Source organism: Humulus lupulus, chromosome 2, assembly GCF_963169125.1.
Source record: "Humulus lupulus chromosome 2, drHumLupu1.1, whole genome shotgun sequence".
Lineage (NCBI taxonomy): Eukaryota > Viridiplantae > Streptophyta > Magnoliopsida > Rosales > Cannabaceae > Humulus > Humulus lupulus.
The window spans coordinates 5,845,589-5,917,677 of record NC_084794.1 but is presented as its reverse complement, the minus strand read 5'-3'; the positions used below and the strand labels follow the sequence as shown (position 1 = coordinate 5,917,677).

The 72,089-nt window shown below is 32.8% G+C and overlaps 7 protein-coding genes across 7 annotated transcripts; 2 read left to right on the top strand and 5 right to left on the bottom strand.

The window, feature by feature from the left end:
* Positions 1-35,053: 35,053 nt before the first annotated feature.
* On the bottom strand, positions 35,054-36,624 carry LOC133815795 (uncharacterized). Its single transcript, XM_062248592.1, has 5 exons — positions 36,305-36,624; positions 35,785-35,871; positions 35,599-35,703; positions 35,347-35,512; positions 35,054-35,257 (listed from the first exon to the last, which is right to left on the bottom strand). Exons 1-5 carry the CDS (start codon positions 36,343-36,345, stop codon positions 35,162-35,164), a joined length of 495 nt encoding a protein of 164 aa, XP_062104576.1. The 5' UTR covers positions 36,346-36,624; the 3' UTR covers positions 35,054-35,161.
* A 3,999-nt stretch (positions 36,625-40,623) lies between these two features.
* On the top strand, positions 40,624-45,859 carry LOC133817053 (uncharacterized). Its single transcript, XM_062249439.1, has 2 exons — positions 40,624-40,967; positions 45,459-45,859. The coding sequence occupies exons 1-2, from the start codon at positions 40,771-40,773 to the stop codon at positions 45,688-45,690; spliced, it is 429 nt and encodes a 142-aa protein (XP_062105423.1). The 5' UTR covers positions 40,624-40,770; the 3' UTR covers positions 45,691-45,859.
* LOC133817051 (uncharacterized) lies at positions 42,974-43,596 on the bottom strand. The gene has a single exon (XM_062249437.1). The coding sequence runs from the start codon at positions 43,532-43,534 to the stop codon at positions 43,100-43,102; it is 435 nt and encodes a 144-aa protein (XP_062105421.1). The 5' UTR covers positions 43,535-43,596; the 3' UTR covers positions 42,974-43,099.
* A 1,137-nt stretch (positions 45,860-46,996) lies between the features above and the next one.
* On the bottom strand, positions 46,997-47,721 carry LOC133817052 (uncharacterized). Its single transcript, XM_062249438.1, has one exon. The coding sequence runs from the start codon at positions 47,511-47,513 to the stop codon at positions 47,301-47,303; it is 213 nt and encodes a 70-aa protein (XP_062105422.1). The 5' UTR covers positions 47,514-47,721; the 3' UTR covers positions 46,997-47,300.
* Positions 47,722-50,576: 2,855 nt separating this feature from the next.
* On the top strand, positions 50,577-51,335 carry LOC133817050 (uncharacterized). Its single transcript, XM_062249435.1, has one exon. It carries the CDS (start codon positions 50,982-50,984, stop codon positions 51,189-51,191), a length of 210 nt encoding a protein of 69 aa, XP_062105419.1. The 5' UTR covers positions 50,577-50,981; the 3' UTR covers positions 51,192-51,335.
* Positions 51,336-52,157: 822 nt separating this feature from the next.
* LOC133817049 (uncharacterized) lies at positions 52,158-53,076 on the bottom strand. The gene is made up of 2 exons (XM_062249434.1): positions 52,558-53,076; positions 52,158-52,473 (listed from the first exon to the last, which is right to left on the bottom strand). The coding sequence occupies exons 1-2, from the start codon at positions 52,949-52,951 to the stop codon at positions 52,457-52,459; spliced, it is 411 nt and encodes a 136-aa protein (XP_062105418.1). The 5' UTR covers positions 52,952-53,076; the 3' UTR covers positions 52,158-52,456.
* A 6,783-nt stretch (positions 53,077-59,859) lies between these two features.
* On the bottom strand, positions 59,860-60,669 carry LOC133815794 (uncharacterized). The gene has a single exon (XM_062248591.1). It carries the CDS (start codon positions 60,583-60,585, stop codon positions 60,151-60,153), a length of 435 nt encoding a protein of 144 aa, XP_062104575.1. The 5' UTR covers positions 60,586-60,669; the 3' UTR covers positions 59,860-60,150.
* Positions 60,670-72,089: the final 11,420 nt, after the last annotated feature.

Here is a 72,089-nt window from a genome sequence, read left to right as displayed (position 1 = left end):
CATACATCATACTCTGCAGGCTTGACTTACAATCCTAGATCACTCTAATCCTCACGAGACCATCTGTTGCGAACTCAACTTTCGAGGTCATATTTACTATGGCTCGAAATCTGGGTATAACAATCTTTTAAAAATAAAAAATGATTTTAAAATTTCTAATATAAAAATATTATTCAATATTAGCTAAATTAAATTTTAGAAAATAATACAACTTAAATTGAATCAAAACTTAGTTTATTTAAAATTATATAATTTTTCATGTTATAACTTTTGATTTTTTTTATTTGTAAAATAAATTTCAAATAATTTTTCAATGTTAGAATTATATATTTTTATGTTTTTATTAATTAATTAAAATTGCGATAAAATTAGTATAAAATATGACTTTTGCAACTAAAATACTACTTAGTGACTTAAATGTAATATTTCAAATTACTTACTAACTTTTGCCACCAAAAAATCTATTTAATAGTTTAAGTGCAACCTTTCAACCTACTTATTGACTATTGCCGACAAAAAAACTACTTAGTGACTTAAGTGTAATTTTTCAGACTACTTAATGACTTTATCGTAAATTTTCCTAAAATTCTATTGTTATGTTTGACAAAATAGTTAGTAATTATATAGAAAAAGAATATTATGTTTGGCTATGAGAATTTGAGAGTGTAATTGGGACCCCTCTATACGCCCTGATATTCAGCCCGGGTCTTTTAGGCAGCTCGAGTACAGCTGGCTAGCTAAGAACAGTACTAAAGGTTCTACAAGTTGACATCTCCTCTGCAAAGACAGTGCGGCTCCCCAGGCAATAACACGAGCTGAGGAATATGAAGCATTAAGACACGAGCTAGAGATGCATGTGAAGCATAGCGTTCTTGACGCGAGCTAAAGTTATGTTCAAGTCGGGGTACGCTGCCATTTTCAGGAACCTTTATAAAGCCACATATGTTATATATAAACGTGCGCGATCATACATCATATATCTGTTTATCCCTGAATTCCCGGACACGTAATATAAATGTGCATGATCAGACATCACGTGTCTAATTATGCCAGACAAACCATGATCATTTTTACCTAATGATTAGACCATACCTTAATGTAAATTATAATATTCCTCATTTGTATAAGACAAGTGACAAGAATGATTTGTATTCAAGTGATGACCCCGACCCCTATCCTGGGATGGTTCTTCTATAAATACCAAGACCTTGGATAGGGAAGGGGTTGGGTTCTTTCTCTGTAATGCAATACTCTGCAAAAATATAGAGAGATATACAGTAATAATATCGACTCGTGGATTAGGGGGATTTTAGACTCCGAACCACGTAAAAAGAAACAAGTGTTCTTGATATTTCATTTCTAACATCCTTAAGTGTTATTTTCCTGTTTACAATTTTTCCTTAAGCACTAATTTATTCCAGCTAATTTCATAGTACACTGTTGGCGAAAAACTGCATTAACACCCTCAATTACCTCAAATGACATAGTTACCGTGTAATTACATGGTCAGATAAACACACTAATTTAAGTAATTATTTTAAATTACACTCAATTCCAATTATATAGTAGTTTTCCAAACACACCTTAAAGTAACTATGAATCGTGAAGGTTGTTCAAACAAGATGACCAACTTTATTCTTCTTGAAAAATTATTAATGTTTTTTTTCTGAAAAATATATATAGGACAATTCTCTTATAGGGACTTCACTTTAAGCCCTCCCGGTGGGGCTGTCAGTATTCTCGATCCGTGAAAAGTTTTCAGCACGATTTTTTTATGACCATGTATATTGTAGCTATTTAGAGCATCCTGCAAATTTTTAGAAAATTATGAATAGTTTACAGTACCGAAAACTAAGTTCAAACATGTTGTTGCACTCGTGACTAATTTTTTTATGCACGTGGAAAGCAACATGTTTGAACCTAGTTTTCGGTATCAGATTCTATGCATGTATCGAGTTATGAGAACTTGGAGCTGGACCAGGATTTGTCTTATGAGGAGAAGCTGGTTCAGATTTTCGACCAGACGGATAAAGTCTTGCAGAGCAAGACCTTCACCTTGGTGAAAGTGCTGTGGAGGAACAACAAGGTTGAGGAGGTAACGTGAGAACTTGAGTCAGATATGCAGGAGCAGTATCCCGAGTTATTAAGGTAATTTCGATGACGAAATTTCTGTAAGGAAGGGATAGTTGTAGCGTCCAAATTTGCTAATAAGGCTTAGGGCCTTGATTAGCATGCCTGGAGGGCAATAATTGTTTTATTGTATTAATTTATGAATTTGATGAGTATGTGATTAGAAATGCATGTTTAGGTGAATTAAATATGCATGTGGGCCCCATTTGGTTGTTAGAGGCATGTTTGTAATTTTAGCCCATTGAGGGCCATAAATGAAATATTTGTGTATATTGTGATCTTTACCACGTGTGAATGGTGATATATTTGTGATGCATGATCCAAGACAGTCCTAGGGAGTGGTTTAGCTAGAAAGTCACAACGGGGTCAAATGCCCGGCTCGGGAGGAGCCTGGGGGTATTTTGGGTATATAATATGTGTTTGGAATTTATGGAGTAACGGGTAGTAATTTAGTAATCATTTGGACATTTCGGGGTTAAACGGAGATTTATAGGAACTCTCGAGGGATTAGTGGGACACGCCAAATGATGAAATTTCCCTTGGGGTCACTTAAGAATGGTTGGTAAGTTTAAGGGGCAGTTTGGTCATTTGGCAGGGGTAATACTTAGCTTAGAGAAGCCATGGGAAAAGACTGGAACAAAATAGAAGACTCCTTCTCCATCTATCGATTTCTTCCTCTCTCTTTGGAAGTTTGAAGGCTGAAGAAAATTCTAAGGGATTTAAGCTAGGAACTCAGGAATCTAAGGCTTGGAACTTAAGAAGGTAGCTCAAGAGTGTAGATATTGCAGAGGTAAGATTTTAACTGGGTTATTAAGCTTAAATTTTGCTGGTTTTACTAAGAACTTAACCTTGCATGGAGTTTGATCTTGTTAGCTATATTTGAACTGAATTTGGGTGTTATATGAGAGTATGAATTGTTCAGAGGTTTAGTTGTGATGATTAGACTGTGGGAATATGAATTCTAGACGTTTTTATGGGTTTAAATGATGCTTGAATTATGAAAACAGAGGTTTAGGCTCGAAGGAAACTTGAGAAAAATGGAGGTTTTCTGGGTTTGGGGTGCGAGTCGCGACCCGTGTGTGCGTGAAGGCCTAGGGAGGCCTCTGTTCTTGAGGCGCGCCGCGGCCCTAGGAAGGGCATGCCGCGGCCCGTGTCTCCTAGCAGGGAGGCATTATGCCTCTGTTTTGGGGCGCGTCGCGGCCCTAATTCAGTGCTTTGGTTGTTTTGTAGGTTTTTTACTTAGGAACCCAATTGTTAGGACTCAGGATGGATTTTATCACCTCGATTGATATAATCCAAGGTCCCGGAGACTAGAATACATTTCAAAGTTATTTAATGGATTAAAGCTTGATGGATAGCTTTTTTCAATGTGTTTTGACTAGGTTTTCAGCGAGGCTCGGACCAGAGGACTGTGCTCGAGATTTTGGTACTTTGAAAGCTTGGGACACAGGTAAGAAAACTATTGTACCCATAGAGCAGGGCGTGACCCTATAGTTTGTATTGCAGGGCACGAACCTATGTGATTGAATTACAAGGCGTAGCCCTATTGTTTATATTATGTATTTGTTTAAGTATTTGTTGATTATATGATATGTATTGCATATTTGTGAATGAACGGCGAAGGCCGAGAACGACAGGAAGCCAAATACAGCTAGGGGCCAGGAATGGTGTTAAGCACGTGGAGTGTAAGGCTGAGTATGGCAAAGGGCCGGGAGCGGCGTTGAGCACGCGGAGTGCAAGCCATTAGACCGCAAACCCAGGGCCTGGTAAAGCGCCTGGGACGGCCTGGCCGCTATGTGTTTAGCCTGTTGGCTGCTTTGTTATATGATGATTGATAGATATGCATACGTTAATTGTTTTTGTTGAGTTTTCTTGCTAGGCTTCGGCTTACGGGTGCTCTATGGTGCAGGTAAGGGTAAGGGAAAAGTCGACCAACCATGAGTACGGAGAGCGTGAAGCAACGTGTACATGTTCGGCCTACCTAGCTGCCACGACCAGGGGTATTTTTGGGAAATGATATGTATTAACATGAATTTTTTCATTTAGTCAACCTTAAATGTATTTTGAGTTGTAAATATTTCCTAAACAGTATTTAGGGATCCCAACTATAAGACTTTCTGACATTTTCAATGAATATCCAAATATTTTGTATTTAATGATTGAAAACAAGTTTTATCTCAACTTAGCTACACTTTTAACATAAAATCTCAATTAGCGAGTGATTAGCACGTTTTAAACTCACTTAGTAACGGTTCTAAAGAAGTAGGGCGTTACAACTTAGCTTTAAAAATAATATGATTGTAACTTAATATGTTTGGTTGGGTTGGAGGTTTTAAACTTTGATGTTATGTGTCATGTTTAGGCTCACTAAGGATACTTGAAGAGATGCATTAGGGTCTGTGGATCACTGCTACTTTTGAATAAGAATAGTGGGCACTTGCACACAGGGTTTACGCTTGACGTACTTTATGGTAGACTTTGTATTTTATATGATATGTTTATGTTAATGTATGAATATGCTAGTGAATGATTATGTTTAATAAGCTTACATGTAATTGTGGTTATGTATTTTGTATGTGTATGTGATAACTGCTTGACATGCTTACATTTTAGAAGGCATGTCTACGTTATGAAACTGCATACTTATGATATGTTGAAATTGCATGCTTAGGTTTTGCGAAACTTGTCCAATTCAACTTGGGCTACGATATTTCATGATGTATGTTATATTCATCTTTATTGTTATTAATTTGAACTTCTAGTTAAGGATATGGGGTTGTGTCCTACACTGCTTTTCTTGTTGGGATTTGGCTCATGGGTACTCTGTGCTGTAGGTAAAGGCAAAGATGTGGTTACTGCGCAATAAGTTAGAGAGCTTTGGTGGGGGGCGTACATGTCAAGGATTTTTCCGACCATAAAGGATCGGGCCTACACTGGGAATTTATTAAGTATTTTTAGAATAATGTATTAGTTTTATTGACTCGATTTAAAGTTTGTTTACTTTACTTTATTTATGATAACTACGAAACTCCGGATTTTCATTCTTTTAAACATTTGGTTTGTATTTACGATGGATTTTCTATAAATAAAAGAGTATTTTTATTTCAAAACTCAATTAGGATAATAGTCAGTTAACGTTTCAAGAAATCGGGACGTTACATTTGGTATCAGATCAAATGTTTTGTTTCCTGTAGACTATCTTGACATGTACTCTAGTCGCTGAAGACAAGCTCCACTTATTGCACTGTAAGCTTTATTTGATTTTTTTTTTGTTATGTGACTATTTTCCTTACCTGTCACCAAATAGAGTGTTGCCCAAAGTGAGGACGAAACTATAGATCCTCCATTTGGGGATTTTTAGGAGAAAGTTTGTAACGACCCAAAATCACTAATAAGGCTTAAGGGCCTTGATTAGTGTGTCGTGATGGCACGATTGGTTTATGTGTGAATCAGGTAGTTTACTGTGTGATTCCGTGATAAGTATACTTGCATGGTTATATAAATATATGAAATGCATGCCTACAAGTATTAGTATGCATGTAGGCCCTATTTAGCTTAAATGGGGTATATTTGTAATTTTGGCCCGTTGAGGGCATAAATGTGATTATATGTTATAATTGTGAGGACCACATTATTATGTGGGTATATCCGCAGCATGCGACTTAAGGCGATCCTAGGGAGCTAGTTAGCGGGAAAGCCATAGTGGGACCCAATACTTGGCTCGAGGCGAGTCAATGGGTGTAATGCCCCGGATTCCCTGATATGGTTTAATGTTGGATTAGTAGGCCGGGAGGGCCATAACTGTTTAATTGTGCCATTAAATGTGTTTATGCATGTTTATGAGAATTATATTATTATATGATGGTAAATGCATGCATGTGGGTCCACATTTGTTTACAGGGGTGTTTTGGTAATTTGGCCCGTTGAGGGTATAATTGTATACTTGTTTGCATGTCAATGATATATTGTGAGACCACATTATAATGTGGATTGGTTTGAGTATTTCGGCATGAGACGATCTTTAAACATGAATTATCGGTTTGGTCATAACAGGCTTAAACTCGGGACTCGGGGTAAGCCTCGAGGTGTTTTAAATGATTAGAGTGTTACCGGGAATAATAGGGTAACGGGATAGGAATTATTGGAGTTTGAGAGTATTGAGATTAGCGGGAATTGGGAAGCGTTAATTATGATTAACGGGATAAGTGGAAAGTACCAATTTTACCTTTGAAATGGCTTTAGAGGCTTTAAGTGACTTAAGGGTATTTTGGTCATTTGGGGTTTGGATATATATGACTTAGGAATGCTGTAGAAAAACAGAACAAAACAGGGGCAATCTTCTTCCTTCCCGTGCACTATTCTCTCCATTTCTTCTTTGGTGATTCTTGAGCTCAAGGTGGGGTATTAAGTTAGGAAACTTCAAGGCTGAGGTTGTGGACTTATTTCAGCTGTTGAGGAAGGTTCAAAGCTATTTTTAAGGTGAGTCTTAGTCATTGGACTCAGGTTATGCTCTGTTTTTCCTCTTTAGTTTTTCAGTTTTGATTTCTTGATAGAAGTGTGGATTTGAGGAGGTTTTTGTGTATGTTTGATTGGGTTTTGATGAGGGTGAGTTATGGGTGATGTTTAGGGGTTTAATTGTGTGTTTGGAAGAGGTTTGGAGTTGGTTTGAAGGGCTGGGTTGAGAGGAAAAACGCAGCGGAAAAATTGAGTTCGTGTGCTGTCGTTTGCTGGTCTGGGCTGGGCGCCGCGCCGCGGCTGTGGTGCGCCGCGGCCCTTGGCGTCTGGCAGGGAAGGCCCTCTCTGTTTGAGGGGCGTGCCGCGGCGCAGCAGGGAAGGGCCGCGGCCCTTAAGACCATTTTGGGCATAATGGTGTTTTTAGCTTGGGGATTCAAGCCTTAGGCCTCAGGGTTGAATCTAGTACCCGGTTGAGTAGTGTTTGATGTCTCGGAGGCTAGGTTTTGATTTGGGAACCCTCTGTTATCATTTTTATTGATAAATCCTATATTTTGGTTATGACCAGGTGACCGTCAAGGAATTTAAAGATTGATCGTTCTCAGGGGTCGTTCATATAATAACTTATACTTGAACCAGAGGTAAGAAAACAGTGTATGGATACAGTTGCACCCTGTATATGTATATGACATGCATGGTTTGTTATTGAAGTATGTTGGTTGATATATGTGGACATGGATTGCATACTAAATGCTAGTGAATGTGGATTACTTGTCTATTGTACTGACTAGTCAGGGATCGACCCTAAGGTCGATGATCATGCATTGAATGGCTCTATGGTATTAATGCTGGACCGACCCTAAGGTCGAAGAATTTATAAGCGCTTGCCTGGTCTAAGACCAGATGTTTATAGCTAGGGCATATGGCTCCGGTGACTGTCTATCACATGGCTAGGGGACGCTGTCCATAGTTACGACTCTAGAGTTGGGAGGAAGATTATGTTGGTGATCAATCACCATGCACCTATCCTAATCAAACTTATGAAAGAATCACCTGTCCGTTAAGCCTGGTGACCCTAACGTCACATGGCTAGATGGAGCTGTACCCACTTTTGTGACTTTTGCTACTGTCACCTATCTGTTATGGACTGATAGTCCTGAATGGTTATTATGATCATTGTTGATATTATATCATGCTTTATTATGTTTTCTTGCTGGGACTTGGCTCATGGGTGCTATGTGGTGCAGGTAAAGGGAAAGAGAGGCTTCCCCAACCCTGAGTGGAGAGCTTGGGCGATGTTGTGTACACATTGGGCCGCCTGATCACCACGGTCAGGGAGTTCTCAGAGGGACTAGGGGTTTATCCTATTTTTGCCGCTTAGGTCGGCGGGGATTGTAAATTTAAAACAGTAGCGACCTTTTTGTATTAAGAACAACTTGTAAACGTTTTTTAAAGGCTCATGAGCAGTTTATTTATTTAATGAAATATATCCTTTCTTTTTACTGGTTTTTCACCTTAACCTGATAATAACACTTAGATCACGTTTTTAACCAAAGGACTAGGGTAGCGGGTCAAATTTTCGGTTCACTGTTCACCGTAACTGTTCTGGGGTAGCCAGGGCGTTACAATGGTATTTTGGGTATTGGATGATTGTCTGGGTTATCGGGATATGGAAATAAATAATTGGAGATATATTTCTGGTTAGGAAGCCTAGGTGGGAATACTGGGGAATTTTACCATTTTTGCCCTCGGGGATGTTTTTGGTACCCCGAGCCTCATGATTGATTTTGTCAACTAAGAATAGACTAAGTAAAATTAAGAAAACAGTAGAATAAGGCCCAAACCGACCCTTTTTCTTTCTCTCAGCTTATTCTCATCATTTCTATTATTCTCTCAAAGAAGCCAGTGGAACCAAAGGAAAAACTTGGCTGGAACTCAGGATATTTGAGCTGGGACTTTGGAGATTAGTTCAGGGTTAGCAGGAGGATCTAATCAAGGATTAAGGTAAGTTATGAGTTACATCTTTGGCTATTTAATTCTGTAGTTGTGGCTGGATTATAAGAGCTCTTGGGTTTTGAATTTAAGGTTGAATTAAGGCAGAAGACTTGGGGAATTAGCTCAGAAATTTCTTGGAGGATTGGTTCTTCAGCAAAGGTAAGCTTGAAATGATAGTTTAGTGTTTGAATTCTTTGTTTTTTGGGCTAATTTTGGTGTTCTTGAGCTTATGGGTTTCAGAAATTAAAGGTCAATTTTAGTGAGCTTTTAAGTTAGGTTTCTGCTGGGTTTTGCTGCTGGAATCATGTTTGAAAGCTTGTGATAATTGAATTGTGTTATTGGGATGGTTTAGGGTGGATTTGAGTGAGGTTTTAGTGTTACAAATGGTGGTTTTTCTGGGTTCGAAGGGCTGGGCGGCGACCCTATTCTTGGTGTGTCGCGGCCCTATGGAGCAAAGAGGAGCCAAGAGGGCTTGGAGGCAGAGGCGGGTCGCGGCACCTCAGGGGAGTGCCGCGGCGCACGTGTGGTTTTCCAGGGAGGCCGAGCCTCTGATTTTGAGGCGGGCCACGGCATGGGTTCACAAGGTCGCGACCCTTAAGGGGATTTTTGGCCTTTTGGAGTTTTTAAGTGTGGGAACCTAACCTAGAGTGCTCGAGATCGATTCCACTACTATGTTTGGTGGAATTCGATGTCCCGAAGGTTAAAACCTTATCCAGAAACCTTAATACAATTATTAATGGAATCCCTTATCTTGATTGTGACTAGGTGTAAGCTAAGGCTCGGGAAACGGATTGTGCTCAAGGGGCATCTCTTGTAGTCAGAGTACTTGGAAATTAAAGGTAAGGAAACTACACCCGGTTGTGTAATTACAATGGGACTAAGGGTTCCCTGTTTTGTATGCATTACGAAGGGTGGTATTATGCCATATGAATAATAAACAAATGGCCTAAGAGTGCCAGAGTTTACATTGGCGCACAGGGCGCGGCTCAGCCACTAGTAGCTGAGGACAACTTAATAATCACTAAGCTCGGTTTAAGCGGACCAGAGTCAGTGGGATAAATAGAGGGTGCGACCTAAGGGTGTCGACCCTGATTATCGTGTGATTTGGTTATCATTGTTGATTGATGAATTTGTCATGCTGAATAGCTGAATATTGGTTTGTAGATTCTCTGGTTATGCCTATGGACTATGTGATCAATATGGGATGTTAGTGTATGAACATGCTTAATGAGTTATTGAATTATTTTCATTATTGTGCTATAATGTTATATTTTCTTTCTGGGCCTTGGCTCACGGGTGCTACGTGGTGCAGGTAAAGGCAAGGGTAAGCTTGATCAACCCTGACTTGGATAACTCTAGAGGTGTAATGTACATGACTAGCTGCTCGGCCACCACGGTTGAGGGTTGGACAGGAACATGAGGACCATAAATATTGGTTTTGCCCTTAGAGTGGCTAGTGGTTGTTTGTACTCTGGGAATTTTGTAAACTGACTTTCAAATGTTATTTCTTTTGTGATCCCATGTACTCAACGTTTAATTATGTGAAATGTATCTTTTATGACCAAAACATTTTTAACCCTAGTTCATTAATGGTTTTAGTGACACATTTTCAACTAGATGACTTGATTAGCGAGTCCTGCACTGTTATAAATACATAGTGTAACTGTCTTGGCTATCCAGGGCGTTACAAAGTTGGACCTATGGAGGATCTCGAGGAGATTCAATTAAAAGTAGAACAACCAACTAGAGTTGTGAAAGTCGGTAAAAACTTAGAAACAACAATAAAAAAAGAATTGGTGGAATTTTTAAGAGAGAATCAAGAAGTATTTGCTTGGTCTCATAGTGATATGGTGGCAATAGATCCGAAAGTTATTAGTCATGTCTTAAACATCGACAAAAACCACCCACCAGTCCAGCAAAAAAGAAGATTACTCGACAAAGACAGATCCAAAGCGCTAAGAAAGGAAGTCGAGAAGTTTAAGGAAAATGGATTCATTAGGGTAGCGTTTTATCCATCATGGGTCTCCAATCCCATATTAGTCCCTAAGCCAAATGGCAAGTAGAAGACTTGCGTGGATTTTACAGATCTCAATAAAGCTTGCTCGAAGGATTGTTTTCCACTGCCAAGGATTGACCAACTGGTCGATGCCACATCAACCATGAAATGTCATCATTTATGGATGCATATTCTGGCTACAATCAAATAAGTATGCACCCATCTGATGAAGAACACGCCAGCTTTCGAACAGATTTCAGGCTATAAGAAGTCCTTAGGGCGCGGGATTAGTCCCGGGATTGGGTTTTGGATTTTAAAACTCATCGAAGTACCATTTATGGATTGTGACTAGGTGTTCGCTAGGGCTCAGAACGGGATCGTGCTCGAGGATCATTCTTGTGTATGCTTACTTGGACCTGAGGTAAGAAAACTGCATCCAATACGTGTTATATATTATTAGGGCTTAGCCTGACTGTTATATGTTATTATGAATAGGGCTTGGGCCCCAGGATGTTTTTGCTAGGCTATTGTTTCACATGTTTGCTGATAAATGCTTAAGCGTTTTATGATCGTTGCATGAACTCAATGGTTATGGCATGTGGCCCCGTTAAATGGATATGTTTAGTTTTGTGGAAAATGGTTATTTAGTGGTATTAGACGATTAACGTGCATGTGTGCTTAGATGTTGGGATGTGCCTATCCACTTCTGTTTTCTGTATTAAGGTATGTAATCTTGGATCAGGGCTTGACTTATGAGTCAAGGATAGCAATAGTGCGCTGCGTGCTTGTAATGCCCCGAAATCTCTAATACGGTTTAATGGGCTGGATTAGTAGGTCGGGAGGACCATAATTGTTTAATTATGCCATTAAATGATTATATGCATGTTTATGTGAATTATATTATAATATGATGTTAAATGCATGCATGTGGGTCCACATTTAATTATTAGGGCATTTGGGTAATTTGGCCTGTTGAGGGCATATTTGTGTATTTTGGTGCATATTATGATTTATGGATGAGATCCCATTATTATGGGGATATATTCGAGCTATTCAGTATGAGACGGTCTTATATTGCAAATTAGCGGTTTTGTCATAATGGGGTCAATTATTGGGATATTGGATGATGAGAATGGTTATTTGATGATAAGTTGGGAGTTATTGAGATCAGGAGGAAATTCTGGAAGTTTTGACTATTTTACCCACGGGGATGTTTTTGGGACCCCGAGCATTAGGTTTTATTTGAGGTTACTTAAGCCTGAAGTAGTCTGTCAGAAAGAACCGTACGTTAAAACACTTTCTCTCTCTCCTGTTAACCTTTGTGACGTTTGTGGCAATTTTGAAGAAATCTTGAGTTAGAGGAGTCCAAATCAAGCGAGGATCGAGGCATAGCGATCCTAGGAAAGATTAGAAGAAATCTTGACCGAAGGATTTAACGAGAAACAACCTAATCAAAGGTAATTCAAGCTTTAAGTTTTGAGTTTTAAAGTTTCTAAGCTTTGATTTGGATTTTGTGTATCGTTGAGTTTTTTATTCGTTTGAGCCTCGAGATTTGATGATTTTGGATCATTGGGAAGGTTGGAAACTTTGATTTTTGGATTTGGAGATGTTTAGGTATGTATTTGGAAGGTTTTAAATGTGGAAAAATGAAGTTATGGCAGGTACTCGGGTGGGGGCTGCAGCCCTGTTCTTGGGGGCGCCGCGGCCCAAGCTTGAAAATGAAGACGGTGGGGTTTTGTGTGTGCTGAGGGCCGCGGCACTGAGTAGAAGGCACTGCGGTGCTTGCTCTTGGTGTGGCTGGGGGCAGCGGCTCAAGGTTCTGGGGCCGAGACTCATGAAGGGTTTTGAGGCCAATTGGGTGTTTTGATTATGGGAACTCAGTTTTAGGCCTCGGGATCGTTCCTACTACCTGGATTAGTGGGATTCGATGTCCCGAAGGCTAGATCTTGGTTCGGGAACCTTTGTTATTCATTTTATTGATGGTGTCCCATATTTGGTTATGACTAGGTGACCACTAATGGACTTAAAGGTTGATCATTCTCATGGGTTGTTCTTTTATTCATTCTCGCTCGAATCAGAGGTAAGAAAATTGCACCCCATATGTGACATGCATGGTTGTTCATGAGGCATGTTGAATGTTTAATTGTGGACATAGATTGAATATTGAATGCCTAGCAAATCTTGCTCACTTGTGTATGGCACTGACTGAATAGTCAGAATTGGCAAAGGTGTCAGTATCAACTGTGAAGCTGTGACTCATTAGTCAAGTTCGGCAGTGGTACTGGGCACTGGTCACACAGTGCTGACTCACAAGTCAGGAACGACCTTAGCGTGTTCAACGCAAGCCGATAAAAGATTAGATCTAATCGACATCTACATTAAATGACTCAGAAGAGCGTTAATGTTGGACCGACCTCAAGTTCGATGAATACTATAAGCGCTTGTCTAGCCAAAGGCTAGTTACTTAGAGCCACAGTGACTATTTAGTCACATGGCTGTGGGTGCCGAGCCCCGTGTGACTTTTCCATCAGTCACTCATCTGTTTAAGCTAGTGACTTACCCAGCAGTCACTCATCTATTTAAGCTGGTGGCTTACCCAGCAGTCACTCATCTGTTTAAGCTAGTGACTTACCCAGTAGTCACTCATTTGTTTAAGGTAGTGACTTGCTCGTCAGTCACTCATTATGGCTTACCAGAACCTCAAGTGTTAAACCACTCATTTGATTAAGAGCTATAAGCTCCTTCATGGTTAATGTAACCACAAAATGATATTCACTCATCTGTTAAGAGCTATAAGCTCTGTATGATTATCATGATCATCATTTAATATTATATGCTTGCATTATTGTGTTTTCTTGCTGGGCTTTGGTTCATGGGTGCTATGTGGTGCAGGGTAAGGGAAAGAAAAGCTCACCCAGCCTTGAGTAGAGAGCTTAGGTGGTGATGTGCACATATGCGGTCGCTTGACCACCACGGCCAAGGAGTTCTCAGGGGAACTAAGGGGTTTACCCTATTTTTGCTGTTTAGGTCGGCAGGTTGTAAATTTTATAATGTAGTGACCGTTTTGAGTTGTAAATAACTTGTAAATGTTTTGATGGGCCCATGAACAGTTTTATGTTTTAGATAAAATATATCATTTCCTTTTGATTGCTTTTCCACCTTAGCCTGTTAATAATACCTAGAAGCACGTTTTTAACCAAAGAACTCGGGTAGCGAGTTAAATTCACGGTTCAACGTTCACCGTAACGGTCTTGGGGTAACCAGGGCGTTACAGTGCTGGTCGAAAGGCTTAGGCCTAAACAAGTAACGTACTATTAGGCAGAGCTAAGGGCGAAGGCCCCAGGTGACTCTATGGTCACGTAGCTAGGGCATAGGCCTCGGGATTGGCTCTAAGGCCATCTATTTAGGGCAGCGGCCCCGTAATTGGTCCAATAACCACTTGTTTGTATTGAATAATAGTATTTATGGATTAATGTTGCTGAATTTGGAAATGAGATGTCTGGTTGTTTATAATCTTTGTTTACGCATATGTTGAGTTTTCTTGCTGAACCTCGGCTCACGGGTGCTTTGTGGTGCAGGTAAGGGCAAGGGAAAGCTTGACCAGCCATGAGTTGGAGAGCTTCGATGGCGGTGTGTACATATGCGGCTGCTCGACCACCACGACCGAAGTTATCTCAGAGGAACAAGGATTATAGCCCTGTTTTGCCCCTTAGGCCGGCTGATGTAACTTTTGATGTGTATAATTACCTTTTTAAAAGTTTTGTTGTAATATTTTGGGATCCCATGTTTATATAAAACTTTTGACAGAAAAGTCAACGGTTCTTTGACCAAAATTTTTAACTTTAACCTTTGTCACTAACCTTACACATTTTAAACCAAATGACCTGATTAGCAGGTTTGACACAATTTTAAGTACATAGTGTAACGGTCCTGGATTAGGAGGGCGTTACAGGGCATGTCAAGGACTTACGAGAATGCTTCAACACCTTGAAAAAATATCAGATGAAGCTTAACCCTCTCAAGTGTTCTTTTGGAGCTGGATCAAGGAAGTTTTTGGGGTTCGTAGTGAGCTCACGAGGAATAGAAGCTAACCCCAAGAAGATTCAAGTGTTGACTGACATGAAATCTCCCACCAAGATTAAAGATGTACAAAGTCTAATAGGAAGAATTGCTGCCCTAAGCAGATTTATTTCAAAATCTACCGACAAGTGTGTCCCATTTTTTAATCTGCTTAGGGGAAACAAGAAGTTTGAATGGACAGAAGAGTGCGAACATGACTTTTAGGCACTCAAGAAAAATATGGATCAACCTCCTGTTCTATCCAAACCAGTTGAGGGGGAAACTTTGTGCATCTATATAGGGATACCAGAATATGCTACTAGTGTTGTTTTGATTAGAGAAGTAGTATCCAAAAAGCAATATATTATATAAGTAAAAGGCTAGTAGGAGCATAATCACAATATCCATATATTGAGAAGTTAGCTTATTGCTTGGTACTGGCATCACGAAAGCTGCGACCATATTTTCAAGCTCACCCCATAATACTATTCACCGACCAGCCATTACGGCAAGTCTTGCAAAAATCAAAAGCTGCTGATCAAGTTAGGACAATTTTAAGTTGCTTACTTACCACGAACAACAATGAAGGGCCAAACATCAGCAGGTTTTGTAGTTGAATTCACTAATGTCCCATTATGCGAGCAGACACTAGGAACACAAGTACAAGCAGAAATTCCAACTTGGAAGCTGCTTGTTGATGGGTCTTCCAAAAAGCACAATTCCAAGGCAGGATTCATCCTTATAACACCAGAGAGGCATTAATTTCACTGTGCACTTAGAATTGGATTTGTTGCTGTTATCCCCATTTCCTGCATGGGCTCGGGGCCTTCGTCTTGGCCCGCTGTCAGAAGGCCAGCTCAGCACGTGGGCCCGGCCCAAGGTCTCTTGGTATGGAGAGTGCCCAAGGGGACGGGTATGGACCGGGGACTCAAGACTGGGCCCATTGGAGGGGTCCGGGATGTCCCTCCGGGTCCGTCCTCAGTGAGGATAGTCCGGGCGATGCCCAGAGCGCTCGGACCATCGCGGCCTACGCGTCCTGGTCCCGGACCCTGATACAGTCCAGGCCTGTGGTAAATGGAGCGGGACAACGGTAAACGGACCTGGATCACCTCACCCCCAGTCGAAGGGGCCAAGCGTCCAGGACCCTGAAGCCGCCTCATTCCGCGTGGGCGTTGTCCCCACTTTTCGCCTTCAGAAAAGGTCACCTCGGGATTGCACGCTGATGTGTCAGGACTGCGCAGCCAAGTACTCTGACTGGTCTTGTCTCCTGAATCTGCCTCGTGACTCGAAGTGATCAGACCCAAAGCGCCGTTTTGTCGGGCGAGACGTAGTTCTAAGGTCAACCTATTGGGCCTTAGCTGGTTTGATTTTCGTGTATTTTGTATTGGGCCTCCACTAGAAAGGCCGCTTGTATCCGTTTCCCCGATGGGCCTGGGTCTGATCCGGCCCAGACCCGGTATTCCCATCAGCTTATAAATATAAGCTACAGAGCACTGTAAACAGTTTCTCCGATTCACGAAAAAGACAGAAACTCTGTCAAGATATTGAGAGAAAACTCCATTGTAAAAGCTTCTTCAAACTCTAATAATATAGGCTCGTGGACTAAGGCTAGTTAACGCCCCAACCATGTAAAAACCCCGTGTCAATCTTCTATTTTCATTATTATTATCAGTAAATATTACTCATTAATAGAGTTGCCGAAAATCTCGGTTAACAGTTGCGTCCAACAATGAAATTGAATATGAAGCACTACTCTCAAGATTAAGACTAGCCAAAGAACTAAGCGTAAAATCACTAGAGGTATACAATGATTCACAGTTAGTCGCTAATCAAATTCTAGGAGAATATCAGGCCAGAAGATTGAAAATGGTCGCATATCTAAACAAATCAATAGACTTGTTAGCGCAATTTGAAAAATAAACATTGCAACAAATTCCCCGCGACCATAATTTCAATCTCGACGCATTGGCCAAGTTAGCAAGTTCCAAAGATGCATATATGCTAAACATAGTACCGGTTGAACATCTATCAACCCCCTACATACAGGTAGATGATTCCACCCTGGGTATACATACAATTGATACCTGGATGACTCTTATTATCCAATACCTCGACCAGGAAATATTGCCAACAAAAAGGAATGAATCGAAGAAACTACAAGATAGTCCACCCGATTTATTCTAATGAATGGAATTTTGTATCGACGAGGATATTCTATGCCCCTAGTACATGAATGGTTTTGTGGAGACCACGCTAGGGGTAGAGTTTATCCAAAATGATTCTAAGTCAGAGGTACTTTTGGCCTACAATTAATGAGGATGCAACATAATTTGTGAAAAAATGCGACAAGTGCCAATGATTTTTCAAAATACCTCGAGCAGCCCCAAATGAGCTGAAGCAGATGCAAAGTCCTTTGCCATTTGCAATTTGGAGAATAGACATGATCGGATCTTTGCCAACGGGAAAAAGGGATGTAAAATGTAACACCCTGGCTACCCCAGAACAGTTACGGTGAATGGTGGACCAGAAATTTGACTCGTTACCTGAGTCCTTTGGTAAAAAACGTGCTCTAAGTGTAGTTAACAGGTTAAGGTATAAAACCAATAAAAAGGAAATGGAGATTTTATTAAAAACTGCTCTGCAGAGCTAAACAAAACATTTACAAGTGGTTCTCAGTCCAAAATGGTCATTACAGTTTTAAATTTACAATCCCGCCGACCTAAGCGACAAAAAAAATAGGGTAAACCCCCTAGTTCCTCTGAGAACACCATGACCGTGGCGGTCAAGAGGCCGCATATGTACACACCACCACATCAGCTCTCCACTCAAGGCTAGGTGAGCTTTTCTTTCCCCTTACCTGCACCACACAGCACCCATGAGCCAAAGCCCAGCAAGAAAACATAACACTTCTCATAAACATTATCAAATGATTATCATTATAATCATACTGAACATAAAGCTTCCAACAAGCAAATGAACATCACATGATTTTAGCGGGAGAGTGGCTGTTAGGTAAGCCACTAGCCTCCAAGCTTTCTTTTCTAGCAGGAGAGTGGCTGCTAGGTAAGCCACTAGCCTCCAAGCTCTGTTTATTCATCGACTCTCAGGGTCAGTCAGGCATTAACGCTCCTTGAGTCATTCAATGCTAATAATCGATTAGATCTAATCTCTATTGGCCAGCGTGAACCACGCTAAGTCCATCCTTGACTAATAAGTCAGTGCTAAGTGACCAGTGTCCAGTACCACCGCCGAACCTGACTAATAAGTCACAGCTTCACAGCTGATACTAACACCTTTGCCAATTCTGACTAACAAGTCAGTGCATCGTGACCAGTGCCTAGTACCACTGCCGAACCTGACTAATCAGTCACAGCTTCACAGTTGATACTAGCACCTTTGCCAAACCTGACTAATTATTCAGTGCTATGCACAAACGAACAACATATGCTAAGCATTCCATGTTCAATCCATGTCCATATTACACAATCAACATGCCTTACAAATATCCATGCATGTCACACTTGGGGTGCAGTTTTCTTACCTCCGGTTCGAGCAAGAACAAATAAAAGAGTGACCCTGAGAACGATCGACTTTTTGGTCCTTTAGCGGTTACCTGGTCATAACCAAATTATGGGATTCCATCAATAAAATGAATAATAAAAGGTTTCCAAACCAAAACCTAACCTCCGGGACCTCAAACACTACCCAACCGGCTAGTAGGTTCAATCCCGAGGCCTTAGGCTTGAATCCCCATGCTTAAAAGCTTACTTTGGCCAAAAATGCCTTAAGGGCCGCGGCCCTCCTTGGCCATGTCGCGGCCCGCCCCTCAAACAGAGGCGCCTAAACCCAGCCTTCACCAAGGGCCGCGGCTCACCCTGGCCATGCCGCGGCGCAACACCCAGTTCAGCCAAAACCCCTGTTTTTCTTCCTCTACGATTTCACTTAGAACCAACCCTTCAAACCCAACTTAAACACCACCCAAACCTCTCTCAAACACCCATTTAAACCCCTAAACAACACTCAAAACTCTCCCTCATCATAACCCAAGACAACCCCCTAAAACCTCCATCAATTCCAACAATCCTCCATAAAAACACAAGCTGAAACTTATCATTAAAACAGGACAAAACCAGAAAAGTAATGATCAAAGCTTACCTCAAACTTGGTATTGAACCCTCTCCAATGACTGAACTAAAACCACAACCTTAGCCCCTTGATTTCCTAGCTTAGCTCCACACTTGAGCTCAAAATTCCAAAGAAGAGAAACTATGGAGATGAATGTACGGGAAGGAGAAGATGAAGCAAACTCTGTTTTGGGTTCTATTTTACAGCCATCCATACATCATATATATCCAAATACCAAAAGACCATTATACCCCTAGGCATAATAAAGCTTCTAAAACCACTCAAGGGCAATTTTGACATTTTCCACCTACACCGTTAATCATAATTAACGCTTCCCTTTTCCCGCTAATCTCAATATCCTCAAACTCCAATATTTCACCTCCCGTTACCCTTTAATACCCGGTATCATTCTAATCATTAAAACACCCCGAGATTCACCCCGAGCCCCGAGCTTAAACCCGTTATGACCAAACTGATATTTAACATTCCTTGATCGTCTCATGCCAAATGGCTCGAACAAACCCACATCATAATGTGGTCTCAAGATATATCACCAACATGTGAACAAATAATCAATTTATCCTCAACGGGTCAAATTACCATCACACCCCTGTGGATAAAAATATGGACTCACATGCATGCGTTTCACATCATATCATAATATAATCAACATATACATGCATTTAATCAATTAATAACATAATTAAGCAAGTACGGCCCTCCCGGCCTACTGTTCACGCCGTTAAATACATCGGAGAATTCGGGGCATTACATAAAATACGCAGTAATAGATGTCGACAACTTCACCAAATGGGTTGAGGCTGAGCCGCTCACAACAATCACGACCAAGAAAGTTCTAGATTTTGTCGTAAAAAATATAGTGTGCTGATATGGACTGCCAAAGAAAATAATATCAGACAATGACACACAATTCGATGGCGACCTATTCACCGATTTCTATGAACAACATGGTATAACTAAAAGCTTCTCATTAGTTGCCCATCTGCAAACAAATCGACAAATCGAAGCTGTGAATAAGACGATAAGGGACACCCTGAAAAAAAGATTCGAACTGGCAAAGGGAGCTTGGCTAGAAGCATTACCAGAAGTTCTCTGGCCTTATAGAACAACACACTGAACAGCAACGAGTTATACACCATTTTCCTTAGCATATGGATATGAAGTCATGCTACCAGTTGAGCTGCTAAATATTCTACCATTTTATTTTATTTTTAAAATCTAATGATCTTATTATCGAATACATTGACAAAATTTATTGATACTAAACAATCTATATTATAAAAATAAATTTTCACCAGGACATTATTATATAGTTATAACAAATTAATCACTGTGACACAATCAACAAGGGATATGTTTGTGTAAAGAAAATATTAATCACTATAAATCTACAATTAATTGTTTCTTAACATTAACTCATCCAACTAATATGTTGTTGTTTTCCAAAAATTAGCATGATGGTGTGACATAAACATAAGACACGTGACGAGACATTTATAGAGGATTGGTAGACTCACGACCAAACAGGAGAAGAAAGCATGTTACCATGAAAATTCAGAATTTATGCGGAGCTGCAAGAAAAGAAGTTGACGAAAGACATGAGACCAAAGTTGCTCGGTTAAATGCAGTTAAAGCTCAAAGTTAGTTTAATATACAAATATTTGTGGGATATATGTTATTTAAAATATAAATTGTATTATTTACATATTATTTTATGTGTACTTGTTGCACAAATTATGTAAGACCCATGACCTATATATGTACATTATTGAGTCTATAAATAGAGGATTAAAGAATTCATTATTTTTTACGCTGTAATTATTTACTGTAAGAGAATTATAAGGATCTAGTGTTATTATCCACGTTTTTGTATTATCTCCTTCAGCTTGCGAAACTTGGTTGACTCTAGTCATCTGATCGCATGTTTTGAGAATTTACATAAATACGAATATAAAGTGGATAGAGGTCAACACTGATTAGCAGGGCCGAACCATTATATATCTGTGTGTCGTTTGTTATTCTTAAGTTCAGTTATGATTTTATATCGTAATTTTGACTCAGTGTTGTTGATCAAATCACATGTCAACAATTTTCTACCCTAAGAAAAAAAAAATTAGGGCTATTGACATAATGACATTACAAATTCTTATGCTAACCAACCAAATTTTATCTTTCTTTTTAGGGTAGGTAACCATTTGGTACCCTGTGTTTTTGCAAAGTATCATTTTGGTATCTTCTGTTTTCAATAATGCTCATATGGTACCCTGTATTTTAAAATCGTACATATTTGCTACCCTTAACTCAAATTTAATTAATAAAATTTTACCAATTTAATTAAACTGTTGTCAATTATGTAAATTCCAAATTTAAATTTAATTACATATAATTGATGACAGTTTGATCATATTGACAAAATTTTATCTATCAAATCTAAGTCTAGGGTATCAAATATGTATAATTTTAAAATACAGAGTAGCATATGAGTATTATTGAAAACAGAAAGTACCAAAATGATATTTTACAAAAACATAGAGTACCAAACGAATGAATTCCCTTCTTTTTATTACGTTTGTCTTTATTCGTGTTATAAAACCAAGTATCTTTATTACATTAATAAACATAAATATTTACGTAGCTATTTTCATAAATAAGCCTAAACTTTCTCATAAATGCACTATAAAACCCTCACCTTCTTATTTTTTGGTGCATTAAATTACAGTCATAAGCTCACATTCGTACCTTCAAGTCACCAAACAATTTCAAAGTATCCGACAAATGTGATATATTAATGTTAATCTTTTACTAGAAAAGAAAAGGAAAACGTGACTGTTGGCCAACATTACATGTGTAAGAGTCAGTACACGTGCAACGATATTCAAATCACAGGTATTCTGACACTGCGAGCATGCTACGAATTCTTCTTTTAATTTCTTCATAAAATAATGTTAATTAAAATTGAAGAATAATTTTGAGAACACACAGATCTTGTCTAATTAATTTCGATTATGCAATTCAAATATCATATGATATAAATTAATTTTCTTGAAAAAATGACATAATTTTATTTTAAAATATTAATAATTAAAAGTATTTACTGATTTATTGACCACGACTTATGTCAAATCGATTTATCAATTATCGTTATGGTTATGATTGGGTAATTTAATTATTGTTATATAATTTAGCATTAATATCTTATAAAAATCTCCTTAGAGATAATATCTAATTTAATATATATATTATGTCCATATCTATTTGAATATTTTTATAATTTATATTCTATATTTTTTTTCGTATTTTCATAGAAATTTAGACAATTGACTATTGATATATTATTAAATATCTTTTTAATATCTAATTTATACATAGTCCAAATTAAATATAGATAAATTAGATATTATATCTTTTTAAGACTATTGATATTATTAGTTATATAATAAATATATTTTTAGTACAACTTTATTAAGTAGTTTATTATTTTTTTTAAATAATTTTTTAACTACTTTAATTTTTACAAGTATGAAAAATAAATATTGTAGTTTTTTAATATTAATTTTAATTTTAACGAGATCAATGTTTTTAATTTTAAATTATTTTTGGTCATATTTTAAGTTAAAAAAATAAAATTAAATATTATGATTAAGTTTTCTATTTCTTAAAAAGAAAATTTTAATTGAGAGTTCTAAAAGTGGTTTAAATTTTTTAAAGAGTAAATTTTAGAGGTGGAAACAAAATTTAGAAAGCATGTGAAAAAAATTACTAATTTATGACGAGTTTATTTTAAGACTAGTGAGAATAAGGAAGAAAAAAAAGAGAAAGAGTATACATAGAATCATCTTTTAGATTTATACTATTGGGTAATTCTAAGTTGCATCCCCTAAAAATGGGCATACCGATGCACCTTTCTTAGTTTTTGATGTCGGGATGATTTTTGTCAATTTTTTTTTTATAACCATGTATATTATAATTATTTAAAGCATATTGTAAATTTTCGGAAAATTCCAAATAGTTTACAGTGCCGAAAACAATATTCAAATAGTTTGTTGCACTCGTGATTGTTTTTTCTTATGCGCGTGAAAGATAACATATTTGAACCATATTTTCGATATTGTAAATTATTCAGAATTTCTTGAAAATTTGCAGAATGCTTTAAATAACTACAATGTACACGATCATAAAAAAAATTACGTCGAAAATCATTCCAGTAATGAAAACTAGGGCTGAGCATAAAATTTGAAAAAACCAAAAAAACCGAGTACATTGACCTTCCGAATACCGAAAAAACAAAAAAAAATTAAATCAAACACTGAAAAAACCGTTAATGGCGTAAACCGCCACTGTTCGGTCGGTTTGAGAAATCCATGTAGACCGATTGATTTGAACCAAAACCGACCAAAATTATAGGTTATGTTATGCTTATGGACTTTTAATTATGTTTTCAAACTTTCAAATTTGTGAATGTAACTATGTTCTATGTATTTATGTTTTAAAAAAGCACAAAAATAGATTCCAACAATCCAAATTTTTTAGTTTTTTTTTTAACTAAAACTTTCTAAAAAATTATAGAAAAAAATTTATAAAAAAAGAACTTTTCTTTAATTGGTTTGGTCGGTCGGTTTTTGGATCGCACCAATCCAGACCGAAAACCGAATTCTGGATTTAATTATATGAAAAAATCGCTCAAACCGACCGATGCCTAGCCCTAATGAAAACAGAAAATGTGTACACTGGTGCTCCCAAAAACATGGGGTGCACTCTAAACTTTTCCTTTACTATTTTATAACTTTAAATTTTTGCTAAGTATCCTTTCAAAAATAAATTACTAGGTAGGCACATATAAATTGTTGGAAAACAAAGTCAAGAGGAGAGCAAATATACAAGTCCATTTAAAAAATTTAACATAAATATTTTTTTTTGCAAACCTATTAATGAAATATATATTAACCTATTATATATATATATTAAAATTAATCAAATATTAGAGTATTCATACCTCTTAAAGTTTATCAAGATTCTTTGCTAAAGTCTAGAATTATAATTTTATCCACATACCATATCTACACAATAAAACGTGTGTGGGCATATCCAATAACAAATGGTTATATTAGAACTCACTTGATATTTTAAGCACATAAGATCAAATCATCAAAAGAGTAATGGTCAAAGTGAAATTGATTTCTTTTTCTCTCTTGAAAGACTATGAGAAGAAGACTAACAAAAAGAATAAAATATATTTATATTAATTAATTTCTTAGTATTATTTAATTAAAATATGTTTAATTAATATTAAATAATTTAATTACTAAAAATAACAATGCCTGTGGAACCACGGTTTGCCCCAATGACCATCCAAAGACAGCGACTAACGTGTGACACTGCTTTAGATAAGCATATACTTTCCACCAATATTTTATTATATTTAATTTAATTGAATTCAAATGAATTCAAAACCAATATCACAATCCAAATTAAAATATGCATATTGAAATATTAAATTAATAATATTTAAACATTATTTATAGATTTGTTATATAACTGATACAAAATTTATTATTTGAAATCAAATTTCCAAAATTTGAATATTAAATTAAATTTCCAAACTAATTTAAAATAAGATGACTTAACTATATCGAAATTAATTATTTTATTTATTAAATTAATAATTACGAAAATTACTAATAAATATATTATTCTTAATAATCTTATAATTACATATTTATCCAAAAATTAATTTTCTTTGCAAATATACATATTATATGTTCAATTGTCATTTTTAAGCTGCACAATATTTATAGAACTAACCCACAAACCTATATACTTATAATTCCAAGTTTCAATAAAATTTAATATAATAATTCGTATATAATTAGAATTAGGTTAAATCAATTATTTAGTTACTTTTTATTCTTAAGTACTATTAATTTATTATCGATTAATTAATTTAAGAGTATCGAAACTATTCAGTTCTAAAATTAATACAAACTATTTTAAGAGACTAAAAAAACTCATATGAAGAGAACACATAAAGCTTTGATTCTATCTATTTTAACATAGAAATTCATTAATGTTTGAGATATACTCATTAAGTCTAAAAAATTATAATAGAATTAAACATTAAAGTTTAATATATCAATCATTTGACTTAATGATAAATATTTAACAAATATTTTTAAGAAATTGTATCTTCATATCTATTTGTGGTGTAAATATAAATCTTCTCTGTTTAGCTAAAGTTATATCAAAAGTCATTTCTAAAAAAAAAATAAAAAAAAACACTCCTAAAAAAATTATTATTAGAAAGTTTTAAAATGTTTTACTACTCCTCATAGCACTATTTACCTTAAAAATTACATAGTGCTTTATCATGGAATTTCCTTACATTAGGAAGCCACCCAAAAATAATAATATTAATAATAATAATATATACATATATATTGGAAAGGTCTTTTGAAGCAGTACCTACCTACTTAGTATCTATTTCAAAACTTTACAATATAGTTAAAAAAGTAGGAATGATGTAATATATTTATTGGAAAGAATATATATATTACAATTATTTTTATAGGAGCTTTATTTTAAGTTTTATGGGTGAGGCTTTCAGTATTTTTTGACTCGTGAACAGTTTTCGAAGTGATTTTTTTTTATGATCGTATATATTGTAACTGTTTAGAGTATCCTGCAAATTTTCATAAAATTATGACTAGTTTATAGTACCGAAAACTAGGTTCAAATATGTTAATTTCCACGCGAATAAAAAAAATTAGTCACGTGTGCTTAGTTTTCGGTATCGTAAACTATTCGGAATTTTCTGAAAATTTACAGGATGCTCTAAATAGTTACAATATACACGGTCATAAAAAAAAATCTCACCGAAAATTATTCACGGATCAAAAATACTGAGAGTCCTATCAATAGAACTTAAGGTGAAACTCTTATTAAAAAATTTCCCACTATATATGCACACATGATTTATACATCTATCAACCAACAAATATAATATAAATATCTCAAAGATATTTTCAGTTGTGCCATACTGAATTTAATAACCAAATAGATATTGATAGTGACTATTTTTTTGGAGTTTTTTTTCTCTCTTCCTTTTCATAATGTAAAATTTCCTTAAAGAATATTGTTATTGGGAACTTATGATACCAATATCATCATATATAGGAGACCCTAAAAAAAAAATTATACATAAAGCAACAATTTTTAAATTTTGGTACCTTTGTATATGAAAAAATTAGTATTTTTTTAAATTTTGGAGACTTATTGTTTGGGAGCTCTAGACACAGGCCTAGTTTGCCAGTGCCCAGGCCGGCCTAAATATCACTTAATATATTATATTATTATTAGTATATTATAATATTAAAATTTAAATAATTTAATTTAAAATAAAATATATAAAATCTCATAAATGATATTAGATATTAAAAGATCATGGAACACCTATGTTATAAGTAATCAATAAGAAGTAGCTTTATCTAATTGACTTTTACAAATACTACAATTAATAGAGATGTGAGCTGGCACTAGATTTATATAAGAGCATATGACCACATACATATATATACGTATAGGTTATACAAAAATGTATGCTACTACTATGTAATGTACTACCTAATACCCTTTTTGTCATTTTCATGTGTAAATACAAATACAATCATTATAAGAAATTTTTGTTAAATTAATCTAAGACCTCGTGAGAAACATGCAGAAGGGACACTTTTGTCTCTTTTCCAATATAATTCTTGGAATTTTTGTGTGACGCCACACATCAGTATGGCTGTTTTTTGGAATGACGACTAGCCCTACAAACTAATACAAATTTTTCCAGCGTGCTTTGTCCTCACTCACACTACCTGGGAAAACTTCCCAAGAGGTCACCCATTCCTAGATTAATCCAGGCCAAGCACGCTTAACTTTGGAGTTCTCAAGTGATGGGCTACCGAAAAGAAGATGAATCTTCCTCATATAGGTAGTACCCATCAATCCATTTAAGCCCTCTTCAACTGTGTAGTACCATCCTTACACAGTCTTAAAATCATCACACTTGACCTTCCCCAGGCAGTGTGAGATTGCACAACTTACCCAATCTTTCCCTTTACGAATCACAGGATTTTGACTGTCACATTTTGTAGCCTTTAATTATCAATATTTATCATTATTGTTTAATTTGCACAATAAAATTATCTCTATTGATTTTATAAATAAATAAAATCTCTATTGATCAATTGTAGATGATTGGTCCGTGGCATGTCACAATCATATCCACATTGCACAGTTCTATCATTATAATATATAAATATATATATAGAGAGTTATATAAACAAGTATATAATTATTTAAAAAAAAACTAATTTAATCTTTTGTTAATCTGTGTTTTTGCAAAGTATTGTTTTGATACCCTAATTTTTTTAATAATACTCACATGGTATTCTGTATTTAAAATTATATATATTTGGTACCTTAAACTCGAATTGATAAATAAAATTGTATCAATATGACCAAATCGTCATCAATTATATGTAATTGAGGAAGGGAAAAATATTATTTTGGCCCCTATGTTTTTCCTGAATACGCGATCGGGCCCTGTGTTTTGTTAAATTCGGACCATGTGTGTTTACAAAATAGACAAAATAGTACATAGACCCGATTTTTGTCAAAATATTTTCAATTATAAGATCAATTATCGGGTCGTTAGTGATGCGATGAAAGTAGTTGAGGAGCTAAGAATGAAAGATTATATTTGATTTTGTTTTACCAAAATTAGGTCTAAAGTACTATTTTGATCAATTTTGTAAAACACATTGTCCGAATTGTCATTTAACAAAACACAATGGTCGATTGCGTACTTGGAAAAAATACAGGGGCCAAACTAGTATTTTCCAATAAAGGTATTAAATTTAAATTTGGAATTCATAAAATTGAAAGCAATTTGATTAAATTTGTAAAATTTTATCAATTAAATTTGAGTTTAAGGTATCGAATATGTACGATTTCAAAATACAATGCATGTAATGAGTATTATTATAAACACATGGTACCAAAACCATACTTTATAAAAACACAATGTACCAAATGATGAGTATTATTATAAACACATGGTACCAAAACGATACTTTATAAAAACACAATGTACCAAATGATTACCTACCCTTTATAATAATGATCATTTGGTACTTCCTGTTTACAATTCGTACCAATTTGGTACCCTCTGCTAGAATGTGGTCAACCCATACTTCAGATATGACCACATTGCCCATCTTTTTAATAATTTATTTGATTTTCTTTTGTTATTGTTATTTTAAAATGATTCAAAAATATTTTTAAACTAATAAAACAAAAATTGTTTTATAAAATGAATCATTTAAATGTGAAATTTCAATTCCAAAAATTCTAAAAATTTTCAATTTGATAATTAGATTAAAAAAACAGTAGTGTTCTTGTATCATTTTCTTCACAATTTGATAAATGTTCAAAATTATTGAACAAAAATAAAATCAAAATCAAAATCCAAAAATTTTCAAACAAAAAATCATCCCACCTGGATTTTCTCACATATCAAAATCATAATCTCAATTTATAAACAAAAATTCATAACAAAATGTTTTAAGAACACAAACCCAGATTTAAGAACACAAATTCATAACAAAAAAATTTAAGAACACAAATTCATAACAAATTTTTTTAAGAACACAGACCCATATTTAATAACATAACCTAGAAGCTTGCTCTGCAAATTTCTTCCCCCCACTACTACAAAAATGGGATTTCCCGACAGTTTTTAACTGTCGCTATTAAGCAACGACGACAGTCGACTAACTGTCGTATTTGACTATGCCGACATAGGGTAGCTACGCCGACAGTTATTAGGTGTCGCCGTTGCTGGCTACGCCGACAGTTATTAGGTGTCGCCGTTGCTGGCAACACCGACAGTTATTACGACAGTCGACAATTATTAGGTGTCGCCGTTGCTGGCTACACCGTTGCTTAGCATAGAGTTCCGCTAAGCAATTATGACAATCAACAGGATTGACTGTTGTGGTTGGGTGTTGGGAAAGCCTAGTTTTGTAGTAGGGCCCATCTCTATTCCTTGATCTTGATGCAGATCCATCTGAAAAAGGCCGATCGACCGAACTTCGTCGTGCACTTCAAATTTCACTTCGCAACTTTAGCCTCCCTCCTCAACCTCTCATGGCAGCCACGCACTAGATCTAGGCTCTCCCCATTGCCATTACCGAAGCCCAAACCCACTGTTCTTGAAGCCACGAACCAGCCCTGACGTCTGTAATCCTTAGATTCCCTCTCCTCGTCGCCCTTCCTCAGGTCTTGTCCTCCCCGTCACCTTAAATCTACTGTCCTCGTCCACCTGCGATTTATGGTAGCTGAAGAAGAAGAAGAAGATGATGACGAACAAGAATGGGTTTGTTTCACACCCAAAATGTGACAACCACTTAGCAGTAGTTGTAGTAAAAGTCGGGCAGTCGATCCACAAGGGGGTAACCTAAAACCAAAAGATTAGTAGAAAACTAACACAAAAAGTTAGTAACATGAAATAAATAGAAATGAAAATGAAAATAGATTTGAGATTTGAGATTTTTTTGTTGTGTTGTTGGTGAAATGATGAAATGAGACAAGTGAAATAAAAATAAAGTGTAATCAAGAGTTGAGAAGTAGAAAGGTTTCAATAATCATCCATATGCTTGTTTGGCTACTTAGTTACTTGATTTACAAAAATACACAAGTAAATAGTTTACATACCAATATTTACTTGGAAAATCTAACATTAAAGTCCATATTCTTTTCTAACAAAAGTCCATTTGAGTTATAAGGTTTTTTACTTTAGGAGCACTATATTAATCTTATGAAAAATCTAAAAACGAAAAAATACCCAAGGGTAATAATGCAATAGAAGATTGGACATAAAATTATGTATCGATATTATTTTTACTAATTAGAAGCACATAGAAAGAGCATCACTAATCCTATATACTATTAGCACAAGCAAATAAAGATGAGGATGAAAGAACATAAACAACTAAAATGCATTATATTAAGAACACAGTAAATCAAAGTAGCAAAATAACATCACTAGCATATGGAATCATCCCTAACCTTCTTAGGAAGATTATGCCACTATGCTCATGATTCTCACAAAATTCTAAGAAGAAAGTGTAATGCCCTAAATTTCCTAATAAGATTTAGGACCTTGATTAGGAGGTCGGGAAGGCAATAATTGATTTATTATACCATTAAATGATTATATGCATGTTTATGTGAATTATATTATTATATGATGATAAATTCATGCATATGGGTCCACATTTCATTATAAGGGCCTTTTGGTAACTCGGCCCGTTGAGGGCACATTTGTATATTTTCATGCATGTTGGTGAATTTTGAATGAGGCCACATTATAATGTGGATTTGTTCGAGCCATACGGCATGAGACAATATTTGAATGCAAGTTATCGGTTTGGTCATAAAGGGATTAATTTCGGGGCTCGGGGTGAGTCTCGGGGTGATTTAAGAATTAGAACATTACCGGGAATTAAAGGGTAATGGGATGTGATTTATTAGCATTTGAGAATATTGGAAATAACGAGAATTGGAGGAAGTTAATTATGATTAGCGGGATTAGGCAGGAAATGACGATTTTACCACTGGGGGTTGTTAAGGAAAGAAGATAAGCCTAGGGGCATTTTGGTATTTTGACCTAAATGATATATATATCTTTAAGAAGCTGTTGAAGCTTAAGAAAAAAACAGAGCGTTTCCTTTTCTCTCTCTCCCCGATCATCTCCTTCTCATTCTCTTTGAATTTTGGAACCTTAAGTTGAGGGTTCAAGCTTGGGAATTTAGGCTTAAGGGTTTAGGCTTATGTTCAACCAATGAAGATGATTCAATTCGAGTTTAAGGTAAGTTTTTAGTTCAATTTTCTAGTTCCTTGCTTTGTTTTTGGTGTTAGTTTTGAGATTGGAGTTTGGATCATAGGAATGGATATTTGATGAGGTTTTGAATGGTTTAAAGCTTAGGTTTTGTTGGTTATATGATAAACAAGTTGTGGTGATAGTTGGGAACCTCGCTTTGTGGAATTGGAAGTGTTTTAGTAGGTTTTTGAATTGAGATCGAAGAGGAAAAACAAGGGTTTTTGGCTGGGTTTTGGGTGGGGTCGTAGCTCTGTTTTAGAGCGTCGCGACCCAAGCTTGATGAAGAAGTAGGTTGGTGCTGAAGGGCCGTTGGGCGTGGCATGGGGAAGGTAGGGCTGCGGCGCGTGTTGGTGGCTGGGTTGTGGCTGTTTCTGTTTGAGGAGGCGGGCCGCGGCATGGTGGAGTAGGGCCGCGGCCCTTAGTGGCATTTTTGGCTAAAAGTGTGTTTTCATCGTGGGAATCCAAACCTCAGGCCTCAGGATCGTTCCTACTACCTGGTTTAGTGGGATTTTATGTCCCGTAGGCTAGGTCTTGGTTCGGGAACCTTTTATTGATTGATTTTATTGATGGAATCCCATTTTTGGTTATCAATAGGTGACCGCTAAGGGATCAAAGGATTGATCGTTCTCAAGGGTCGTTCAATTGATATTTCTCGCTCGAACCAATGGTAAGAAAACTGCACCTCATATATGACATGCATGGTTATTATTGAGGCATGTTGAGTGTTTAAAGGTGGACATTGATTGCCTATCAAATTCTTAGCAAATCTTGCTCACTTGTGAACGGCACTGACTTATTAGTCAGAATCGGTAATGTTGTTGGTATTAATTGTGAAGCTGTGACTTACTTGTCAAGTTCGGCAGTGGTACCGAGCACTGGTCGTATGGCATTGACTTATGAGTCAAGGACAGTTTTAGCGTGTTTAATGCAAGCCAAAAAGATTAGATCTAATCGAAATCTGCATTGAATGACTCATAATGAGCATTAATGCCGGATCGACCTCAAGTTCGATGAAAACTAAAAGCGCTTGTCTAGTCTGAAGGCTAGTTACTTAGAGCTAGAGCCAGAAAGGCTAAGGTGACCTACACGTCACATGGCTAGGAGGGTATGAGACCTCTGAGATAGACTTATTAGTCATCTGACTGATTTCGACTTATCAGTCATCTGACCGAGATAAACTTATTAGTCATCTAATTTAGATAGACTTATCAGTCATCTAATCGAGATAGACATATCAGTCATATGACCGAGATAGACTTATCAGTCATCTGATCGAGATAGACTTATCAGTCATCTGACCGAGATAGACTTATCAGTCATCTGACCGAGATAGACTTATCAGTCATCTAATCGAGATAGACTTATCAGTCATCTGACCGCGATGGACTTATCAGTCATCTATTTAGAGAGTGACTTATTAGTCAACTGTTCAAAGAATGACATATTAGTCATCTACCTCAAAGCGGGAGACTTATTAGTCATCTACTCAGAGCACAATACTTCACAAACATGTATTTGTACCTACTTGCATGCATGCGTAGGGTTATTACTGCTAGGCATACCTATTATGACTTAGTAACACATTATTACTTGTTCACGAGCATATTGAGTTTTCTTGTTGGTCTTCAGCTCACGAGTGCTATGTGGTGCAGGTAAAGGCAAAAGAAAGCTGGGCCATCCTTGAGTTGGGGAGCTTAGGTGACGATGTGTACATATGCGGTTGCTCGACCACCACGAACGAGGGTTGAAAGAGGAACTAGGGTTAAAACCTATTTTGCCGCTTAGGTCGACTGGTTGTAAATCTTTTGTTGTAATTAATATTTAAATTATATTTTTGGGATCCCAATATATATGGTAAATGTTTTAGTGAAACGTTATATTTTAACAAAAATTTCTAACCCGAAACTGCTAGTCATACTTAGTTACACGATTATGGCCAAATGACTTGATTAGCGAGTTTAGCACTGTTTAAAATGCACACCGTAACGGTCCTTGGAGTTTAGGGCGTTACAGAAAGTGTGAGAAGAAAGTGAGTAGAAATTTTGCTATAGTTTATTTACTCTAAAAATTACATTCCAAATGTGAAAAAAGAATCCCTATTTATAGAAGAAGAAAATGACTAAAAAGAAATTAAATTATAAATGGGGTTTACAAAGTAAATCTGAAATATTAATAATAAAATATGATTTAAAAAATCAAATCTTATTATTAATATTAACCTAGTTATTTTAGTGAAGGATCATTTTTCCCTTTTTCTAAAACACCACAAAATGTGAGCTTTAAAGTTCAAAGTGGACAGTCCAAGACCCAAAGTGCACAAAAAATGGGCTTGAAGGTGGCTGGTGGCATTGACCAATCGCAGCCAATCAGAGGAGGCCACGTAGAGCGCTGGAGCTGAAGGCAAGGGTCAAACTTTGACCAGGTCAGGCGCGGGTCAGCATGGGGACTCACGGGTTACACGCAGGTTAGGAAGTTGGGTTGAGGCATGGGCACGCGGGTCAGGAGTTAGGTCCTCGAGTCGCTCACGAGTCAGGAGTTGGTGGAGACAGACGAACGTGTGGCGCACGCTAGAGGCAACAACTGGGCAGTTGGGCGACGCGTGGCAGGCTGCGAGGATGACACCTAGCAGGCTGGAAAGCATCAGGAGATGGAGAGAAACGCAGGCCTGGGCTGCTATTTGGGTTTCCTTCTTTCAAAATGCCACATTTCCTTTCTTTCTTCAATTTTATTTATTTATTTATTTTCTTTGTTTCCAAGTGCCAAAAATACCAATTAAATACTACAAAATAAAACAAACTAAATTAAATTTAAATATTTTCATTTATAAATTAAACCATATTAATTATATGAAAATATTAATTAAAACTTAATTTATTTTGACTATTAAAATCAATAAATGTGCAATTTTGGGAACTAATTAGGGTTGCTTCGTCTAGCTCTATCTTCTCTTAGGCGTTGGTGGCTCTCCGAGAAGCACAAAAGTTTGGGTTGTTGCTGCTGGAGAAGAAGAAAGGGTAAAGGTATCGGGAGAGAAGAGAGGGAAATTAGGGTTTATCTTTTGTTTTAATTCTATTTAGTTTTAATTTAATTAAGTTTTATGTAAGGCTTTGGTTAAATTAATTAAGTTTAGGATAACAATCAAAGTTTTAATTTTGTTTTAATTTTTCATTCATTTAAAATATTTTTTAATTTAAATCTAATTTTTTAATGTTTAAAATTAATTTAATATATTTAATTTTTTTTTTATAAAACTCGAGAGTATTTGGTCATATTCAAAAAATATTTGACAAAAATTGGACGAGGGTATTATTTTATTCAATTTAGCAAAATACATGATCTAAATTGTCATTTAATAAAACACAGGGTCCAATAAATTTTTTTGCAAAACACATAGTCCAAATTAGTATTTATCCTATTTTAAATGACGCGACACACTTTTTTTTTTGTCAGAATATATGTAATAGATTAAGATTACATAAATTTCATTCATCCAAAAATGTTTACCATCCAACCTAGGGACATGTTAAACTAATATTAAAAAAAATAGTCATTGATTAAACCCATGAATTGAGACACCAAAATTGTAACCCCCCACGTGCTTTGTCCTTACTCGCACATTTCCTGGAATGACGACTAGCCCTGCAAACCAACACGAGTCTTTCCAATGTGTTTTGTCCTCATTCGTACGCTTCTTGAAAAATCTTCTCAGGATGTCACTCATCATAAGACTTTGAAGTTCTTAAGTGATAAACTGCCGAAAAAAAGATTCATCTTGTTGGCATAAGTAGTACCCATCAATCCATTTAAGCTATTTTTAATTGTGTATATCTCATACATACACAGTCTTTTTACCCAATTTTTTCCCACTGCATCATGGGATTCTGATTATCATAGGTTATCTAATTTGGCACGTTATCACTACTACAAAAAAGGCATTTCTCTGCGGTTTTTTTACTCAATACACTGCGGTTTTCGAGAGTATTGAAAAGCGCAGTGTATTCGACCGCAAAGAAAAGTGTTACGAAAACCGCGGAGAAAAGCTACACTTTTCTCTGCGGTTGTAGTAAGACAACCGCGGAGAAAAGAAAGCTTTCTCTGCGGTTGTAATAAGCAAACCGCAGAGAAAAGAGAGCTTTCTCTGCGGTTTGTTTATTACAACCGCAGAGAAAGCTCTCTTTTCTCTGCGGTTGGCTTACTACAACCGCAGAGAAAATAGCTTAATTTGAAAAAAAAAAATTCAATTTCGGTTGATAACCCAGCATTTTTATTTCTAAAAATAATTAATTTTCAATTTTAATTATAAATAATTATTTTCAATAGTATAGCTAATTTGTTAAATTGTTATATATACATTTCATATCTAATACAAAATAATTGGTTAGTAATGAATCAAAGACTTTAATCATTCTAACCAATATAAGTTAGCACTTTAATCTTATATACATACAAAAAATTTAGATTTCATAAACAAATGGCATTAATCTAGATAACCAATCACTTTGTAGTGGTAGTAGATCCTCTTTGACATTGAATTGCTTTTTGTCAAACCACTGCAAAATTGAAAAGTTAATATAGATTAGATAATTAAATACTATATCTAGTTTTTCTTAAGCAAAAAAGAGTTTAAAATATAACATACTTTCTTCTTGATAACTTCTGCTCGATTCGGTGCATTTACAAGATCATAAATGTATCTTAGTACATAATAACCACATTCATGACTTTCAGGTTGTTTTGGACAAGAACCTCTCACCAATTTTGTAAATGTGCCGATGTATTCATTTTCCAAACATTGTGCGTATGCTCTACAAAAATTAAAATTAATTAAATACATATTATGCTCTCAACTTTTAAAAATTAATAATGCATACATTACAATTGAAGAACTTACTTTTCCATAACCTCCGTAATTATTGGTGGAGATTTATGATTTTTGAAAGGGTCCAAAATTATGGTCATCCCCCGCATCATCACGAGCACCAACATCCAATGTCGACTAAAATAATAATAAAATATGATTATTATAAAATTAAAATTCAACCATAGTAGTGATAATGTTTAAGTAGTTCGTTCTTACTCAACAATCCAAGGAATGAAATATATTTGGCCTCGTCTATCCATAGTCATCATCCATTTGGCTATAAGATCCACCGTATAGTTTTTACTTTCATCATTGCCAATAGAAAGATGTTCGGTGTCAAAAAATTTATATAATTGTCGTGAATTTGGGTGCATGCTTTCCCAAATGCATATGTAGAGAATCAATCATTCATATTACATTTTCAATTAATAAATTAATATCGTAAAAAAAAAATTGGGCAGAGTTTCCTCTGTTTCTATAGCATATCCAAAATTATTAGAACCTATAAATTCAATTCAGACAAAGCATACAACAAACAACATGCATGTTCTCAACCATAAGCCACCGCAGCACACAAAATTCGCAGAACCTACTTCACTAAGACACACATGTTCTCAACCTTCTGTTATCTCCGCAGCACACAATTTCATCTCAGAACTTACTTCACTACGAATGAATATCTAATATATTCAAACTCCTCTAATAGTTTGTAATGACATAACAGATTGATACATACCTCATACCAAACAGCATAGTTGAGGATCCAATATTATCCATGGAGGCTGCTTGATAAACGTCTTCCGAAGTGATGAAGATAGCCTCACGTTCTCCTATAAACTCCGGGTCAACGGGAACTTGTACAACCCCATCTATTCCTTTATTGGAATAATACTCCTTCACTATAAATTTTAGACTCAGATCAATTTTGTCCCATTGGTTATCTGTTAACCAATTTGAAGGTTCTGGTTGAGTTATTTCAGCGGGGATGACTACGTGAGATCCAACTGATGATAAATGTGGGCTTGGTGATAGGGATTTGTGATTAGATGAAGATGGACCCTACATAATAGCATTAAACATATCAGTATAGTGTACCCATTTAAAAATAAAATTTAAATATCTAAGCAAATAATTTTATACCTAACAAGCAACAATTAAATTTTTAGGCCAAGGCAGGAATGTGTCTCGTGCGTCCCCAACATATCGTACGTTACCAAAGGGAATAGGGATCTCAGCTTCTTCTTGGAAGACATCTATAAGCCAAACCCTCGCAACTGAATCATCAAGTACATTTCCATGGACGGTAATTTGGCTACCTATGTTTGGTACAATGAGTACACCCTTAGCCACCACATTGTCAATATTATCAGAACACAAATAAACTTCATAGCTCGGTGGTGGCGGAGACTCATAAATTGATGATCCATCATCTTCATCAATGATCAATACACGTTTTAAACAATGAAAATGTCCTCCAATCCTATATAAAATTTAAAAAATATTACAAAAAATAACCATATGAACATACAAAGAAACTACCATTAAACCCACACAATATTTCTTTATTTTTACCCTAAAACTTCAAAATAACTCAAGATTAACTTTATATACATGATTTCAAGCTTTAATATGCAAGAAAATGGAAAAAAAACAAAAAAAAATAGACAATGTGGGGCTTACCGTGGGTAGGGACGGCGTGGTGGGAGAGAGCTTCGACCGTGTTCATCAAAGAAGAAGATGAGAAATATGAGTGGGAAAAATAGGTTTTTGGGCTTTAGTGGGTGGAGACCACCTTTCTCTGCGGTTTTATACCCAAAACCGCAGAGAAAAGTGGACTTTTCACTGCAGTTTTGGGTATAAAACCGCGGAGAAAGGTGCCACACTTTTCTCTGCGGTTTTAGCCCCCAAACCGCGGAGAAAAGTGTCCCATTCAAACCTTTCACTGCGTTTTTTTAAAAAACCGCAATAAAATAGGGCGCGGACATTAAATATACTTTTTTTTGACTCTTTCAAACTTTTTCACTGCGCTTTTTATTTATTGTTTAAAAAAAACCGCAGAGAAAGCCTATATTTGTTGGAGTGTATATAGCAATATTTTTAAATGATCCCAACTAAACTTCTTTGTATTAATGTGGTGGCAAAGAGGATTAGCGTGAATATGAACGTGACATGATGTTTTGGGCTTGAGTGTGTTGATTGAGAATTTGAGATATGATTTCGGAAACTCATGATGAAATAAACGTCCCTTAGTTCTATCAAATCGCCATATATACATATATTTTCTTGGCTTGCACTGTCCCCTCTCATTCATACCATCCACTCCTCTTATCTTTAATGACACGTTTTTCAGTCTAGCTTAGGTTACAACATGCATTAATGTCTCAAATTCTATCCATCCACATATCCATAGAGATAAAATTATATGTATATATTGGAAGATTTTTAGGAGAAATTTGTTTCCCTATGGTGAGAAATTATAATTTAAATTTTGTATGTGATGTGGTTACATTGTAGTTATAACATTTATTTTCTTAGTTTTTGATAAATTTTGAATAATTTATGATGCTGAAAACATAAATCAAAATAGTCAGCTACGCACGTATTAAAAAAACAAACACATGTGCAACTGATTATTTGAATTATGTTTTTGACATTATAAATTATTTAAATTTTCTTAAAAATTAAAAAAAATTTCTACTATAACTACAATATATACAATTGAATTATAATTTTTCTTCGTGTTAAAAATAAAGTTGTCCCTACCAATAAAAGCAAAAGTAATGTTCCTAATTAAAGTTTTCTTATATGTTATATTCTACAATTTTGAGAGAAGATCAATTATTCTAAATAAATTACATAAATTTATATTAATAGAAAATTTGTAGCGAAAATTACCGTGTAAAAAGTTACACTTAAGTCATAAAGTATATTATTTTTGTGGCAAAAATCACTTTTATTCTATTTCGGTATGGCAATTAGTTATCCTCTATTAAGTTACTTAAAAAATAAATAAATAGTTTGCAATAAAAGTCACTATGTAATTTAAACGGTTAAACTTAAGTTATTAGGTAATTTGTTTTTACTCATTTAATTTTAATTTACTAAATATTTAAAAATTAATTAAAAAATATTTAGAAAAAATTAATAATTTCTAAACTAGCGGCAAAAATACTTAAGTTTTTCAAAATTAACAGTTTAAACACCTAAATTTTTTTTACGGCATAAATACATTTCGTCAACATTTCTTGATAACCTAAGTATCTAATGTTAAATTTATTATTAAATGTCAAATAAGTGCCTACGTGGCAACACGTTATCCATCCATTTTTAATTACTTAAAAAAATCATTAAATATTAAAATAAAATACATATTTAAAAATTAAGATTATAGTAAATCAATAAAAAAATACATTTTAATAAAATAAATCTTAAACCTTAATCTAATTAAAAAAATTGGTTAAAGATAAAAACCAATCAAAACCCCTCAATTAATATTTAACCGTGTTGTTGAGTTTTTCAAACCCATAATTTTCAAACGTACTTATCAAGTTCAAGTTCACATCCAATTCAACCCAGATTTAGAAGTTTCAAATTTAATGATTCCAAACCAAACAAAAGATCAAATTACTCTAATTTATATCATGAAAGAACATTTTTATGGGATATTAGATATTATATTGTGTCCAAAGAACACTGATTGGTGATATTATTAGGGTGACCCATTATAATATTCTTTTGAAAATGAAAAAAGATAGGTGGGCTAGGGTAGGCGACCTATCACTTTTTGTGGGCTGCACTAGGCCCAACCTCGTACAATGTTGAGCTAGCCCGATATTAGAGATGGATGGGCCCAGTCGGGCTATGGACCAACACCTATTATTGCATGTGAAAAGTCAAAGATGGGAACTTGTCAGGTTTGGTCCGCATTAATTGTGATTTACATTTGTGTCCATGCTTGTAGAGAGATTAATGGTTCATTTAAATAAAGTGGAGCTTAATTAATTTTAAACCTTTAATTAAATCACCATCAAGCTTAATGTATTATCACAAAGATTCACAAAAGCCACTATGAATCACTACTTTCATTAATGGTTTACCCTACTTTTAAACTTAACATTGAATAAAATAACATTGCTAATCTTATTGGGCCTGAAGATATTTGTATTAATTATACAGTCACTTTTTAATGTATACTTCTAACACTTTATAGCTTACTAGTTAATCACCAGATGTGGTAAGATTCATTGTTTAAAAAAGTTAAGTGACATTTATGAAATTAATCTGATAACAGGCTTAGGAATCCAAGTGGCATTTGTTAAAAGTTCAAAGATTAGAACATGCTCATCTTTTAATTTCCAAACAACCCAATTGAAGATTACCAGTGTTTGTTTTGAGTAATTAAGTTGTTTTGGAAAGTATAGAGGGACTTAGGATGGAGGTAATATTAAACTCTTGTGTGCAAAATAGTTCACTTTACTCTTTAAAATTTGAACCAAACATAAGAAGATATTTAAATTCTCATTTCCACATTTACTTTACCTTATACCAAACACCCAATTTATAGTTTTATCTGATAATTTGACAAAACTCTATATAATAAGTACCAACATTATCCTTATTGCTCTATTTTAGAAAATTAGGGTACCACAAGTAGGATAATAAAAGGACTTAACTCATATTTTTTTATGAACAATGTACGAATATGCTAGTACCAAGAACCAATCTAATAAATAACAATTTAGAAAGATAATACAATAGTTAGTAAGAATCGATTTCTACTTAGTTAATATAAGAATTATAATAAGTTCTTTCCTTGCCATCATACCACCATAATCGGTGATTTTGGCGATTGTATTGTTATTATAATATGTTATTAGTATACTATAAACCAAAGTGAGGAATGTGTGTAACGGTCATATGTGTTGGTAGGTACGGGATTTGAAAATTACACACGAAGCTTCCAATCAAAAGTGGAAAAATGAGGTGTAAAAATGTGAATAAGAATAGCTTGATTCCATAACCCTGCTCCTCTTAACTTTTTTTTCTTTTTTTCCTAGTCATCAAACTTTGTCTCTTCCTCCAAACTAAAGTAAGCCCTCAACTTTATAATCATGTCCCCCACACTAAAAATAGTCCAAGAAAGAAAGAGAGAGAGATAAGGTGAAGAAGAAGAAGAAGAAGAAGAAGAAGAAGAAGAAGAAAATGTCTGATTGGGGGCCAGTTTTTGTAGCAGTGGTGCTGTTCATACTGCTAACACCAGGGCTGTTGATTCAGATCCCAGGAAGAAGCAAATTTGTAGAGTTTGGCAACTTTCAAACCAGTGGAGTTTCCATTCTGGTTCATTCTGTTATCTATTTTACTCTCATTTGTATCTTCTTGTTAGCTATTGGTGTTCACATGTACCTTGGTTCTTGATTCATTATTTAAGATCCATGTATACACAAATATATTGTATTATCATGCTCTGATTTTTCTACCATTTTTTCTTTCTAAATTTTTTCATTAATAGAAGATCTGACCCATTTGTGATTATTTAGATAGAGTTAGTCAATTACATATATGATTGGTTTGGTTTAACGATCTTGCTCGAGAGCTTTTTTTAGACTTTAGTAGCCTCTAAAAGCAATGATAAAATATTATTTTGCAGAGGAAGTGAAGCTCATGTTTGGGGGTTATTTTAGTTCTTGAATCTTTAATATCAAACAAATTTCATTACTTATTTTTATAGTAGAAGATCTGACCCATTTGTGATATATATTATTTTTTTACATAAATTATTTTTACAGAGTTTTTTTTGAGAAATTTTAAAAAAATATAGGTGTATTCTTATTTCTTTTGTTATTATGCAACAACCGTTGTGGGTGTTATTAGTTTTTTTTGTTGAGAAACTAGTACTTATAAAAACTAATTATTAAAGTTTTAGTTAAAAAAAATAAACTAATTACAGATTAAAATCATATATTTAGTATTTTTTTTAATTTATAAAATCATAACCAAATCCCATCACATCATTTCAATAATAACTTATTTTAAAATTTGACAATTTTTTGCATAATTAATTTTTTTTTTATATAATAAGACAATTAACTACCATGCTCATGTTTGATAGAAGTGGGATTTTAGCCAATTAAATATTTTATTTGAGTAAAAGTTACATAAGGTTTTATTCCCTAATCATCGTGTAGTAACCCTAGCTACTAGCTACTATGTCTATATTATAATATTAGTCAAATCAAATACCACATTAAAATCGATGGATAAAAATCTATTCGATAACCAAATAGCATTATGCTCGATTTTTTTTTAAGGAATTTACTCGCGTCATATTTTGTGTTTTTGTAAAATATTATTTTGGTATCCTATTTTATCAATAATGCTTATATGATATTATGTATTTTAAAATCATTTATATTTGGTACCTTAGACTCAAATTTGATAAATACAATTTTATCAATATAATCAAAGTATCATCAAATATATGTAATTAAGTAATTAAATTTGATTTTGGAATTTATATAATTGAGAGTAATTTGATTAAATTGATAGATTTTATTAATTATATTTAAGTTTAAGGCACCAAATATATACGATTTTAAAATACATGGTACTAAATATGTACGATTTCAAAATACAGGGTACTAAATGAGCATTATTGTAAACACATGGTACCAAAATGATACTTTACATAAACACAGGGTACCAAATGGTTACCTATTTTTTTTTTCAATTATATATAATTTTAGTAAACAATTATTAAATTTTTATTAAGTAAATACATATTTATTATAATTTTTCAATTTCTACTACTAATAGTCACTTATTATGTTCTACAAATAAATCTAAGAGATTTGATTAAAACTCAAGATTTTTTTTCTAAGTTCAATATCATAAACCTCATTTGTTTTCCTTATGTTAAGTATGTGCTAACTAATAATAAGTAATAATTAGCAATTTTTGTGGGATAAACAAGTGTAAAGGAGTGATTAATCATGGGTATGTAATATGTAATTACTTTGGTGAATGTCAAATCGGAAAAACTAAATAAATACCAAATTTATATTTCAATTGATCATATTTACCCATATTACAAATTTTATTAAATTTTTAATATAAATTTACCAAACTACCCTTCTCACATTCATAAAATACAAGTGAAACAAACCAAATTTAAATATTAATGAATTGAAAATAGAAACTTTACTTGAACTAATACAGAAAGAATGAAATTATGAATCAAGTTAAAACAAAAAAGAAGACAGATAATTTTGTGTTTTTTTTTTTCAACTAGAAATTCAATATATATAGAATGTAATATCCACAAGTTAAAAGTCATTGTTATGCAACAAAAGTTACACTAATTAACTAGTAAACTACAATATTATATCCTCAAAGGAATCACTCTTAGTAATAATTAAAGTAGTTGAATATTATCAAAAACAGTAAGATCATATAACAACACAAAGAACTAATCAAAGCTAAAAATAAAATAAAAATAAAAACTTTGATGATTCACAACTCTTATTAGATATTGTTATGCATAGAGGTGTAGGTCAAGAACAACAAGAAACAAAATAAGGAACAAACCATATATAACGGTATGAACAAACATGGAGGCCACACTAGTCTTCATGTTCATAAATTGGAAAGGGTACTCTTTCCCCGGCATCTGAAAGAGCGATCCCGGCGTCAGAAATGCAAAGAGCGCGGCGGCGATGAGTGGAGCAGCCCAATCTCTCATTCTAAATAATCTTCTCAAAGTTGATTGCTTTGGAAGTTGATCGAGGAAGATGAAAAGAGCCAAAGTAAAGTTATTATAACATGTTACAAGAAAAAGTGTCTTAGAACGAGGTCTTCTCAACTCCTTAAAAGAGGGAATACGAATCCTATAAAGCGAATAAGCTACTACACACCATGATGTGAAGAATGACCAAACTTCCACTTTAGCCCTTTTTATTTTATAAACCATTCCTTAGTGTTGGTTTGTATGGTTTGGGGATAAGACTAGGGTTCATTTTCTATTGTTTTCATGACCAACATTATTTTTTTCTTTTTGATATTGCAAAAGTGGCATTTATGCTTTGGCAGTTAAATTCTATTATCGATCGCCCTCGATTTCATCATGATTAAGTGTATAAATTGACTATTCTCGTGGGAACATTTAAGTCTAATATATAAAATATGGCTAAGTGATGTGAGTCAAAAAAGGGTCCCATAATATGCGTCTTTAGAGGGAAGAAAAAGTGGGTTGCTTTTGATGTCGTTTTGTTCTTTTATTCGTTTATTATGGGAATAGTGACGACGAAGCTTTCGGTGTACAAGATATGAAGATGCCAAATATGTGAAATACCATCTTTGCCCTCAATTTCGAAGATGATTCATTTTGCTTCTAATGGCAAGAATTAGAGATAGAGATTGAGTTGAGATTATAACACTTGCTTGACTTTGGTAAGTTGGGAAAAAAGAACCTCTTCATTATCTTTTGACAACCTCTTAACCTAGCTACGTGCTAGGGTTTGCTAGTGTTGTTGATGGTGATGTATTAACTCGGGTGATTAAGTTGGAATAATCGAGTTATTTAATATATGGTACTAATAATACTAACACTAAAACATGTATTTTTAACATGGTTCGGTTGTTTAACGGTATAGTGTTTTACATTTATAGAAAATTAAAATATGATAATTTTTTTAAGCTAATCCTGAAAGCAGATAAAATATCTACTTCAAATAAAGTTACGAATCATTGATGCAAGTTGATGGGACAATGATATTATTTTTTTTGTAAATTTGTCAGGAAATTCTATAAATTAGCTAATAGAAGTGATAGGTTAATTAGACATATTTTAATCAATCATACTAAATATCAAGTCTCAATAATACAAACAAGGTGATACATATCAGTCAATGCTGTTCTTATCAACTCTTTTATATAACTATTTTGTATTTCTTACACAAACACCCTAACACTACTCAAAATTAATAATCATTAATTGGATGATTGAAACTTGCAAGTTCATCATTTGAAATTGACATTATACATTTTTATTTTACCTTGAAATATTTAATTTCATAAAAGCTTCAAGTTGATCAAGCTATTCGAGTCGTTATCAATTATTTATTTATCGTGAATGTATGCAAATCTATGAATATTTTATCCCATTTGATTAATTTTAGATTTATGTACAATTTATATATAGAAATAACATTTCTATATGTTTAGAGTTCAGAGTTAAAAAAAATAAGTAACGATAATATACGCTTAAATTTTATATAGTGACGTGCTAGTTAATCGTCAATCATATTTATTAAAATAGTGACTTTTTATTTTAAATAAAAATATCTAATATTTGGGTATAAATTTTGAATGCACATGTTCTTATTTAAACAAAATATCATCGAATTATCACGAGAAATCTTCCTTGCTGAGTGGACATTGTATTTGGTGGTAGAATTAATTTATAAAATCTCAATATTGACATGTAATTTATGTTAAGAATCACTAAACTTTAACTCATAATGAATTAGCTCAAAGCAAAGCTCTTCTATTCAATAAAATATAATTAAACTATACTGTTAATTATTTTAATTTAAAATCCATTAAATCAACACAGTCAACAATTTTTGATTGAATGAAATTCACAAACATTTAATTTACTTAATTTTTTTTTAAAAAAAAAAACTGTAACAATTTTTTGAGATTCCCAAGTATAATTAAGTAGTGTGTCAGTGTGAGAGTCTCACACATGTCTTAGGTAACACTGTAATTAATAATAAGCAAAAGCTCCACCACTTCGGTTCGGTCCCATCTCCATATCCAACTCTCTCTCTCTCACGCCTCATCTAAACACCTCTCTCTCTCTCTTTTTCTTCTTCTTCGTCTTCTTATCTCAACTGCAACTATATACAGAAGAAAATGGCGGACTGGGGTCCAGTACTGATCGGAGTCGTTCTGTTCGTGCTGCTTCAACCGGGGCTGCTATTCCAGTTGCCGGGCCACAGTCGACCCATGGAGTTCGGCAGCATGAAGACCAACGGCAAAGCCATAGCTGTTCACACGCTCATCTTCTTTGCCGTCTATGCCATTCTCATCTTGGCCGTCCACGTACACATCTACACTGGTTAATTGATCTCAATCTAAGTCTCATCCTCTTCTGGGTTTGTCTGTGTTATCTGTTCTCAAATCTCTCTATGTTGCAAGTTGTAACGAGTTCTTTCTTTTCTTTTTTGTTTTTGGGTCAGTATGTTATGTGATATTTTAATCAAATCCCATATAGATAAAAGCTTTACTCTTTCTTGATTTGCGTTCATTCATTTCATACTCATAGTTTTTCTCTTTTTTCTTCGTTTGATAAGGCTGCTTAAAGTAGAGATGAAAACGCTTGTTTTTTTTTTAGTTTAAACAACGGTGAAATTAGGGTAAAAGTCAGGTCAAGAAGTAGGGTTTTTCTTTCTTTCTTTACCTTTTTTTTTTCAAAAAAAGTCAAGATACTTGATGGCCTATAATGTGGACATATATATCATAGTCATGGCCATTAGTTGTGTCATGTGCACTCTGACCCACATGACAAGTATTTGTGCGTTACTTTCGACTACTCTAGATAAAGTGAATCGAATGCTTATTATGGTTTTTCTGGCATAATTGCATACAAGGTTTGGCATTCTTTTGGTAAACAATAGGCCAATAATGGTTTTTTTTTGGCATAATTGCATACAAGATTTGGCATTCTTTTGGTAAACAATAGCCCAATACAAATGATTATGATTGATTATGATTAATGGTGTAGTTTAATATTGAGTCTCATTTATTTAAATTCAATAAATATTATAATGTATTGCTAAACAATCATAAAATGTCATAATTGTTGCTTTTCTTTCTGTTACTTCAAAAATAGCTGCTTCAGCTTCAGCCACTCAAATTTTTGATATTCCTTTTTATTTCTCATCAAACAAATGACATCTTTCTTTGGAAATTCTAGCTATTCTTAGCCTGATATTAGGGAATCTCATTGCTATTACTCAAACAAGCATGAAACGTATGTTTGTGTATTCGTCCATAGGTCAAATACCGCAACTTAAAGTGAAAAATAATAACACTCTAACAAGAAGTGGTACTCTCATAAAGAGAATACAGTACCAATTGCTAGGCCTCATGGCTCATAGAGTATTGCTTGGGATAGTGCTAATATTATGTGCTTAAATAATTGAGGCAAGGCTTTGAATTTTTTTCTAAATTATAAGAAAAAGTTTCGTAGACTGTGTGTTTTGTCGGTGGCTCACGTGTTGAGACTTCGGATTTCGGAATTGTATGAATTGTATGTACTAATTTTTGCAATAAATTATGCTAATTAATATACACTCTTCATTCAAGTGCTTATGATGTACTACAACAAAACTATCATATATATATATATATATATAATATTGTTGCAACTTGTAAGATTTTGGCTTGATCGAATAATAATAATGGAAATTCAATTAGAACAAACTTATTTCATGTTAGTATCGCCAATTAATGTTTCTGACTATAGCTAACTCTCAACAGTTTGGAACTAAAAGAATCAACACTACAACAATTGAAACACAAAACATTTGATGAAAGTTGAAGAAAGAAATGAAAAAGTTGATATTACAAGAAAATGAGAGGAAAAATCTCAAGGGAGAGTATAATAAGATGTACATATATATATATAGAGATTTGAAGATGATGATGATGATGATGGTGATGATATAAAATTAGTTAACATGTATGTGAATACCGATTGCAATGACCAAGATGGTGAGTATGCAGAAGTATATGACAGCATGAACTAGAATAGCAATCCCACTTGTGTTCATGTTCCCAAACTCCATGACCCTTGTTCTTGCTGGTAATTGGAATAGTAGCCCCGGTGAAAGCAAGATGAACAACACCACTGACACCACCACAGGTCCCCAATCAGCTCCCATAATTAGGTTTTCTATCTCTTTTATTTCTCTCAGTTTGGCTCTCTTTTGATGATATATAATAGTTATAATGATGTTGAGAGGTATATGGTATCGATGTTTTTATATAAGTAGGACGGTTAGGGTCAATTTTATTTCTTAGTGAAGAAGGAGAGATTGTGAATGTGATGCTAAACTTGATGATGAGAAAGAAGACAAAGTGTTTCAAAGTGATGAAGAAAGGTATGTTAAGCATGGTGGACTCACTTTTTGGGAATTGGAAACAAAACCCTTTTTCTTTTCTTTTTTCTTTTTTTTTTGTTCTTGATTACTTGTTAGCTTCTGATTATTGTTCACAATCGGTCTCTCTTTTTGCTAGCTTTAGAAATTGAAGAAGGTGTGGGAAACTTTTGAAAACTTTCCTTTTTTCATTAGTTAAAAAAATCTAATGCAAAATGAAGTGTAAAGTTAATTATGTATGGTTGTATATACGTACGTGTGTTTTGCTTCCATTGCTTGGTTTCCTTTTTTTATGTTATAAACATTTCAAAAAGAAATGTGGGGTTGTATACATACAAAGCTAAAATATGAATATAGAGAGAATTAGTATATGCCATATATGGAGTATATGACATGACTTGGACTCGAATTAATGTGAGACAATGGGTTTGGAATGTTAAGTTTCTAAGATATAATAACGCAGAGAATAATGATTTACAACAATAAACATATTAATAATGAAGAAGCGCATATATACGTTGTGAGAGTTTGAAGCAATTGCTCATATGAGACAGCTATATAGTTGTGTTGTGTGCTGCAATATACATAATGTTCATGAGGCGATTTATATATGTATATATATAGGGAATTTATTTGGTGCAACTCACAAAAATTGTTTGTGTCTCGTGAATAGTTTTTGACACGATTTTTTTTTATGATCGTGTATATTATAGTTATTTAGAATATTCTGCAAATTTTCAGAAAATTCCGAATAATTTAGAACACTGAAAACAATGTTCAAACATATTGTTTTCAACGTGCATAAAAAAAATAAGTCACGCGTGCAACAACATGTTTGAACTTTATTTTCGGTACTGTAAATTATTCCAAATTTTCTAAAAATTTGCATGATGTTCTAAATAACTACAATATATATGGTCATAAAAAAATTTGGTGCCAAAAACTGTTTACAGGGTGCAAACAAAAAATTGTGCACCGATGAACCTCTTTTTGTGAGCTGCACTATAGAAATACCCTATATATATATATATTATATAAATGAAAGACATGATAATGATTTTAATATATAAAGTGTGTAACTTGTTCTATTTATTTTACTATAGTAGTCTAGTAGTGATATCATCATTGCACAAAAAATGTGATTAATTTCTCAAATACTTAATGTGATTGTGAAGAACCCCACTAAGTAACCTTTCCAGAAAGGAAGATGATTTGTTATATAGCTTGACGGAAGATGGGGATGTATGGGACAATGTGTGGAAGATAAACTAAATAAATTAGTATTATAGCTAGGAATTAAAAAAGGTTTAACAACATTTAGTATTATGACAAATTAGTGTCTTTTACTTTTCTAGAAGTGGTTGGAGTTTCCAATAGAGTAAATAATCAGTAACTTTTTATTAAAAAAACATTTTTTTACGAAAGATTTTTTGACCTTTATATTAGGAATTACTACACCTACATCATAGGTGCATACTTAAACATAAATTCATACAAGAAAAAAAAGTGCGAAGAATTAAATATTTCAATGTATAATTATTGGTATATAATTGATAAATAAATATAGGGTTAAATTTTTTTTGGACATGTGTTTTGTCTAATTACATATTTTGACTATGTGTCTTGATAAATGATTTTTTGGACCATGTATTTTGTAAAATGGTTCAAATAGAACCCTAAACTCGATTTTGGTTAAAATTTTCTGAACTAAAATTACAAATAATTCACCAAAATAATAATTTAAAACAAAAATATAATAATTTTGTCTAACAATTGTGCTATTATATTCAATTTTTTCTTCATCAAAATTGGGTTTAGAGATCTGTTTGAACAATTTTATAAAACACAGGATCCAAACAGGTAATGAGACAAAATACAATATCCAAAAATGTATAAAACCATAAAGATATATTAGTATAATTTGTATAAAATCCTATTTTTAACATAAAAAAACTCAAAAAATTATATTTTCAGAGTAATTTTTTTCTTTCTAAAACTATAAAAATGACACAAACAAACCTTTCTTTTTATTATCATATATTAATATAATTACACAAAACTATAAAATGTCATTTTTAAATACAAATGTTTTAATTAATTAAGCTCTTTTAAAAATGTCATGACAAACCTAAGGTACCTCCATAGATATTCAGATAACTGAGCCATAGCGAGAGAACTTTACAAATAACCGGTTGAAAATTAAAGTAACCATTTTTGACCCATATAACTAATTTCACAAAGTTTCTACCAATTCCCAATATAATCTGACCAAATTACCTTTCTCGCATTCTTCATAATTCACCACATTTCTCATAAAAAACAAGTGAAACAATAAAAATTTAAATATCAATAAAATGTTGGAAGTAAGTTAATTATTTAAAAAAAAAAAATTTAAATCATAAATCAAGTAGAGGTATAATAGGAAGGTTGAACTGAAAAATATTTATTTTTGTAATATTAATTTGGAGACGTTCTATTCTTCAACAAGAAACTAGTAGAGATTTTTTCTTAAATACATATTTTTTAATTTATTTTTTTACTTTTTTAGGATTCTTATTTTTTTTTTTTAAAAAAATACACTTAAGTTTTCATAAATATGATTTTCAAAGTTTCATAATTACAAAAGTAAGTTTTTAGAAAAAACAACTAAAAAACAACTTGAAAACACTAAAAAAAACCTAAAAAACAATGTGAAAAAAAACTTGAGAATAACAAAAAAAAGAGAAAAGGTAAAATCGTAAAAACGTAAATTTTTTCTTAAAATTGTAAAATTGAAAAAATATATATTTAATTGTATAGACGTAATTTTTTAGCGAAAATTAATATTTTAAGTAAAAATCTCAAACTAGAAACCCAAAAATGGGTAATAGGATTAGTGCACAGCCATATCGAGTTTCCATATGAGTCTTGCAAGTCCATTAGAAGACTGGCCCCGTTTGTAGGGGTCAAACCGGCCCAGGCCCATATCGGAGCCGTCCAGTCTAAACAAAAGAGACGAAACCGTCCGAAGCGGATGCCGTAGCTACCCAAGCAGAGTTAAAAAAATCACAATCACATGGCCCTTTAATTTTGCCGAAATCCAAACTCTTTCTTCGTCGCGGAGCATTGTTTTGCTTTTGTCATTGTCAACCACACCACCCCTTTTAAGTTAGCTACTGCTTCGTTCTAGCTACCTAGAAAAGCTCATCATCATCAACCAATAAATAGCACAGCAGAGAACCAAATTCAGTGTGGGAATAAGAAAAGAAATAAATGGCGGATTGGGGGCCTGTGCTGATTGCGGTGGTGCTGTTCGTGTTGCTGATGCCGGGGCTGCTGTGTCAGGTGCCTGGGAACAGCAGAGCAGTCGATTTCTGCAACAGGCAGACTAGTGGCCTCTCCATGTTTGTTCATACTATTGTGTTTTTTGGACTCATTGTTATCTTTTTCATTGCTATTGGTGTTCATATCTATATTGGCTAACATATCTATCTCATTTGGGATTGGTTATTTCAATTACTTCAGATTTTGTCCTATAGTGTTATATAGATATATATTTGATTATTATTATAATTTCCTTCACTTCTTCTACTGTTTGATTATTTATAAGAAAAAGTTGATCCACGATTTGCCAGTTTCATATTACTATAAATCAAGTTTAACGATTTTAAAGTAGAAACGACATGTCGTATTCCCATTAGAGTGATTACCCTGCCTACTATACGTTTAGCTTCTTTTTTTATCCTACCATACATTATTGTTGAACTTTAAAAACAAAATGGTGAAGTTTTGTTGATTTGCAAACTTCTGTAGACAATGATGTTGCTGTAACATATAAGAGATATTTTTTTGTCGTTTATGCTAAAACGGCATGTCGTTTTTCACATTACCGAAAGGGTTGTTTACAAATGTATAGGTAACTTTGATTGTTTTTAGTCTACTCCTTCTAGTGGTCGAAGGTTGAAACATACGCCATTCACACACATCACCAACGATAATAAATTTCACAAGTTAAGACGACATGTCGCTTTATTACAACTAACTTTGCAAGTTGCAACTGTAATCTAAAACCCATAACGTCCTTTATTCATAAGACGACAAATTGGATGAACGTATCAAAAGACCAAATCCTCTGAATTTGAAATCAAAACCAGGGTAAACGACATGAGATTCTATCGTTCAAAAATTATACACGTCCTCCTCCCAATCCAATTCCATTACTCGAGAATGATTGACACAAATAATGAATGAGCCTATGGATACACACTTGGGTGGTCTCTATCACCACAAGCTTTTTCCCTTTGTGAAAAACGACAATCACAAATCAAAGCATGAAAATAATGAACTATTTCAAACTTGTACGTTGATGACTATATCTATTTCTAGCTACATGGGGAATAATCCTTATCCATTTAACTTGATCAAAATCCATACATGGAAGATTGATAATAATGCCAAAAGTGAATTTATTAAATACATAATAAGCTCAACAAGTTGATACTAAACACTATTAGCTTCTATAAGATCAACTATGTGAAAGTAAGAAACTTTCATCGTCTAGAGTAGTTCACAGACAAAGATAACAAAAACCCAAGTGAAGTTTACATAAACCATGGTGTAGAGAAGAAAGAACTTGATAAATAAACAAACATATCAAATAACACAATGGTGTTAATAACCTGTTTGATCTAATTCCTTAAGTGCATGATCTAACCTTAGCAACAAGGATCACTTCCTTCGATTTCTCTTCACGAATAATTCCACGCTACACATTGAAACAAATTGTCAGAACCAATCAAATCCAGAAAAAAAAAATTCAAGAATTTTTTTACAAGAAGAAGAAGCTGACCAGGGAGATCTCGGCAAGAGGAAGCAGGGCAAAGAATGGAGCGACCCAATTCGGACAAATTGAAAAGAATCTCAACGGCGTAGAAAAGCAAGACCAAACCCATCACCAGAGGCATTAGAAAGAAGCCAATCACAAATGTCACCGATCCGAATAGCATCAGAGCCAACGAAATCCCTAGAAACAGAGAAGCGAAAGCTGTTGGACTAGAGACTTGTGAAAACGTCGATGCTTGTCGGGATGATGACGATGAAGAAAACGACGTCGTTCCCACCTGTCTGTTGGCGAAGGGATTGGATAAAGGGGGTGACTTGAGGATATGAAAGATCATCGAGCTGAGCTCGTAGAATACCCTAGATTGGTGGTGGTGCTGCTGATGCTGATCTTGGCTCCTCATATTGTATGGGAAAGTAAAATCGAGAACTTTAGATTTCAGAAAGAAAAAAAAAATGAAAATGGATAAAAGTTAAGCGAAGATATAAGATAAGGTCAAAAAAACTGCTCTGATATGGAGACTGAGACCGAAGAAGATCGATACAGAACTCTTGGGATTCGCGCCAGAGTGTGCGCTGTGTGACCCGCCATGGCCCATTCTGGCCCAATTTTGTTACAAAATGGGCCCATTTGTACAAGAACCTACACTGCTTATACAGCACACTCTTCTATTTTTTTGTGGTTACGTTGACTAGAAGAAGTGTGGTATGTTTTTTTTTTTTTTTTGACAAACTCGTACAAGTTTCTTCCTTGGGATATCTTGATGTTGATGAGTGCCATTTTTAGTTAGTTAGTCAATAAATAAATTTAGTTAACTTTTATTTATTATTATAATGATATTTTCTACAGTATCTTTGCTTAAAAATATATAACTTATGTCTGAAGATATAGTATAAATAAATATTAGGTATACAATTAAATATTTTAAAAAATGGCTAAAAAGTAACTGTGTAATTTAATGAAAAAACATTCTTTGTAAGGTCATGAGATGTACTATTACAAACATGTAGAGTAAAACCTATATAATACTCTATTTAAAAATAACACTTATTTTATTATAAAAAAATAGTTTTAATTTGGGCCAATTATAAATAAAAATACAATCTAAATTGTAATTAGTTTTAAATATTTTAAGTCACGTGTTAATGAAATATACCTCTATATATGAATAATTATATATACAGTCAAGTGTCAGATCATTATTTATTATGTATAAAATTAACTATATATGATGAAGTGGTAACAAGTCTAAAGAATAAATCAATGTGAAAAATAATTTTAAGTAAATATTTTTTGAATAATAATTATTAAGAAATTTTTATTATTATTGTTGTTAAAATCAATATTTTTTACTATTAGGAAATTTTTGTGTATGCAATATTTCTATTTAGATATAACTTTTCAATTAGAATATAATTAATTTGGTCCTAAAACTATTCCTATATAAATGTTTTACTTGTATATAAAATTTGGAAGCGGAGAGTTGTAAAAAGAGTGCAGAGGCCATACAGTTTCAACATTACTCTATAAGGAGACAATGTGAAAACCAATTAAGTTTAAAAAGCAAGGCAATGTTTGGTAGAAAGTATAAACTTAAATGGGTGGGAAGTTTAAGAAAAAGGAGATGATATACTTTTTTTTTTTTGACATTGAGAAGAGAATGGGGATGGTGGGTATAAAGTTTACATACAAAATTACTTAATTATAAATTATTAAATATAAAATATAAGAGATTTATGAAGTGCTCTGTCTGAAATGGGAGCACTATATTTCTTTTAGGTGTTGTTTAGAGTTTGAATTTTTAGAGAGAAAAAAAATAAAATCCAAAAGAATTATACGGGTGATGATGCAGGAAGAGGCTGATGATGCAGGAAGAGGCTGCTTTGGGCTACCACTGTAAGGTGACATCATGTTACCTATAGTGGTTGCGTGAACGCGTTCAGTTTCTCTGATCACTTACGTCGTTTCATCACGTTGAGTCCTTCTAACGTCTCTTGTGATTGGAGGGTTCAATGTGAAAATTGTTATGGATTAAATTATAAGAAATCTTTGAAATAAAAAATGAATATTTGTGAACATTATGGATGTCATTTGAAAATGAATAGTTCAGATAGAATCGAACTTTTGATTGATCTAGGTACCCGTTGGATTTCCTTTTCCTCTTCCCATTCTTACTTCTGTAGGTTTCCCGGTTCAGCACGATAACCTATATATTAAGATTAATTTCAACAAGCTATTTCCGCCAGCTACGGTAGTGGCGAAGCACTGTTGAGCAATTCACGTATCACTTGATACATTGGGTCATTCAGTCACTCCCTCTCTTTCATTGGGAACTCCATTTACGCTTCATTTTTCTATCTCATACATCGTGATTTGGATTCCGATGAAACAATACATCAATGAGTCCAATTCGTCGATTCAATGTTAATCAATGATTCATCCATTATCTCATTATCATCAATAAGCTCCAGGAGTACCAGGAATTCTGGATGGATCTTTTCCGTATTAAGCCCCCCGATTTTGCATTTCTTTTTAAGTGGTATAATAGCAAAATTAATACTATGAATCTTTCTTTCCATCGATTGGATCCATCGAAGAATTAAAGGAAAAGTATACTGCCCTCGATTGGATTGCAAAAAACTGTATCATGAATAGACCTATAAAAACTAAGCACAAGAAGATCAAAAAATACGAAATTGCATCAAGAATTATGTACAAAAAAATATGAAAATATCTTCTAGTGTCGAGGGGATTGCATGGATAGAGATTAAAAAAAAAATCGACTAAATTTTTTTTTTTCTCTCACGTATTCAATCTCGCTCCAAGAAAAAGACTCATTTACTAAATTATTACTTTGACTAAGAATTCTTATGAATTTTCGAAATGTGCGGATTCTTCCATGTTTGTTCGTCGACGTCATAGTCGTTGCCTCATCCTTCTTTTATACGTTGACGACAACATTCTCACCGGGAATGATTCCATTTCGCTTGCCGCTACTACGGGAATCGCTTTTGCTTTCTTTTCCTCTGGCTACTAAGATGTTTCAGTTTGCCCCACAAATTACACCCCACCCCTTATGAAACTTTGTATAGCATTGACTTCCTTCAAATTCGGGGAAGTCGCGGTCATGTCTCGCCCCCCCAAGTGACCGGCGGCAGGTTAGTACAGTTCTCCTGCAGCTGATTTGGCCCTGCGCTGATTCAGGAGCTTCTTCCCCGAACCCCCTCCATTACACAAACTCCCCGCTTTTTGGGGGAACCCCTCCCTCTCGTTCACGTCTCATTCCCTACTCGCTTAATAAGGAAATCCGATCCTAGAGCCTACATTATAAATGCGCATGACTCTTTTTAGTAAACTGAAAAGCAAAGTTTTTTGAGTGCTTGGCTCTCCAAAAATGAACATTTTTACTATAAAAAGAGAAAAACTTTGCCAAACCTTTATTCGGGGTTGGGGGGATAATTTTTTTGTGAAAAACTGTTCAAAACAATAAATAAAGGTCCGGATCCATCTTTAATCAGAACAACATTTCCGGTAAATCCTTTAATCAAAAGTTGCTTCTTCCTTCCTTTCTCTCCATCCAGATAAGGTAATCTCCTCCCCGTGGGATTCGATAACGAATCCATTTTTAAACCACGAAACGCTCGGTTTCCATTTCGGTTGTAGGTGTAACCAACCCGCTATTAAAGATATGACCGAAAGAACTAATAAAAAAAGAGCTCCATTATACTTCCAGTGGTTGCTCCGGTTCCTTCCTCCTGCAATGAGGCGCTGAGGTCCTCAACAAGTTCATAGACTAGAGTAGTCCACTCACTTGTCTCATTGCATCCTTTCAGGGGTTTCGTGGTTTAAAAATGCCGAATCTCGTCTTCAGAGATCCCGACTGAAAGATTTTTCAAATACAAAGTTCAGTATCTTTCCACGAATTATTAACGAAGATCTTTTTGTACAGAATAATAAACAGCGAATCAATCTTCAGAAATTTTATCGTAAATGTGAAATACTTATTACTTAATAATACGTATATAAATAAAAAAAAACAAAAAAAATGTTTCTGTTGAAGCCCATCCTCTTCATCATAAATGATCAGCTTGCCCCGAAATGACCTGGCCCAATAGGAAAATCCCAATTCATTGGGGCTTTCTATTTGATTGTTTTCTTTAGAGTATACCAAATCAGTATAGCTATCCTTCTTCTGACACAGCAACGAAATTTCCCAATCAGTATCGAAATGAAGTATATGCCATGGTTCCTTACTTCGACAGGATACAAATATCTAAATTTGATATTTTTAGATACTTTTTCAGACCTATTGCCGATACTAAGAGCCATTTCAGGAAATCGAAAAAGGATGCAATCAACGATCGGAGAACAGTACCTTTTTGAATCCCTCAAGCGCAAGTGTTATTTGATTTGATATATTGCGGTCAATAACATCAGTGAATTGGGTGAAGGCAGGCTTTGAACAACCAGATAAGAATCAGTTCCACTTTCGTCCATCTCTCGCCCTGGATGCAAGCATTCATCCCCGCTTTCTGGGGGAACCCCTCCCTCTCGTTCACGTCTCATTCCCTACTCGCTTAATAAGGAAATCCGATCTCGGTCAAACTTGGGATGTATATTTTCTCATGTTTGGATTGAATGAATAAATTAATTAATTTATTTTTTTAGAAAAATTAAAACTTAAATGTAGTATAATTTTTTTTAAATTTGCAACAATTATAAATATAAATATATATATATATATAAAAAGAAAATATTAAAAAAAAGTCTTATAAAATTTGTGAAAAATATTTTCCTCTATTTTTTTCTATCTATTTTCTTTCTTAAAATCTAAGGTCCCATCAATGCTTCAATATTCTTTCTCGTTTTTTCTTCCTCATAATTTCTTCTCCTCTTTCTTATTCAAATCTACAGGAAGAGAGACGCAAAGAAAATGAGAGAAGGAACACAATACTCCTCTTTTTAAAAACTGTGTTAAATTTGACACATCCTAAAAGTTGTGCCAAAGCATGGACCAAATTTAGCTTAATAATTAATGTCATTTTTTTATTTACCATATTATCCCTAATTTATTTGTTAACAATTATTGACTACTTTTTTTACAATAAAAAATAAAAAAAGATTACTTTATGTATATTATCAATAAGTATTAAATGAATTATTGACTTTTTATAATTATAATTTGCATCTTGTGCATTAGAGTAAGTTGCAAATATTGACTTAAATATAACATTGATTCATTTTTGTGCCAATTTAACACAAAATTTATATCTTGTATTGCAAATGATCTTACGTTATGACTATAAGTTCGCATAGAACATAAACTTATGCACATAGTCTATGATGACCTCATGATTTTGAGTTATAAAAATGCAGTTTAATTTTATTTTAAACTAAATATAGATAACGAATATAGAGAAATTCTCCTATAGGAGCTTCACTTTAAGCCCTATCGGTAGGGCTCTCAGTGTTTATAACCCGTGAACAGTTTGTGGTATGATTTTTTTTTATGACCTTGTATATTGTAGCTATTTAGAGCATGTGGAAAATTTTTAGAAAATTCTGAATAGTTTACAGTACCGAAAACTAGGTTCAAACATATTGTTGCATGCGTGACTAATTTTTTTTATGCGCGTGGAAAATAATATGTTTGAACCTAGGCTTTGGTACTGTAAACTATTCCAAATTTTCTAAAAATTTGCAGGACGCTCTAAATAGCTACAATATACACTGTCATAAAAAAAAGTCGCGCCAAAAACTGTTTACGGATCGAGAAACACTGAGAGTTCTACCAATAGGGCTTAAAGTGAATCCCTTAGAATTGTGAAACGAATATATACAAACTATATGTCTAATATAGACTAAACATACAATAACTATATAAACCAACATATATCATTAGACAAAAAAAACATGAAACATATATAAATAATGATAAATTTCTATATTGTGGATTTGTGATACCCAAATGCCCAATAATCAACCTAGCTAGTGTGACTAGCTAACATATAGAGTATCAATTATGTCAAGCATGCATTATATGCAGCTGGCAACTAGGCTTAAACTACAAGTTTTTTATTTTTATTTTATTAAGTAATAAAAAAAATATATAAAGTGAGGAACAATGAACCTCTTGACCCCTACTAATCAATGTTATTGGATAAAATAAAGTCATATTTTGGTTCTCAACAGAAATAAAGTTGTGCAAGCTAGTTCGAATCTATGGGGGCATTAATCTTTCTATGTCTTTTTATTTAACATATACTCATAGGGTTCTTCCATTATTATATATTCTCTATGGCCATTGGTCATGTTTGGAATCCTTTATTTATTTCTTTAGTACTGTTGATTGATAACCAATTTCACCTCTAATAAACATCATTCAGCTTTATTAAAGTACCAATTCCCCTTTTTCTTTTCTCTAAAGTTTCCCACCTGATCTTGGTGTGTTTATACTACACAAAATCTTAATTTTATACGCAATAAATTTTGTGACTAAAAATAAAAAATTTATAATTAAAAAAAATTCTTTTATTTATGTTATCATAAAAAATTCGTGGTTAAAAATATTAGTTACAAAAATTATAATTTGTTGTCATTAAATGTATTTTTAGCTACAACAAACTTTATCACTAAAAATAATAGGTTGTGACTAAAACTACATTAGTGATAATTTGTGATTAAGTATGATTTTTTAGTCACAAGTAATTTTTTGCTGTTATTAAAAAGATATTTAATCACACAAAATATTTGGTGTGAATAAAAAATTGTATTTAGTAGCTTTATTTGTAGTTATATATATATATATATATATATATATTTTTTTTTAATTTCATGTATGGGAAAGAACTCTTTATTATATATGCTGAAAAAAGGGGGAAAGGAATCGTTTTAGGCTTTTTTTTTTAATTGCTTTCTATTGGTTCTTTCTGTCACATTCACATCACTATTATTATCATAAGATTTAGTTTATGGTAAACTAATAATAATTATATTGATTTTAGGTACAAATTAATTTTCATGAATGCATAATCAACAAGTATAATAAGTCGACATTTCATTTTCAAGATATTTTTTTAAACTTATCCTTAAGATATCTGAATTTTCTCATACATACACGTATGTGTATTAAATATTTATACATGAAAAGTAAATATACTATATACTATATACTCCACAATATATTGAAAATACAAGAGAATAATAAACTAAAGTTGGGTACGTATTGTAATGTGACATATTTTGTAGTAGGGTTTTATATGATAAATATATACATATATATAATATAAATATAAAAAACATGCATGGATATTATATAAAAGGAAATTAATTAATAATTAGTACAAATTCTTTTCATATATAGCTCCAATCCAACACTTTTAACAACTTGAGGATGGGTTTGCACTAATTAATTATAACTAAATAAGAAAAAAAAGAACCAAAAGTAACACCTTCTCATGATATCTTTCTCTAGATCTCTATTGAAAATGAACTACTTCTTAAATATAATATATATATATAACATAATAGTACTTATTATACCAAAGACCAAAATATATCATCTTAATTTGATATGTATATATATATATATATAATATTTTGTTAACTCTTATCTTGGCACTTGATCATTCTCTCCGAGTTGACTCGCTCAAGCTTGAATCGTTCTTGAACCATAGATATATAGTTAGCAGCCTTCGAATCAACACCCTCGTCAACAGTCACACCACCGTAGAGACTTTCCCGTTGCACCACCGAGGAGTCACGGCCGCCGCCGCCGCCGTAGTCATGATGAGCCGCCGGCAAAACGAAAGAAACTTTGGGCTTTGGCTGAGCGATGAGATAGTCTTGGTGCACCAGAAACCCTACTGAGGCCGCCGAAGGAGAGGACTGGTTGGGCTTGTTCACGACCTTAGTAGTACTACTGCTCATCGTCATGTATTGCATGGAATTATTATTATTACTCGAAGGCTTTGAGGCTCGGTAGAATGGCATCAGCTTACCCTTCATGAAACCCCTGCGCTTACGGTTTGACTCCATTTTTGTTCTGAAAGAAAACTACTGTATATTGCTTTTGCTTAATGCTTAATGCTTAGTAGTGTAGAAAAGGGCAAGTATTTTGAGTACAACTCATGCTCTCTATATATAGTACTACTAGCTAGTACAACTTACTTATAACAAGCACTCTTGACTAGGTTTTTTTTTTTTTTTTTTTTAAAAAAGTTATTTATTTTTTTGATATGTGTATTTATTAATTAAGAAAATTGGTAAGGGTCATTATTGGTGCCGAATCCCACAAGAGGTGGTATATCGTTGTTAATGTAATATAATATCGGGTCCTATACATTTGAATTTAATAAGTATATCATCACTAACCAAACATAATGTGTTACCTCGTGTGGTGTTGGACACATAACAACACTCGTTAATTAAAGAGATTTGCTAAGGGACACGACTGGTGCCCAACACCATAATAATGTGGCATATCGCTATTGGTGCAATTCAATATTAAATCTGACACATTTGAATTTAATAAGTATTATATGGTATCACTATCTACCATAAAATATCTATGTTACTAAACAACTTAAAATATCAAATAACAACATTTATTAATTAATTAAATGGGATGTCCATATCCTAAAAAGTTCTGTTAATGGATATAGGAGTGAGTCGTGTGGTGGTCCCATATATCCACACAGCTAGATATAAATATCTATTTTTTAGTGTGTACATAGCTATAGGGTTACTAGATATAAATATCTATTTTTTAGTGTGTACATAGCTATAGGGTTACTATATTTGAATATCTAGTATTATAGCTAGTTAGATATATATTAATCTATATAATATTCCTATGATACATTAAGTTTAGCATTAAGACATATTATATATTAGAAATATATTACTTTTTAAGATATGGCGAACACATACTACTTCCCATGGCCAATTGTAGAACTAACTCGTGATGATTAATATTAATTGATAATTAACTAAATAGTAATAGTATTGCTACCGGACATCTACGTTGAAGAAGAGAAATTTGTGAAAATTACCTATTTTTTTAAAGTAATTTTGTACTCTGATTTACTTTTGATAATTTTTTGCAAAATGACATTTATTTAAAATTCAATTAGTTGTCTAAATTTTTCGACCAGCCTTCTAAAATTTTCGACCGGCTGTTTGAATTTTTCGACCATCTATCTAAATTTTCGACTAGCTGTCTAAATTATGAGAGACTATTTTACAAATAATTATTAAAACTAGGCTAAAGTGCAAAATGACTTTAAAAAAATAAGTCATTTTGCCAAAAGACCCTATAAAAAATTATGTAATTTAATATTAGTTTCTATATATAATCATTTAAATTAAAATTAAAATATATGAGATCCAATACTAAATTACACTAGTAACGATATGTCGTAGTAAGTGATTATTGGATTATTGGTTAGTAATAATTCCCTTTACAACACTCTTAACTAAATCATATATATATATATATTTATTGAGAGCCTTTTACACATGCATACAATTAATTAATATTACATTATTACTCTCTTGCACATAATTTATATATATATATAAATCAGAGCTTCAAGAATATTATGTGGCACTCTAAAATCTCTTCAAATCACTCTATCTATTTTCTCATTTAATCTAAATTTTTTATTCATTTTCTATTTTCTAAAATATCTTAACAATTGAAAATATCTATATATATATATATATAAATGAGAGCTTCAAGGATATTATGTGGCACTTTAAAATCTCTTCAAATCACTCTTTCTATTTTCTCATTTAATCTAAATTTTTTATTCATTTTTTATTTTCTAAAATATCTTAACAATTAAAAATATCAATATATATACATATTAATTTGATTAAAAATTTATTTAGTTTAAATATCTTAACTACTGATTTATTGAAAAATACTAAAAAAAATTAATTAAAAATTACGTAATAATTTTCGATTATCTATATATCTATTTTTCTTATTATATTATAATTATGTTTTTTTATTCCAAAGTGTTATACCCAGATTTCGAGCTATGTTAATTATGACCTCGAAAGTTGGATTCGCAAATCAGTGGACTCATAAGGTTGGAAACATGCTCCAGGATTGTATGTCGAGCTTGCAGGATATAGACGACCTCGAGTATGGTGACCTCGAAGTATTCATGATCTCGGAAGATAGCTCTGGGAACACACTCATCTTCAGGGACGACTTCGGATCAGGGGTCCCGAGCTCGACGCACGTACGATCTCGAAAGCCGTGTGGCCTCGGGAGATATTCCTAGCTCGATAGATGACTGGAAACCTGGGAGGCTAAAACCTTAGAGATACGCGATAACCACCTTGAATATCTGCAAGTGTTATAAATATGAGATGTAATCCTCATTTATTATTGTAAATCCCCTAGAATCGTGGGATATTATTTGGTATTATACGTCTCCTGGTCTTCAGGGGACGTTTCCTTTTATATCTGATTATAGGCATTTAAAGTCATTAATTTTATTTATAAAAAAAGAGTAACTACCCAAAATATGTGGGATAGTATTCTTTAGCCTTCTCTATAAATAGAGAGGCCATGCACCATTGTAAAGGACCGATATTCTGATCCTTGAGAGAAAACTCTGGAGAATTCATTCTTGAAGAATTCCTAGAGATAATCTTGAGATTAATAACAGAGACTCGTGGACTAGGCAGATTTAACTGCTGAACCACGTAAAAATCGTGTGTTTACATTGTTTTATTTCAATTGGCCATTTTCAGTTATTGTTTACGTGCTCTTCTTTCACTGTTTGACGAAAAACGGCGTCAACACAAAGTGAATAGTTTTACAAAATATTTATATCTATATCTATATATAAATGAGAAGGTGGCATCCTATATTTTTTACAATCTATTTTTACTATTTTGTGAGAATTTTATATTGTGTCAAAAAAAAAATATACATACATATATACGTACATCAACCCTTCAACAAATGTAACAGAATTAATCAAATTAATACACATACTTATAAATACATTGATTATAATATAATCATACGTAACAGTAGTTATCCAATAATAATAGCATGAAAGAGATATCAATGAGAATGGTCACATATGGTTTAACTAAACAGTTATCACAATTAGATTTTATTATATTATTATATCATTTTATAATTAACATTTTACAATCTAAAGTATCTAAAATTTTTTTCTTTAATATTTTATTAATTTTTTCAGTTTTAACCCATAAAAGTATGCCGTTACAAAATAATATGTTGCTTTTGCAGGCAGTTCTCTTCCTTAGAAAGAGAACTACCTTGATATTGATAAGAACATATAATACCTGAATATTAATGAGAATTAAAATTTATTTTCGGGTGTTGAATCGTTTGATGCTGCCATTTTTATTTAAAATTCTAATTATTATTATTTTCACTAAAGAAAGTAAACTCTGAGTATATCGATTTACACTGTATATATGAATTTTAAAGAACCCACGTACCAAATTTTCAATTTTTCTTTTCGCTATGTAATTCAGTAAATATTAAATCTATATGTTTATATCTATATCTATATATATATCTATATATATAAATGAAAGTTTCGATGAGATTACGTGAGACTCTAAAATTTATTCAAAACACTCTTTCTATTTTCTCATTTAATCTAATTTTTATTCATTTTTTATTTTCTAAAATATCTTAACAATTAAAAATATTAATATATATACATATTAATTTGTTGACGCCGTTTTTCGTCAACAAATAAAAGAAGAGAGCACGTAAACAATTAAAGACAATGGCTAAAACAAATAAACGAATCAGACACACGGTTTTTACGTGGTTCAGCAGTTAAATCTGCCTAGTCCACGAGTCTCTGTTATTAATCTCAAGATTATCTCTGAACAATTCTTTAGCATGAATTCTCCAGAGTTTTCTCTCAAGAATCAGAAATTCGGTCATTTACAATGGTGCATGACTTCTCTATTTATAGAGAAGGATGCAGAATACTATCCCACATATTTTGGGTAGTTACTCTTTTGTGAATAAAAATAAATGGCCTTAAATGCCAATAATCAGATATACAAGGAAACGTTTCCCAAAGATCAGGAAACACACAACTGACTAAACAATATCCCACGATTCTTGGGGATTTACATCAATAAATGAGGATTACATCCTATATCTACAATACTTGTAGATATTCAAAGTAATCATAGTGTATCTCCAAGGCTTCAGCATCTAAGGTTTCATGTCATTGTGCGAGCCACTGACATTTCCCAAGCTAACATCGCTTTCGAGGTAGCATATCTAGCTCAAGACCCCTGCTCCGAAGTTGTTCCTGAAGATGAGGGGCTCTCAGAGCTATCTTTCGAGATCGAGTTCATTTCGAGGTCAGTACAATCGAGGTCTGTATCATACTTTGCAGGCTCCGATTCACAATCGTAGAGCATACCCCAACCCTCACGAGACCATTTAATGCGAACTCAGCTTTCGAGGTCATATTTGTTATGGCTCGAAATCTGGGTATAACATAATTTAATTAAAAATTTAATTTTCTTAAATATCTTAACTACTTAATCATTGAAAAATACTAAAAAAAATTAATTAAAAATTACATAATAATTTTCGGTTCTCTATATATTTATTTTTCTGATTATATTATAATTATGTTTTTTATTCAAAAGTGAATAGTTTTACAAAATATTATAATTATTATCATCAATATTTATAATTGTATTTTTCTCTTATTTGATATTTTACTAAGCTTGTGAAAATAAGATATTACTAATGACATTATTTGGATTTGTGATTTGTTTTCACTATAATAAATAAATATTTTATAGCTTGTAATTTTAGTGAGCATTCCCGCAGCAACAAAAGATGCGAATGTTGATGTGAAACACGAAAAATTATTTTTAGAAATAAGGAACATATTATGAATGAAAAATAATATTACTAAAAATAAAATAATGCACAACAACAAAAATAATAAATGTTTATTTAAATTATTTATGTTTTTTTAATTTAAATGTAATAGTTTTACAAAAATATATATTAACAACATGTATAATTTAATTTAAATTTGATTTATTTCAACGATGTATATTTTGAATTTAAATTTGATTAGATATTTCATTACAACAACTATTTAATTAAATTATAAATATAAGTAAACAATATTTTTTTCTCATTTTTTATATTACTTTTTTAATTTATAGCTATTAATTTATTAAGGAATTTTTTTATCTATTTTGTGTTCTCTTTTTTCTCATTTTTATTTTAATAAAAATTATAATAGATAAAAATATCTACATATAATAATAATAATAATAATAATAAAATCTATCTATTTATATTTTAACTTTTTGACAAAATACAGGATTCAAATATTAACTTTTAACAATAAAATATTCAAACGGGTAATCAACCAAATTATACGTGGTTCAAATAATCTATCTTTACATTCCTATTTTTTAATTTTTGACAAAACACAAAGTCCACAAGTTAATTTAAAAAAATTAATGGTCAAAATTGGTAAACAACTAAAATACAAGGTTCAAAATGGTGTGAACCTTTATAGAAAACATAAATTATATATATTTATATAATTTACTTTTTATAAATAATTTTTAACCTTTTGAATAAATATATGATCCACGGGTTAATTTTTAAAAATAAACAATCAAAATGAGTAATCGGCCAAAATATAGTGTTCAAATAATAGATTTATCTATTTCTATTTTAATATTTTGACAAAACTTGAGGTCTACAAGTTAATTTGTAAAAATAAAAGTTCTAATGGGTGATCGACTAAAATACAAGGTTCAAAATAGTGTGAATCCTTACAGAAAACAAAAATTACATAAATATATAATTTAATTTTCATAAGAAGTTTGAACATTTTAAATAAATACATGGTCCAAAGGTTCATTTTAAAAAACATAGGGTCAAAACGGGTAATGAACAAAAATACAGTGTTCAAATAATCAATACAGAAAACAAAAATTACATAAATATATAATTTAATTTTCATAAGAAGTTTGAACATTTTAAATAAATACATGGTCCAAAGGTTCATTTTAAAAAACATAGGGTCAAAACGGGTAATGAACAAAAATACAGTGTTCAAATAATCAATCTATCAATTCCAATTTTTATTATTTTGACAAAACACGAGATCTAAAAATTAATTTTTAAAAATAAAGACTTCAAATAGGTAATTGGCCAAAATAAATCTTACACAAAATATAAATTTTCTTATACATAATTTAGACTTTTTATAAAAAGAACTACACAAAGCGTATAATAATAATAAATAAAAGTAAATGTACAACAAGCTTTTTGAACTTTGTTTTCAGTACTTTAAAATTTGTCTGAATTTTTCAAAAATCTACAGGAGGTTCGTTATACAATAACAGTGAACACCATCATGAAATAAAAAATTATGGTCAAGATGTCTTCACGTGTCTATATAAAGAACATGTTGTACGAGTATGGTCAAAATGAATCACCACCCCACAGTCTCCCAAAAAATATTTTAAAATATATATGTTTTAATAATTACAAAAGACTGCGCGGAGCGCGGTTATATTTTCTAGTTAAAATATATATTATTCATCCATATCTAGACGTACTACTCATTCATTATGCAGATGTTGACATATAATATAAATATTTATTGAAAGATTTTATATGGATATATAGAGATAATTTAATTGGTTAATGCATTACTGATTAATATTCCAAATTGGTAGAGCATATTAGCAAATCTGTAACTCTCGTGTATATTTTAGTATAAAAATCATTGATATGTCTTAATCTCATAAACTTCTATTTGAAGAAAAATAAATATCTCTGCTGGTACTGTTATTTAGAATAATAGAGATTTTTTCATAATTTACTTAATTTTGATAAAAAATTACATTTTTACGGTTAAATATTTTTTTTCTTCAATTTTAGGGTTTTAAGAATTTTTTTATGATTTTGTCTTTTTTTTCCAAGTTGTTTTTAGATTTTTTTTCTTGTTGATTGTTTAGTTGTTTGATATATATATTGCTTTTCTTATATTTTTTTAAAAATTTATTTTGAGTTGATGCCGTGAATTATTTTTAAGTTGTTTTTTAAATGTTTTTTTCTAAAATCGTATTTTTGTAATTATGAAATTTTGAAAATCGTATTTTTAAAAATTTAAGTACTGATTTTTTAAAAGAAAAAATCAAGAACTGTAAAAAAAGCTAAAAAAATATGCATTTAAGAAATAGACCTAACAATATTATATCTATTTCATCTTTGTAAGAGCAGTCTCAATGGTTGCTCTAAATTAGTCCAAAAGGACAAAAATATAGCTAAAAAGCTTATTATTGTCTCCATTGACTCCTTTAAATATTTATCTATAATAGCTTTGTGCTGAAACTAATGATTTCTACACTAAATATAGCTAAGCTTCAATTAATATGTAAACATTTTTAATATATTTTTTTTATCATTTTTCCTTTCTCTCTCCCATTAGCTAATTTTTTATTATTTTTTTCTTTTTTAATTTTATTCTTTGACTTTAACTATTAAATAATAATTGTAAATATAATATTTAAATTATGTAAAAGAAAATATAGAGAAATTGATATATAGTGTAATGTAAAATTGTAAAGTAAAATAGAAAAAGTTAAGTTTTGATGAAGTGTTTTATTAGGTATAGAGTAAAACACCCATTAGGAGTGCTCTAAATTTGCGAATATTTTTTTTTGAAACTTTAGCATAAAACAGATCATTAAACAGAATTAATATACTAATGTGGCAAAATCCAAAACATATATTCAATATATTCATATAGATTAATGTGTTTAACGATCAATATATAAACTTTTTTTTTTATAGAAATTACAATATTACAGGAAAAAAAATAAAATAAAATGGATAGGGATGATGTCTTTGTCTGATCTTACACCTTTGGAGAACTTTTTTAGTTGAATATATACTAGCTAGTATAGTATAGTATAAATGGTACGAGATGAGATTGGTTCAAGAACATATCAAAATTTGTACGTAAATGGATAAGTTGATAAGCTATATACACATATATGTATATATCGATATATATATATATGTATTTGGCTATTATGTTACGTAACTCTAAAGCTAGATAGCAGGTATGAACAACTTATTTGTAGTAGTGGTAGTATAGTAGAACAATAATGATCTCATATATATATATAAAGTAAATGAGGGTTAAAATACTTTATGTTTTAAAAAAATTGTACTTTTATACCAAATTTTTTGTTTGTCGGGTAAATATACTCATGTCTTTAAAATATTGTACTTTTATACTTAAATTTTATTTTTGCTGTAAATATATACTCAATATTTTTAAAATATTACAATTTTTACCTATTTTTTATTATTTTAAAATTGAAAAAATAACTAAAATCCTATATTTTCTTATTATTTCTCAAAATAATTTTTAAAAATAATCATAAAAGTGCAATATTTTAAAAACATTAGGTATATTTACCGACAAAAAAACGTTTGGGTATACTAGTGTAACATTTTGAAGATATTGAGTATATTTATCGCAAAAAAATAGGTATAAAAGTGCAACATTTAAAAATATTGGGTATTTTTGCCACCATTTACTATATATGTATATATATATATGACAATTCTTATATAGGAGCTTCATTTTAAGCTCTATCGGTGGGACTCTTCGGTGTTCTCAACCCGTGAACAGTTTTTGACACGATTTTTTTATGACCGTGTATATTGTAGTTGTTTAGAGCATCCTGCAAATTTTCAGAAAATTCCGAATAGTTTACAGTACCGAAAACTAAGTTCAAACATTTTTTTTCCACGCTCATAAAAAAAATTAGTCACGTATGCAACAACATGTTTCAACTTAGTTTTTGGTACTGTAAACTTTTCAGAATTTTCTATATATATATATATATGACAATTCTTATATAGGGAGCTTCATTTTAAGCCCTATCGATGGGGCTCTTCAGTGTTCTCGACCCGTGAACAGTTTTTGACACGATTTTTTTATGACCGTGTATATTGTAGTTGTTTAGAGCATCCTGTAAATTTTCAGAAAATTCTGAATAGTTTACAGTACCGAAAACTAGGTTCAAACATTTTTTTTCCACGCGCATAAAAAAAATTAGTCACATGTGTAACAATATGTTTTAACTTAGTCTTCGGTACTGTAAACTTTTCAAAAAATTTTGAAAATTTGCAGGTTGCTCTAAATAGCTACAACATACATGGTCATAAAAAAAATTACGTTGAAAACTGTTCACGGATTGAGAATACTAAGAGCCCCACCGATAAAATTTATACTGAAGCCCTATTGAAATTTTTATCTTTTATATATATATATTTATATGAAGATGAGGTAGATAGGTGATGTGGTGTTACTTTTGTTGTGATGGAGCAAGGTACGGTTAAGGAAGGAGAGTTATATAAAGATATAGTAGTAATATTTGCAAGTTGGCAATTGTTTGCTTTAGTCAGACATACACTAGACATAGAAAAAGTTCCCAATAGAAATCAACATATATATATTTTAGGATAAGATATATATTCTACCTGTCAATATGTATATATACCTTTCCCACCAATCAAACAGTAGATGCTTATTATCAAGGATAACTCTCACTGGTTCTACCTAGCTAGCTAGCCAGCCAGTTAGGAGTAGTGTTAATTGATTCCTCAAAAGTTTATTGTGTTTTAAAAAAAAATCATCAGTTATTATCTCATGGCAGTTGATTGTGTCTTTTTTCTTTTTATAAAAGAAAATAGAATGTATTTTGTTGTGTATTATAGGTTTCCTTCTGTACTACTCTGAGTTATTGGTTTAATGTACTTTCAATAATTAATTAATGTACTCGTCAAATCAATTCAACAGTTGTAAATTAAATTGAATACATCCTTTGATCTATATTAAAATTTAGGGTTTATATATTTTTGTATCTTGTGTTTTTTTTCATTATCTGTTTGGATTCTGTGTTTTGATAAATTATTTTTTGGATCCTATGTTTTGTAAAATGGTTAAAATTGAACCCTAAACTCGATTTTAGTCAATATTTTATCAACTAAAATCACAAATAATTTACCAAATTAACAATTCAGAATAAAAATAAAATCATTCTGCTTAAAAACTGTGTTGTTATATTTAATTTTTTCTTCATCAAAATTGAGTTTAGAGTTCTATTTTAACCATTTTACAAAACATAGAGTCCAAAAAATAATTTATCAAAACACAGGATCCAAACAGATAATAAAAAAAATACAGGGTCTAAAAATGTATAAACCCTAAAATTTATCATTAATAGCATGTATATATATAAAGAGCAACTGTGGTATTTTTGTTAGGCATTGTTATGTTTTTTTTCTTTCTATTTTTAGTACATATATCAATTGTAATTCAAAATTTTTTATATGGTTTTATATATATTATAATTATTTAGGACAACCAACAAATTTTTAAGAAATTTTAGATAATTTAGGATGTCGGAAACAAAATTTCAAACTTCAAGAAATTCTAATTTTGGTACATAGATCAGTTGTAATTCAAACATGCAAAAGACTATTTGAATCTAGATTTCGGTACTCTAAATTATTCATAATTTTTTGCGTTTATATATAATTATATAATATGATGTACGTAGCGAAGATTCTCACTATAACCAATTAATCGAGCCCGGCCATATCGAATAATAAGGTTTTAAAGTACCCTAGATAACTTATTCTATATTTACATATTGAAGTATGGTATCCCACATAGAATAAGTGTAAGAATATTGAGTTATTAATAAGAACATGGGTAACTCCACTAATCATCAATCTGTTTTTAGATGGAGCCTCATGATACTTGCCATGGTACCATGAGCCAATTCATTTGCGGGCATTCGATCCACACCGATCCAAAAAGAGTGAGCCAAGCCACACGAGATTCGCATAATGCAAAAAGACACTTGAAATCCAAATAGTGATATTGTAACGCCCTGGATAGCCAAGACCATTACAATGTGTGTTTATAAAGTGTCAGACTTGTTAATCAAGTCATTTAATTAAAATCGTGTTACAGAAGCTGCAAAGGAACTAGGGTTAAAAGCGTTTTGGTCTCAAAAGCCACACTTTTATTTACGAACGTTATGTGTTTACACGGGATCCAAAAAATACAAGTTTAAAGATCGTTTACAAAAGTCATAAGACTCAGATGCAACAACCAGCCATACTAAGGCAAAATAAGCAGTTAGGTAATCCTTGTCTTGGTCCACTCCTCGACCATGATGGTCGTGTGGCTGGCTATGTACACTTCACCTCAGAGCTCTCCACCTCAGGCTTGGTCCAACTTGCCCTTGCCTTTACCTGCACCACGTAGCACCCGTGAGCCAAGGCCCAGCAAGAAAACACAACAACAACAGAGCATAAACAATTAGCGGACAAATCAATATCTCATAATGCATTGCACAATCTCAGCTATGTAGCTAATCAATATAGTCAAGTATTCCACATACTAGGCATATCATTCATAACATGTACAATTCAC

Coding starts and splice junctions, on each gene's coding strand:
- LOC133815795 (XM_062248592.1), bottom strand. CDS start 36,345: ATGGATAATATTGGATCCTCAACTATGCTGTTTGGTATGAG. Junction 35,704..35,784: donor TTCATTCCTTGGATTGTTGA/GTAAGAACGAAC, acceptor TTATTATTTTAG/TCGACATTGGATGTTGGTGC. Junction 35,258..35,346: donor CAGAAGTTATCAAGAAGAAA/GTATGTTATATT, acceptor TCAATTTTGCAG/TGGTTTGACAAAAAGCAATT.
- LOC133817053 (XM_062249439.1), top strand. CDS start 40,771: ATGTCTGATTGGGGGCCAGTTTTTGTAGCAGTGGTGCTGTTCATACTG. Junction 40,968..45,458: donor TTAGCTATTGGTGTTCACAT/GTACCTTGGTTC, acceptor TTCTTATCTCAA/CTGCAACTATATACAGAAGA.
- LOC133817051 (XM_062249437.1), bottom strand. CDS start 43,534: ATGGTTTATAAAATAAAAAGGGCTAAAGTGGAAGTTTGGTCATTCTTC.
- LOC133817052 (XM_062249438.1), bottom strand. CDS start 47,513: ATGGGAGCTGATTGGGGACCTGTGGTGGTGTCAGTGGTGTTGTTCATC.
- LOC133817050 (XM_062249435.1), top strand. CDS start 50,982: ATGGCGGATTGGGGGCCTGTGCTGATTGCGGTGGTGCTGTTCGTGTTG.
- LOC133817049 (XM_062249434.1), bottom strand. CDS start 52,951: ATGAGGAGCCAAGATCAGCATCAGCAGCACCACCACCAATCTAGGGTA.
- LOC133815794 (XM_062248591.1), bottom strand. CDS start 60,585: ATGGAGTCAAACCGTAAGCGCAGGGGTTTCATGAAGGGTAAGCTGATG.